This window comes from Centropristis striata, chromosome 20 (genome assembly GCF_030273125.1).
Source record: "Centropristis striata isolate RG_2023a ecotype Rhode Island chromosome 20, C.striata_1.0, whole genome shotgun sequence".
NCBI classification, from domain to species: domain Eukaryota; kingdom Metazoa; phylum Chordata; class Actinopteri; order Perciformes; family Serranidae; genus Centropristis; species Centropristis striata.
Window position 1 is genome coordinate 2,255,698 of NC_081536.1, and position 72,089 is coordinate 2,327,786.

At 37.3% G+C, this 72,089-nt stretch overlaps 1 protein-coding gene across 1 annotated transcript; it reads right to left on the bottom strand.

Moving 5' to 3' along the window:
* Window positions 1-7,028: 7,028 nt before the first annotated feature.
* On the bottom strand, window positions 7,029-49,226 carry valopa (vertebrate ancient long opsin a). The gene is made up of 5 exons (XM_059358840.1): window positions 48,856-49,226; window positions 37,105-37,315; window positions 26,097-26,214; window positions 20,196-20,429; window positions 7,029-9,032 (listed from the first exon to the last, which is right to left on the bottom strand). The coding sequence occupies exons 1-5, from the start codon at window positions 49,217-49,219 to the stop codon at window positions 8,796-8,798; spliced, it is 1,164 nt and encodes a 387-aa protein (XP_059214823.1). The 5' UTR covers window positions 49,220-49,226; the 3' UTR covers window positions 7,029-8,795.
* Window positions 49,227-72,089: the final 22,863 nt, after the last annotated feature.

Below are 72,089 nucleotides of genomic sequence, written 5' to 3' on the forward strand. Positions count from 1 at the left end.
AGTCAGATTTTTCATTTTAGTTTAATTAACAAAGTTTTTTTACTATTAATACACACAAAAACAGCAGAAAAAATAATAAATAATAAAACTACAAAACAGTCTATATTCTATATAAATTAAAAATAGTAATTTTCATTGTAGAAAGAAAATTCACATTTAAAAATGGTCTAGAAACATAAATGTCACACTGTGTGAAAGCTCCTATGATTGAACTTTCAACTGACTTTCTCAGCTTGTCTACATATCATTTATAAATAAAGTTATTACTGTAAATAAAACGTGTATTTTCAATAAATAGATGGACTCCAGAGGATTAAGGGTTAGCTGAAAGTCAGTCACTGAAAATTATAATTCTCAACTTGTCTTTACATAATGCATAAATAAGGGTGACATTATCCTGTTTACAATCAATTTTAGAGTGATTATCACATGTTTTACTTGCCATCTCATGATTTTTGACCTAACATAAGCGTTTTTTTCTTATCATCAGCAACTTTCATGGCCTTCCATACAAGGAACTCTTGTCTGGAGCAATATTTACATCTGCTCAACATGAATCAGAATAAACTCATTTGTTTCTGTGCATTATCCTTAAAAAAGATTTTTCTCTAGAATTGAGAGGAGGTCAACTTTAACCCTCCCGTCGTCCTTCCGGGTTAAATTGACCCAATCTGTTTTGACTATTCCTTCTTTCCTCCCTCCTCCTGCCTTCCTCTCTTCTTTCCTCCCTCCTCTATCCTCCTTCCTTATTTCCTTCCCTTGCCCCTCCTTTCTTTCTTTCCTTCCTTTCCTCCCTCCTTCCCTTATTTTCTTTCCTCCTTCCGCTATCTCCTTTCCTTTCTCTCTTCTTTCCTTCCTCCTGATTTCCTCTCCTTTCCTCCTTCCTTCCTTCTTTCATCCCTCCCGCCTCCATCCCTTCCTCTATCCCTCCTCTCCTTCCTTCTTCCCTTCCCTCGTCCCCCTTTCCTTCCCTCCTTTCTTTCCTTCCTCCTTCCTTTCTGCCCTCTTTCCTTCCTTCCTCCCTCCTTTCTGCCCTCTTTCCTTCCTGCCTCCCTCCTTTTCTCCCTCCTTCCTTCTTTATTTTTTCCTTCCTTTCTTCTCCTCCTCCCCTTACTTTCCTCCATCCTCCTTCCTTTCTCTCTCCTTTCCATTCTTTCTCCCTTTCCTCCTCTCTTCTTTCCTTACTCCATCCTTCTTTCTTTCCTTCCTTCTTTCCTCCATCCTTTTTTACTTCCCTTTGCGTCCTTCCCTCTTCTTCCTTCCTCGACCCGAGGACAACAGGAGGGTTAAAAGAGGACTAATTGAGGATATACAATATTTACAATTAGGTTTCTCTGCTTTCTATTTCTTAGATCTCCAGGTTTTTGTATTTTTCTCCTTTCAAGTAATTGTGAATTGAGCCTCTTTTTGGTTTCAGGACTGATGCACAGATGAAAGTGTTACTCTGTGGGAGCTACTCAGCGCTAGTTAAGATTCAGTGCCTTGCTCAAGGGTCTTTGTTGATCAGCCCCTCTGCTGCTCTTCCTCTCACTGCTACCCACTGAAAGATTTCAATCCATCCTTTGAAACAATAGTGACACCAGTGACTCCATATGCATCATGCAGAAGAAATATTTACAAAGATTGTCAAACCACAAGCCATGGATGACAGCTGAGATGAAAGTGTTGGTGCAGGCAAAGATATAGCAGAGGAAAAGAAGAGGGTGACTTACAACATACACTGAAAAAAAGAGATTTTTTGGCCCTGTAATTATTATTTCAATCATCTATATAAATTCTACAAAGAAATTCAGTGCTTCTACTTTAAAATAGCAGTTTTTCATGTACACTGCAAATGATGAACAGAGACTTCCTGTCTATCATAAAACTAACTGAAGTGAGGTGATGCTGTGAAGATAATGTCAAGGAATTCAATGTTTTATGTTTTTTTTAACCCCCGAAGCGGCATGAAGTTTGTTTTCACAGTAATCTTGCATATTTAAGTGTGTTTTTGTGGTTAAATAACTTTAGGATAAAATTAAATTAAACCTAGAAATTCATGCTAGCAAAGTTTGATACAGTAAGCTAGTTTTGCTCAAATTAATACTAGTAGTATTTCTGTGTGTTTTATAATTCGTCACACTGTTAAAATAATCACCCAAGTCATTTTTTGTCAATTTTTTTTGTGTGTAAATCATCTCCTCATAGCCACCTATGGTAAAATCTCCTACATCCTCAGTTGATCATGTGATTTTACCCCTTTAAGATAATGGCCTATGTCAAGTGTGTGACATCAGCAGATTTATTATGCCTAAGTCAAAATAAAATGTGACTTAGGCAATTTTTTGAACACTTTATTTTGAAGGTGTCTACATAAGAGTGACATGAGCGTGTCATAAACATGACAACCTAAACATTAATGCTCATGATACTTGTCATGTCATGTTTCTGACAGGCTTGTGTGACTCTTATGTAGACACCTTCAAAATAAAGTGTAACCATATCTTGCTTAAGTCACAAAGGCATGTTCAAAAAATTGCCTAAGTCATTTATTATTTAAGTTTCTCTTAAGAAATGATCAATAAATGTCATATGTTACACTTTTGGTGAAGTTTTCTGCAAAACTTGAAAAAATTTGTTAGGCGATTATTTTAACAGGGTGACAAATTGTTATTGCAACTTTCAGTTTGCAAACTTTAGCTTTATCCAATTTAATTCTCAGCTCATTGGCTTATTGACGTACGGCTGCAGAACTGAACGCTTGATAAAAGTAAAATTAAAAGATACGCAGATCGATTAAAAATTCCACGTGATCGACCGAATTCTTAACGATCATTAATCAATCATCTATTAATTATTCCCGTCCCTAATGCTCCCATTTTTATTTTCTTTCTTTCTCCACCCCTTATCCTTGATTTCCAACCTTCTGATGTTTATAGTGTACAATTAAGCTCAGTGGAGCTTAAACAGAATAATCCATTTTGTAAATAAATTAAATAATTCATATCACCAATACAATCAAAAATATGTTTCTCACTCTCTCCCACAAATATTTGAATTTCACCTCAAACTGTATTGTGCTTAATGGAGCACAGCAAGAGGTGGAGCGAGATCTATTCAGAACCTCATCACACCATCGATCAAAGCAGTTCCCATTTTTCATTATTATTTCTATACCGACAGAACAACACAGTGCATAATTGCTTTTCCAAAAATATACTTTAATACAGACATTTTTATACCTAGCGTGCATCTATGACTTGTAAACCCATGTAAATCAAGACAAAAGTACTCATGACACAAAAAACATACAACAGAACAAGTCTTGACATGCCTTTTTGTAAGTACAACACAACAAACAAGTGGAGTGGCTTGATATTCAGGGGCTGCGAGGTGAGAAACAGGAGCTTTAACCTATCTTTATATGTTGGATGTTTCCCTCCCCTTATCAGCATGCACTGCAGTCTGTAATCCTTGCACCAAAATGAAACACTGGCAGGTTTGTTTGATTTATATCCTGTCCTGATGTTCAAGGTGAAGTCACACACCTACTGTATCTACTCCTGTAAATTGGTCCCTGTGTGTACTTGTACTTTCTGTAAAGTGTGGACCGTAACTAGTTTTTAACCAACAAAGTAAGGACATTTTAGGGAAGTGAGGACCTCACTTCTTCAAAGGCCTGTTTGAGGGTTAGGACTTGGTTTTTTTTAATGTTGGGGTTACAATTATTTTTATTTAAGGGGCATTTAGTTATGATGGCAGTGTTAGGGGAAAGGGGAAAGGGCATGCATTGTTTAATGAAGGGTCCTCACAAAGATAGAAGTACAAGGATGCATGTGTACACTGCAAAAAAGCCAACTTGTATTTTTTGGCCTAAAACAGTGATTTAAGTTGGTAAAACTTGGAAATATAAATTATTGACATTTAGAGCAATAATGTAAGTTAGCACAACAAAGGAAGCCAGTTGTCTGCTCAAAAACAAGTTGGTGACTTGTTGTTACTTATATCTTTAAGTTGGGGTTCACAACAAGGGACAATAGTTCTGATAACTCTTATTTCTCTGTTGTGAATTGCGGAAATCGGTGAAATTCGGACATTAGCGAAAGCTAGCGGCTAACTGATGCTAGCGGCTAACTGATGCTAGCGGCGCTCCTTGTTACAGCTACAAGAGTAGCCAATCGTGCCAGTTCAGCACATTGCAGAAGTTAGCAGAAGTAAGGATTAAAAGTTATTACAATGTAAAATTATAAGTTAGTACAACTTACAGTTGAGTTGACAAAAATCTGATTTCAGAGTTGAGCAAATTCAAAAACAAAACTTAAAATATTTAGTTTAATTGTCCAACTTAAAATTTTATCTAAGTTTGTTGCATTGAAATTTTGAGTTCACCCAACTTTTCTTTTTTTTTGCAGTGTATGTGTGTGTGTAATGGGGAGGCTAGGATATAATAGCTTAAATGCATTGGTACTGACTGGCTGTGTGTGTAGTTGTAATAGTCACTTTCCAGCTGTAATAATGATGCATGGATGTTCATATAGATAGGCAGTGCTGCAGTTGGAGACCTTTCCATTGAGATATGGGCAAACAAAAATTTCACGCCACCACAACAACACAAGAAAAAAAATGAAACTGCAGTTTCTGCTGCTGGATTCTTCTCTTAAGTAGACCTCAGGGTATCGTGAGACTGTATTATCTCACAGTAAAATGTGTGCAATGATGTGATGGACGGGAAGTCTGCAGCATTCACATCTTCTTGTTATCCGGCCGTGTGACGCTGTTGTATTTATGGATGAAGCTGCTGGCTCACAGGATATCATGTCTATGCATATTGTACCTTAAAACCTCTGAACTACTCCTGTTGAAAGTAATATCGGTCATTTATGACATAACACTTGTTATTTGACCTGACTGCAGAGCTTAGAGCACAACAATTCAAGCCATAGTTCATTGTCACCTCTACGTTTGGCCTTTTCTTGTCTGTTGAATAAAGTTCCCACACTGTGGTGTTGTACATGGCATCTATATAATCTTAGACATGTTTGGGGAAAAAAAGATCAATGTCACAATTTCATAAACTGTATATAAAGATGGACCCCAGAAAGTGAACCAGGACCAAACTCTGTCCTATCCACAACCAAATGACGTCATCAGCACAAGACTTGCAAGAAAAGTTGGAAGTGGTTGAATGTAACACTGATGTGATTGCAAAAAAAAATCAATTGTAATTGCAATTTCATGAGTCTTCTTTTCCAATCTTTTGCAAACAGTAACAGACTGACAGTGACGGACTGATATGAATATGATAACACAATTAATCAGGTAGTTATTGTAAAGATATTGGTATAGTTACCATAAAAAGCAGCCATCTGGTTAAAAAAAAAGTGAAATATCCACCGTTAAGTTGATTACATTTTACATTATTTTCCTTGAGTCTTCATGAAATGTGTATATCTATGCTTAACATATCCTATGAAATAGGATGTTTCTGGTTATGGGCAGTCAAGGGTGAAATTGGTATTTAAAACAAGCAAAAAACAGTTAATGCTGCATGAATCAATTTCTGTTCCCTTGGGGGCGAAAAATAGCCAAAACAAGCTAGCATATATACAGCAACCACAACTTCATAATGCATTCATTTTGAATTCACCTCATTAATGTAACTCTTAAATTCGCTCTACTTTAATGGCAGTTTTGCTCTATCGAATGGTGAGAAAAAATATCTGGGTCTTCTGGGGAAGCTTTTCAACATTCTAGCTAGCTGGTCGCTAGCTTTGTCTACCGTTTGTTGCTGGGCAGTTAGCATACAGTGGATTTATTGAAGCCTTTTCTTTCTTTCTTTCTTTCTTTCACAGTCACTGGCTTCTGAAATATAATTAAAGTAGCGCTGAGACTAATACAGTAAGTGTCCCACTGTAAAACCAAAGCCATAGCTAAAGAAGCTAAATGCTATAGCTGCTGTGCTGGGTGGTGATTCCCCATTGCTGTGTCTCAATTTGTATACTTCTGTTATAGTTCACTCACATGTAGTGTAACCAGGGTTTTAAATTAACTTTTTTCACAAGCCAACATGGCTAGTAGATTTTTAAATTAACCAGCCAATCACATTTTCCTTGTTTTGTTCTTTTACCCTCCTCTTCCATCTCCATTGTCGCCTGTGTCTCCAGGTAAATATCTCCACACATTTGTTTGTTAACTCTACTACTACTACTACTTTTTGCTCCTTTGTTTTTTCCTTTGTAATCGATACCACGCATGCTAGGCACGTAGCCAATGGTCGTATGATGGTCGTATGATGCGTCACGACTATGGGAAATTAATGGGAAATGTAGGATTAGCTCTACAAGCAGTGTTGCCAGATAAAGAATTTCTTTCCCAGAAACACACACACAAAACTGCCAAAAATGGCAACGTTTCTGCAGCCTGCTGACTCAAACAGACGCAGTGTTATTTTCTTCATTCATCACCGGCGAAATTGGCTAGCAACTTTAAAAATGTTACCCGCATTTGGCGGGTTGGCGGGTGTTAATTTAAAGCCTTGAGTGTGACACGAAACACAAATTTTAACAGGGTAATGTCTCAAATCGCACACGGCCATTTTTAACTGACTGTATAATTATAATCAGCCACAGACATTATCGACAGTAATTCAAGTGGGACTGATAACTAATAATGGCTTTTATCCTACTACAATATAATAGTATAATAGCACTTTCCTTGCCTGCCACTCACACATTTAAAATAGGTTGATGGTCCTGTGGCTGCAAAGATTGAAAGTAAAGCCCTTTACATACTCAGCAAGAACAGAGAAATTTGTTCTTGTTCTAGAGGTGGCAAGAACAAGAAAAAAGGGCCCTCCTACTGCTACACATGTCTCATTCAAATTCAAATTTCTGACCAATTAAACAATAGTTTTTGGACACCACACAAGAACAAAGTCCTGCCCAGATGAGGTGTAAAGAACTATAGAAATGTGTCCTCTCTCCCAGGGCTGCAGGAACAAAATGACATCATTCTGTACTTGCAGCCCTGGGAGAGAAAACACATTTCTCTGTTCTTGCAGAGTATGTCTTAGCCTTAAGAAATTTCCAATGTTCCATGCTCAACTTTTTGACTGTGATGCGTGCAGCACCCGGGTACTCAAAGTCAACTGCATTTTGTCATACATGTTAAGCGCACTTATGCATTCAAAAAAGCAAGCGTGAGTACAGAAGTATACAAATTGAGAGACACGTGAACTCAGAAGTAAGAGCAACTCTTCACAACACAGAGAGACACGAACATGAAAAATATTGAATAATGCAGGTTGAAGAAGCTGACTCGCTGGTCACCATTGTCTCACGTTCTTGTGCTAATTATATCAAGGCATCACAATTCATTTGGCACAGATGCATCGATTCTTAAAATGCTGAATTTGGCCGAACATGATTGGAACACACACTCAGTACATTGCAAACAGACACCATACTGTTACTTTTTTTTAAAAACACGGTGAATCACTGTGCAGCATAGAGAATACAACAGTGTTTTGACAAATATCCAGTAATAGTGAACAAACATGCACCACAAAGTAGAAGACATTTTAACACTCACTGCTACGTCTACTGTAGCTGACGCTGAAGTGTCACAGCAACTCTGTGACAGTATTTAGCTTTAATATTGCTGTTGACCTGTGCTCATGATGGCATTGCTTTTGTACATGGCTGCTCATCTAAGCCACTCTTGTGCTGTGTTATTTATTGGTGCATTGTATTGTCACATTGCCTATAGAGAGGGTATCATAGTACAGGCAGTGAGCTGCAGTCTGTGTGTGTTTCCATGCATGTGTGTGTGCGGGCATGTGCGGTGTATGTGGACCATATACGGGCTGCTTGTAGTACGTGCATGTGCGGTGTATGTGTACCGTATACGGGCTGCTTGTAGTAGTGTGTTGTTGATCCACTGCTGGCACTTCATAAATATTCTGTCCTCCTGCTTCTGCAACAGAGGCAACAGGAGACAGGCATCTCCAAGTCCCATTGACCATCTTCACTAAAGATGAAAGCTTTGACCCAAACTATAAACTAAAAGTAAAAAGTATCCAAATTCAGCAGACTGCTCCGTCATCGTGACGAGCCGAGATGAATGAAGATGTGCTGCCAAGGCGAAGTACTGAAACAGCATAGAAAAACAACGCTTTCTCTACAGGCGCCATCACACGGCTTCAAAGGAGAAGGCGAGATGAAAGGCTGGATGTATTGTGGTATTTGAAAAACACTGGCCAGCCCTCAACTAACTGATGTTAACGTTTCTAGGGTCTCTTTTTTCATTGGGATGTAAAGGCAGACGCTATCACGTTAAATCAAATGCTCCTAATTTGACTCACTAGCAGGTTTGGAAGAGAACATCCAACAAAGTCTCCAATAATTGGACACAGTGTCCGGCAAGCAAATATTTACAAGATATCTAGCGGGTAAAGCTCTGAGCGTTTCAGTCCGCACAATTCTTTCATGCCCCCTCCGCCGTGCCTTTGTTAATCAAATATTCAACAAACTAACAAAACATGCCAGAGCACAAAACTTTTTCTTGCGTTTGATGTTTTGTGTCTGTCCTTAATTGCAAGTGAGATATAAAAAAACATAGTGCTAGAATCGTCTAAAAACCTTCAAAGGTCGACTCTCTGTTCTTCACCTTAAATCTCCACCATCAAATTAAGAAACACTTAAAGTGCTGTCGTCCAAACACGTTCTGAAACACAGCGTATCTAGATTACAGAGGGGTATTATGGACTCTGGGGGTCAGAGGATAGTAATAGAACACATATCGGGATGAGTTTACGGTTACATTGGACACACTTTGTTCTCCGGGATGGGCAGCTGAGCAAATGAGCCACAGTCGGTCGGGGAATCGTCAGACCGGGGCGACACAGTGCCGCCCACGGGGATTCGGGCGGCAATGGCTGACATTTCTCCCGTTTGACTCTCGGCAGTAATCCCAGGTCTCTCTGAGGTCTGGTTCAAGTTGCTCTCTGGGATGGTCCCTCTGCCGCTGAAGAGCTGGATTAGGCACTTCCTGAACTGGACAGAAAATAAGACATGAAAGAGCAGTTATTCATTCAATCATTCATTATCCTTAACCCTTTGGGGGTATATTATATGTATAATATTTTTCTCTTTTAAAAATAATGAGGTTTGGTAGTTTTTTTTGTTGTTTTTTTGTCTAGCCACACAATGTCAAAGTTGTTCATTGGATCCTCTCTCACCCTGTGTGGATTGATTTTTTACTTCATATCTATAGAATTTTCCAGAAGTGAGTTTGTCATTATTTGGCTTTACACTGTAAGACTTTGCTGTAAATTTGCAGTCAAATTCTAACAGTAACTTGCTGTATTATGATTGTACAGTATATTGCTGTGAAAACGATGCATTGTGGGAGTTAGGCTATCATGATTGCTCAGGCATTCCAACAGTCAAAATTATATTTTTACAGGAATTTACTGTTTTCAGCTGAGCATGTCGGGAAAATAAAGCCTTTTTTTTCTAAAAGAAAAAAAGTTTTATTTTATTTCTTTTTTGTCTGGGCTGAAATAATCACAATGTGTTGTTTTTTTCCAGTAAGCCTAATATAGAGTTTAAATGGATTGGTTGTAACATAATTTAGAGTTCAACATTTAAACGTTGCGCTATTTTTTTCCCTCTTTACGAGACAGTTTGTCAGTAAACAGACCTGTATTTCTATAATACAGTAGAGGTACTGTAAATTTTACAGCAACTTACTGGCGAAACTGCTGCCAATAATTTACTGTAATTTTACAGTAAAATTTTTTACAGTGTACATTATTTGCGGAAGAGCTGCAAATAAAAACCAATATGCAAATAAATGTGCAATGATGTCACAAATACGTCTGACATCATCTTGCAACTTTTAGTGACGTTCAGAGGTAGTCCTAGCTTTCATTGAAAATAGTTGGCAACACTGGTAACACACTTAACCCTTTATCAGGCGAAGAACCGTATTTAGTAACTTCAGCGGATATCCAAAATAAAAAATAAAAATATTTTGAAAAAAAAGTTGCAAATTCACTAGATTAAAGTGGCAGATCTACAAGAAAAAAAGTCGCAGATTTAAGAGATTTAAAGTAGCAAATCTGCGTGGAAAAAAGTCACAGATTTATGAGAAAGAAGTGGGAAAAAAGCAACTTTTCTCACAGATTCACCACTTTAATCTAGTAAATTTGCAACTTTTTTCTTGACCCCATTTTGATATCCACTGAAGTTACCAAATATAGTTCTTCGCCCGATAAAGGGTTAATAGTTTATAATACCTGTCTTTGCATTAAGTAATAAAATCAATAACGCCAGAATATAACTACAAATGATCTGACGGCATCAGCAACTATATTGCACAATATGCAATTGCATCTCACATACACAACCGGCCCTCAGGAATAGCCCCACAATCATTGTTTTCCACATTACTTTGAATTTAAAAACACTAATTGACCTTTTTTCAGCACCAAAGCTCCCACTCTGTGAAGCCCCGGGGAGAAATCATGATTCCTGACCCTTAATGACCTGTGTAATTTAACACGCAAGCCTCCTAACTGCTCCCCTCAAACCAGTAATGCTTTCAAAGAGAGGCAGTAACAGCTCTGTTACCCTCTAATGTCATGAAAAAGACTGAAATGTCTATGGCTTTGTTCACTCTGGGACCCTAAGAGGGATGTTAAATCTCTTCCAGAATGTATGTCGTTTTTCCCTCCAACCCAGCAAAAACACTCTAAGGTCATAAAATGTCATCTTAATGGCAACATGAATTGCCGGAAACACATTTACAGCAGGTATTCTATGTGTTTCTGTAAATCAGTTTAAAGCTGAAATCTAAAGTCACAACAATTTCAGTCATAGTGTTATTATATCACCAGAATACCATGGTAGTTGTAAGCATCCTGGACTGTAGGAACAACAAATATTTTTTTTTATAATAATATTTATTCTTCAAATTACCTGGACCAAAAATGATCACAGCAGTTTAATAACACAGAAGTAATACTGGTGCTAAAATATATGCAGATGCTATTTGGTTTCAGGTATGTTATATGAATGCCTGTTGAGATTAATTTTTTTTACCTTATGTCTGCATTAATTGATTTCTTTGGATGTTTGTAGGCAGCACAAAAATCTTTAAAACACAACTGTCCATAATGTTTTGGGGCCTGTTTGTGACAATGAGTTCCCTTTTTCTGAGGAAAAACTCTTTGGGTTTGTTTACCCACCGTCTCATGATGTTTTAGTTGTCTGGTGTCGCTTCAGCTTGCAGGATTTCACACTTTTATTTTCCAGTTTCTCACTGCAAAAGATGCATTTGGCTCTAATTTTGTCCATTGCTTCTATGAAGCCGAACTCAATGTAACTTTCATGCTACCCTCTCTTTTTCTTTTTGACATATTCAGTATTCTCGTCTCCCTGATGCTTCGCCATTTTTCCATTAGCTCTGTGTTTCTGTTGCTAGGTGAGGTTACCGCTAGGTGAGGTTACCGCAAGGTGAGGTTACCGCTAGGTGAGGTTACCGCTAGGTGAGGTTACCGCTAGGTGAGGTTACCGCTAGGTGAGGTTACCGCTAGGTGAGGCTACCGCTAGGTGAGGTTACCTCTAGGTGAGGTTACCGCTAGGTGATGTTACCACAAGGTGAGGTTACCGCTAGGTGAGGTTACCGCTAGGTGAGGTTACCGCTAGGTGAGGTTACCTCTAGGTGAGGTTACCGCTAGGTGAGGTTACCACAAGGTGAGGTTACCTCTAGGTGAGGCTACCGCTAGGTGAGGTTACCTCTAGGTGAGGTTACCGCTAGGTGAGGTTACCACAAGGTGAGGTTACCTCTAGGTGAGGTTACTGCTAGGTGATGTTACCGCTAGGTGAGGTTACCGCTAGGTGAGGTTACCACTAGGTGATGTTACCGCTAGGTGATGTTACCGCTAGGTGAAGTTACCGCTAGGTGAGGTTACCGCTAGGTGAGGTTACCGCTAGGTGAGGTTACCTGTGTATACTGCAGGAGGGGTGTTACAAACACCATAATTCTTGCGATATAGCCTATATTTTTAAACTTTTCTCTAGTGATTTTTTTATTTAAATTAATGAATAAACGTTTAATGTAGCCCTTATTTCGTTTTTTTTGTCACACTAATGAATTAAATGCTGACTCATCTATATTCAACACATTAGATTTATTACACCCCTTAAAATCAAGAGGGCTTCACGACCCCCTGTGGATCTTTGGCGCCCCCCTGGGTTGGGAATCACTGCTCTAACCTACAGTTAGTAATTTATGAAATGTGTTAGCAAAAAATGCCTAATTAGCATAAATTTGGAGCCACGTCCCTGTCCACCTGGAGAATATAATATATATGATATATTTTCAGTCCTGTTTTGGTCTCCATGGCCTCCTTATGATAATAATGCGATAATATTTCTGTTGTTTGGACATCCCAATAGTCTGACAAGTTGAAAATAAATATGACATCACCCAGTCCTATCTGCACGTGTTTGTTTGTGTTTTGCTACAAAGTTAATTAGTACATTTTATTTGAATCCATTCAGAAGTTATGTTTTGTTGAAGGCCACATCCCCTTTTTTGCTAATTGGCAATAAATTGTTAATCAGCTGTCCATTGGCTCATGCCCAACATTTTCACAACACCTTGTGTAAGTTTGTCAATCCATTAAGAAGCAATGTGCCTTTTTATTTTAACATCCCCATTAGCCAATTGGATTAAACACAAACACACCTTTATATATATACACGTACACACATTGCCACCATGCTGAAGTCTGTCCTCCTTGGCGAAAACCATTTTTTGTGGACCTACTAACTGAGCAGCTGACCAAGCAACTGCCTGCTGTGACTGAATATGAAGCTGACTGTCATGATATCCTATCAGAAAGGGAAAGCTATATAACGGTTTCGTAGGCATGCCCAGTTCTACAGGGGTCCGTTGACCTTTAACCTCAAGATATCTGAATGAAAATGAGCTCTTCCCTTTACAGACATGCCCACTTTAGGGTTATTCACTGCAGCTTCGGGCAAAAGGCACCATGCAGTACAAATGTAATGCAAAGCTGAGAGTTTTGTGGATTTAATGAGCCAACTTTTTGTTATGTGTGATGATGTTAGTCCCCATGGAAGCTAGCCAGGCGGTTTAGCCAGATAAAGGGGACACGTCGGACAAAAGCACCAAAGTTTTTCCACATTCTCTCTATCACCATAGGTTTCAATTTTTGGTAGGAGCCACTTCATCCAGATTGTGGATCGGAGATGGCAGCCATATAAAGTCTATGAGAAACTCTATATCTTCCAAGCCATTTAGAAGGTCAATCTTGGTGTCAAAATATACATTTTCTGTGTCAAGGAATCATTTAAAGCTGTTGAGAATATCACTAGATAATTATTTGATCAAATAGATATGTTCATTTTCACCCAGACTGGTAGGTCTTCAAGTGCTGCAGCAGGGAATCCTGAGCTGAAAATGAATCTGTGTGTGGATTAGCTGCAATGTACACTGCTCAAAAAAAAAATCAAGGGAACGCTTTAATCTCATGTCAGATCTCTAGTGATATTCTCAATAGCTTAAAATGATTCCTTTACCCAGAAAATGCATATTTTGACACCAAGATTGACCCTTTAAGTGGATTGGAAGATATATTGGTTCTCATAGACTTTATATGGCTGCCATCTCCGATCCACAATCTTGATGAAGTGGCTCCTACCAAAAATTTAAACCTATTTACCTACCTACCTTACCTACTTTTTAAAACTTGACCTCACTGGTTGATGCTTGGAATTTTACAAAACCCAATATTTGGCTGCAGGAGTATGAGGAGAAAATGTTTGTTTGTTTTTCAAGATCAATCAATTTTCCCCTTCGTATCAAGGCGCCTGTGGGCAAATCATTGTACAGTATATCTGCTCAAAACAGACTTTTCTTCTGCAAGCTTTATTTATTTTTAGATCTTATCCTATTGATCAAACAGTGTACACGTCGTATGAAACAGAATTTCAAAAGTGAAAGTGATAAATGGGTATATCTAGAATGTTCTTTCACCTTTGTCCGTTGTATTAGCTGATCCCAGGAGGCTGTCTTCCTCTATTGTTACTCTAAGGCAGGGGTGTCAAACTCTGGCCCACGGGCCAAATTTGGCCCGCAGTGTAATTTTATTTGGCCCGCGAGCCAATATCAAATTATTATATAATTATTGTACTATAAAAGCTGACCCGCCGGTATTATACGGCGCAGTTACCGCTAATACTAGATTTATTATTGTTATTTTGTTTTTAAATGTATTAACCTGTTGAAAAACTTTATTTTGATATTTAAATCAGAAGGATGCAAATAGAAAAGAGGCATATGATTTTTATTTAATTTTTATTTAATAAATTAATGACATTGATGTGTTTTTTATTTGAAATTTGATTTTGCATGTCTGCACTATTTTGTTATATATTGTATGTTTATAAGTGTTGCTGGTTCCATATTTAATGTTAAAGCAAAACATGTTTGGTATATATCAGGGATTCCCAAAGTGTGGTGCGTGGACCCCTGGGGGTGCGTGAGCTGCTGCTAGGGGGTGCGCGAGATGAAAAATGTAATGGCGGTCTGATAATGACACAATTACATTTTTGTCCCCCCACACAATAAAGACGTGTTATTGATTAATTAATAAATACAGGCTATTCAATTTTGTGTAATTTTTTGTTAATTTTTGCATCTATTTTGTTAATTTTTTCATCTATTTTTTGGTTGTTTGGTAAGTTTTGGTCAATTTGTGTCTATTTTGATAATTTTGTGTCATCTTTGGTTATATTTGCATCTATTTTTGGTTGTTTTTGATCTCATAATGAAGCGTAGAAGAAGTTATCTTCTTGTTCTTGTATAATTTTTCCAGCCTGTGTTATGATGACGGGGTTGTGTTCACTCCACGCTCATTTAAATTTGCTGCAATTTTTGTTCAACGCAGCTCAAAATATTATAACATTTTCCCAACTGATCTGCTTTCTGCCTCTGATCCTGAGCCTGTCATCATCCTCCACCTTTAATATGGCTATAAAAAATATGGGGGTGCGTCAACCCAGTTGGGACATAGAAGGGGGTGCACGGCTAAAAAAGTTTGGGAACCGCTGGTATATATTAAAAGGTTTATTTGTTCAATGTTGGCCCGCGATTTTATTCAAGTTTTAAATTTTGGCCCATTGTGTATTTGAGTTTGACACCCCTGAAGCCATTCATGGTGGGAATCCCCTGAGACTTCCAGAAGTCAGCTGACTTCTATACGCACTAGCAGTTTAGATTAATCCCCTTATTAACATCCACTTGATGTCTTGGTGGAGACACTGGCTGACCCATGTAAACAGTGAGAGCTGCTTAAAAGTGGGCCAATCCGATGGACATGCAGACTGCAAGCAGCTCCCTGCCAGGGGAGCTCTGGTCTAGGCATGGTGCCAAGCACATATATGTATAGTAGGACTTCTATATCCCTATCTGAAAATAGAACACTTTACTGTAGGCATATTTGGTCATGTTTGTCATAACTGGCCTTGACAGTTTCAGTGTTCTCTAAGGAGAGCTGTAAAAACGGGGTAGAATACATGTTAACATGAAAAGGTCATTAGAGAACTTTAGTAGACAGTTTCATATAAAGTGTAAAACAGAGCTTCAGACTGCGATCGTTGGGTTGAGACAGTGAGAATAAATGTTATAACTATAGGAGCACCAGTGGGACTTTTATAGGCCCATAAAGAGAAAGGACCTGTGCAAACCAAGGTTATTAAAAATAACGAAAACTAGAATTGAAAAGACATTAAGTTTGTGACTTTTCCTGCATTGAAGAAATATAAAGGAGTCGTCCCCCTGCTGGCCATTAGATGGAATGCAGGTTCAAGGAACTTGCCACATTGGCTTCACTTTTTAGACCAGGAGCTTGAATATCCCTTAATAAGATAAGTTACATTATTTTTTATTTGATTTAAATGGCCTTGATCTTATTAGACATGGCCTAGATTAAATCATTCTTGTCAGACTCCAGGATCAGATTTCTCTTACAGTCAGTGTTGCCGCTGCCTGACCTTTTTAGCACAGCTTCCTTGGATAAAGCACTAATTAAGTGTCCCATTAAACTGTCACATTATTAGGGTAATTTAGATCTTTTGTTGAAACACTATAATTCATTCAGTAGGAGCTAAATGTCAGCATACACTGTAAAAAATATTCTGTCTAATTTACGGTGAAATACCGGCAGCTGTGGTTGCCAGAACTTTACCGTAAAAAATACAGTGAGTGGGTTTTCTACTGTAAATTTAAATGTAAATATCAGCTAAATCTGTCATTTAGACTGAAAAATCACTTGCCATTTTATCCCTATTGTGTCTCTTTTTGGTAATTTTGTGTCTCATTTGATAATTTTACATATTTTTTTGGTCATTTTGTGTCTTTTTTTGATAATTTCATGTCTCTTTTGGTCTTTTTCTGTCTTTTTTTTGGTAATTTTGTGTCTTTTATGATAGTTTTGTGTCTCTTTTGGTCATTTTGTGTCTTTTTTGATGGTTTTGTGTCTCTTTTGGTCGTTTTCTGTCTCTTTTTTTGGTCGTTTTGTGACTCTTTTGGTCATTTTAGGTCCTTTGTTAGGTCCTTTGGTCTGCTATTATTTTTAGGGTAGTTATGTCCTTGTGACGTTATGGTATTTCTCCATTCATTTTAAATGAAAAATCTAATATTTTTTTACAGCAAAACTGTGTTTTCTAAAGTTTATGACAGAAAAAAGTAAAAGTTTTGTGCTATTCTTTGATTTACGGTAATTAAAAGTGTCTATTACGGTGATATTACATTTTAAATTTCACGCCCTATTTCTGATATAATTTGACAGTGTTTTACTGTAATTTCTACAAACAGTTTTTACAGTGCACAACAAAAATGCAAACTGTTAGAATAGAAAACAGTTTGATTCAGAGAAACTGCAAAAAAAAATGTGCTACGTGGCTTTTAACCATGAATCCTTTGTCATTTTAACGAACTGAACATTATCCACCACTCCTTTGTCTTCTTGGCTCTGGTCAATATTTGTCCAGTCAATAATGATTACCCAAAGAGTGTGTCTCACACACGAAAACCCAGTTTTTATCACGGAAAACAATTAGTTCTAAACCCTCCGGGCAAAGTGGAGAATTTGGAAAACTCTGGTTATGTGTTCTGCCCTACAAAGCAAAAAGGCAGTAACTGCATTTTTGGTCAAAAATTAGTTATTCTCATTTTCATGACTTTCAAGGCATCCTTTGTTATGTGACAAAATATCTTGTCCGCGACACAAAATGGCCAGAAAAGACACAAAATGACCAAAAAAGACACAAATTGACAAAAAAAGACACAAATTGACCAAAAAAGACACAAAATGATCCAAAAAAGAAACAAAATGACCAAAAAAAGACACAAATTTACCAAAAAAAACACAAAATGATCCAAAAAAGAAACAAAATGACCAAAAAAAGACACAAAATGACCAAAAAAGACACAAAATTACCAAAAAAGACGCAAAATGTCTAAAAAAAGACACAAAATGACCAAAAAAAGACACAAAATGTCTAAAAAAGACAAAAATTGACCTCAAAATGATAAAAAAAAAAGGACACAAAATGACCAGAAACGACACAAAATGACCACAAAATAACATGAAAAACGACCAAAAAAACACACAAAATGTCTTAAAGAATAGAAAACAGTTTGATTCAGAGAAACTGCAAAAAAAAAAAAAAAATGCTATGTGGCTTTTAACCATGAATCCTTTGTCATGTTAAAGAACTGAACACTATCCACCAGTCCTTTGTCTTCTTGGCTCTGGTCAATATTTGTCCAGTCAATAATGATTATTGTCTCACTTACACTGAGGAAAAGAGCTAGACAGCACAATGTAAATGGCATGAAGAACTGGAAGCCTCACCAGCATAACATAGGTGGCTAATGTATATTTTAACAGAGCCATGCACGGACAATTGTACTCTCTGAAATTCATGTTTCATTTATTCACACACCATGCATTATTGAGCGACAGGCTAACACCCAACAACAACAGAAAAAAAAAAAATATCTCAGTATTCTGCAGCTGCTTTCATCTGCTGCACACAGGAAGACGTTTAGCTGTGTCAAAGTGAAGAAGTACACTGTAAAAAAATATTCTGTTTAATTTACGGTAAAATACCGGCAGCTGTGGTTGCCAGAACTTTACCGTAAAAAAATACAGTGAGTGGGTTTTCTACTGTAAATTTAAATGTAAATATCAGCTAAATCTGTCATTTAGACTGAAAAATCACTTGCCATTTTATCCCTATTGTGTCTCTTTTTGGTAATTTTGTGTCTCATTTGATAATTTTACATTTTTTTTTTGGTCATTTTGTGTCTTTTTTTGATAATTTCATGTCTCTTTTGGTCGTTTTCTGTCTTTTTTTTGGTAATTTTGTGTCTTTTTAGATAGTTTTGTGTCTCTTTTGGTCATTTTGTGTCTTTTTTTGGTAATTTTGTGTCTTTTTAGATAGTTTTGTGTCTCTTTTGGTCATTTTGTGTCTTTTTAGATAGTTTTGTGTCTCTTTTGGTCATTTTGTGTCTTTTTAGATGGTTTTGTGTCTCTTTTGGTCGTTTTCTGTCTCTTTTTTTGGTCGTTTTGTGACTCTTTTGGTCATTTTAGGTCCTTTGTTAGGTCCTTTGGTCTGCTATTATTTTTAGGGTAGTTATGTCCTTGTGACGTTATGGTATTTCTCCATTCATTTTAAATGAAAAATCTAATATTTTTTACAGCAAAACTGTGTTTTCTAAAGTTTATGACAGAAAAAAGTAAAAGTTTTGTGCTATTCTTTGATTTACGGTAATTAAAAGTGTCTACTACGGTGATATTACATTTTTAATTTCACGCCCTATTTCTGATATAATTTGACAGTGTTTTACTGTAATTTCTACAAACATTTTTTACAGTGTAAAGCTATCTCCCTTTCAACATTGTTAGCCAGAAAATTAATTCTACAATCTTGTAAATCTGAAAGGGCTCCTACATTTGAAATGTGGTTGAGAGAGCTGGGAAATGTATTCCACTTGGAGAAAATCAGGTACATAATATCTACTAAAGAGGATATCTTTTTTAAAATATGGCAACCTTTTCTTGATTTAATGTCTAAAAACTGAATTAGTGTTATTCTGTTGCTGTGCCATTTATGTTATACCCTTGTTTTGTTTGTCTAATGTCAAAAACATTAGAAAAAAAACAAAAAAACATGTATTGTTCTGTGTAGCTCCACCAACTATCTCTAATTTGTATATATAATTTGATGACCAAATGACCAAAAAAGGAAACAAAATGACCAAAAAAGACACAAAATGACCACAAAATGATTAAAAAAAGACACAAAATGACCAGAAAAGACACAAAATTACCACAAAATAACATAAAACGACCAAAAAAAGACACAAAATGTCTTAAAAAGAGACACAAAATTACCAAAAAAAGGAAACAAAATGACCAGAAAAGACACAAAATGACCACAAAATGATAAAAAAAAGACACAAAATGACCAGAAAAGACACAAAATTACCAACAAAAATAACATAAAACGACCAAAAAAAGACACAAAATGTCTTAAAAAAAGACACAAAATTACCAAAAAAAGGAAACAAAATGACCAAAAAAGACATTAAATGACCAGAGGAATAAAACACATGAACACTTTAACACAGTGGAGACAGAGCTGACTTCCAAAATGATTTGGCGACCCCCAGAAATCATCTTGTGACCCCAATTGGGGTCGGGACCCCAAGGTTGAGAATAGCTGTTTTAGTCTACTGTTAAAAAGCAATAAAATGCAGGATTTTACTGTTATTCAGTATGTGGTTTTATCACACTAAAAACTGAATTAGTGCTATTCTGTTGCTGTGCCATTTATGTTATACCCTTGTTTTGTTTGTCTAATGTCAAAAACTGTCAAAAAAAAAAAAAAAAACATGTATTGTTCTGTGTAGCTCCACCAACTATCTCTAATTTGTATATATAATTTGTTTATATTTCTCTGTTATGAAAACAATAAAAATAAATACACACAGGAAGACGTTTAGCTTTAGTCTGCCCTCTACGAGGCTATAACCGCAAATAATACTGGATTTAACCAGGCAAACAGGACCAAAATGGCTGAATCAATACATACATAAGAACGGTCAGTTACCTGTTTGTTCATGAAGACGTAGATGATTGGGTTATAGACAGCAGCTGTCTTAGAAAAGAAGGCGGGGATGGAGGCCAGCCTGGGGTCCAGTGTGATGGTTGGATGAGCTGTGACCAGGATGGAGAAGGCTGCGTACGGCGTCCAGCCCACCATGAACGCCACGATCATCACCACCACCATGCGGGTCACCTGCCTCTCTGGCTTCTTGGCACTGGCCAGACGACCATGAGATACCTGGGGGGAAACGGAGAACCATGATTAGCTTAGAGCAAGTTTACACCAAGGGAAAACGCAGATATTTCCATGCGGTTTGTCCTCTCGTTTACACGGAAACCCCGTTTTTATCACAGATTATTTCTAAAAACTCCGGGCAAAGTGTAGCCTGGCTAACACCAGACTATTCTCAAATGAGATGTGGTCCGTAGAGGAGGTGTGGTTTACGATCCTCCAGAGCCGTTCATTGGGCGCTTAGAATGTCTATCAAAGCGTCTGTAGGTAGCTCTTAGCCAATCAGATCAGTTATACCAGATGACGTAGTAGAGCAACAGAGATGGATGTTTGTTGTGTGTGTGTCTGTGAGAGAGTGTTGCTTGCTGCTTTGCTTCTCCAGTTCTCGCTTTCTGCAAGATTATTTATTTTCACGCTTTATTCCCCCTCATGTCATTCAGCCACACACATCCACTGATTTTATGGGCAATAAACAAGCTGCTGCGGGTCTCTGGGGGCTCCGCTGTCCCCCGGCTCGTAGCCAGATCACTGGCGTTACAATAGCGGGGCTAGTAGCTACCGCTAACGCCGTAACAGTAGCGTAGCGCTACCGCTATTAGCCCCGGTACCGTAACGCCGGTGATCTGGCTACGAGCCGGGGGACAGCGGAGCCGCCGAGAGACCTTTCGCCTTTCAACTTTGGCTCTAAACTATTTAAAACACCATCTACAGCTAAAGAGAGTTTCGCGTCTACAGCAGCCATGTTGGATCCGTAAGAAAACTACAAGCTTCCGTCTGCCGAGTAGTACGCGTCATCGTCTTGCCGTCCCTCCCCGCTCTGTGATTGGATCCCTAAAACAGGGCTAAGAAATCCCTCTGGTTTCCAGACCCTTTCGCAGTTCGAAATTAAATCGAGCGCGCAAGGCAGTCTGGGTATACCCAGACTAGGCAAAGTGGAGAATTTGGAAAACTCTGGTTATGTGTTCTGCCCTACAAAGCAAAAAGACAGTAACTGCATTTTTGGTCAAAAATGAGTTATTATCATTTTCATGACTTTCAAGGCATCCTTTTTTATGTGACAAAACATCTTAGCTCAAATGTGTGTCGTTTTGGAGAAAAATGGTCGTTTGTACAGTAACTTAACGGCTGGATTACAGAATAACTTTAAAGTAATTTTTCTCAGTTCTGCACTCTGCGTAGTTTCTGCCTTTTTGCTTTGTAGGGCAGTGTTGTGGTGTCAACTGGGAGAAACAAACAGGGTTTTAGGTTCTCACGCTCATTCTATCTAGTTCTTTTGAAAGGAACAGGAAGTCACTTGTGTTATTCGTTGTTGTTGAATCTGAGGATTCTGATTGGCTTGCATGGCTTTATCCTTCTCCCTACACTGCCGCCCATATAATAGGTTTAACATACTTATAATAGCGATTGCACGTATTTATGCGGGTTAATGTAAATGACAACTTTTTTGAAAACGGAGGGCGGGAAATATTCGTTTCTCTAAATACCCTGCTATGTATAAACTTGGCCTTATTCTCACAAACTGGACCTATAGGGCTGGGCGATGTATATACACTGTAAAAAATGTTTGTAGAAATTACAGTAAAACACTGTCAAATTGCATTAGAAATAGGGCGTAAAATAAAAAAATTAATATCACCATCATAGACTGTAAAATTTAAGGATAAATATCATAATTGAAGGATAAATACCATAATGTCACAAGGACACAATTACCCTAAAAATAAAGGGACTAAATTACAGTTTTTGCTGATATTTTCATTTGAATTTACAGTCGAAAGCCCACTTTTTTTACAGTGAAGTTCTGGCAAACCACAGCTGCCGGTATTTTATCATAAATTAAACAGATTTTTTTTTTTTTTGTTTACAGTGTATGTTTGCTAATGATCATAACAAGGGTATAAGCTATTGGTCAGGGGAAAAAAATCTGAATTAGCATCCTCACATGAGACACTCGCAGCTTCAGTCTCCCGGATCCATTACTGTCTTAAGTGAAGTATTAATTTACTATGTAAAATTAAAACTCCAAAGGGAACCTTTAATTTGGCTTCCCCTGCACAGCTGGATGTTACTGATAAAAGCCCTTATTGCACCTCTACTTTTCTAACCAATGCAATTACAGAAAGTCACCAGAAATGTTCAGCTGGACTTAAAATAACATGTTATTCCAATTAAAAAGCACAATATTTGAGCTTCTACGGAGGTGCAGCCGAATAAAAACATGGACAAATCTTTTAATATGGCTAATCAAAGCAACAAAACATAACCCACAATCCATCGGAGCAAGTTGGAGCAATGTTTGGTTCGTTTTCAAGTATTTAAAGCATGAGGCTCACAAACTTTTTTATACTACAGCTAAACAATACACTAAAATATGTAAAATAAAGTACATTTAAGTTTTGTTTTACAGTCCCGTATCATCGACATGAATATGTTAATGAACACAATGTGTTTCTTAATAGGTTGGCCCAGAGGAAATAAGTACAAGCTAAACAGTAATGGGCCTAAAATTGACCCCTGGGGAACACCAAATTAAATAACATACTTTTGAAGCTAAAACAGTAAAATCACGTCCTTAGAGATAAGATAAAAACCAGTCCAGTGCTGACCCAGATAAGCAAACAAACCTCTCAAACCTCTTCATTAAAATATCATGATCAATAGTGTTAATAGCTGCACTTCCACTACCACTAAAATAGAGATTCTAATGTTGTCAGTATTTGATCTTAAGTCATTAATTGCACATTTCCAGGTAGGATATTCCCACAGAAAACAGCAAATCAAGCTGATTTGTGGAACAGTTAAGGCTCTGAAACACTGTTCTGAGACCATCGGCATTGAATGGTGCAAAAATTCAAAGGATTATGGGGGAATAGTCTTAGAAAATCCACATGGTCTCACAGAAATCCGTGAAATAGCCACGGATTCGCTTAACTCAAAATCCGTGGAATAGCCACGGAATCACTCAAATTTCTGTGAAACTGACACGGATTTGGCTACAATGCAAGTTAATGACAGTCATATCCCGTGGCTATTCCAACATACAAAGTGATTATGTACATTCACTGAGTGAATATTTAGAAAATAAAACATATATTTCTTGCTAGAAATGTGATCAAAATCCATTTTTATGCAGAAAATAAGTCAAAATATTGATTTTTTCACAAAAAATGAGAGAACTGTCCGCCATGTTTTTTGTTCTGACCGCTGGGACCTTGAAAGTCACGTGACTTGGAACAAACCAATAGGAACAAATATCCATGGAATAGCCATGGGATATGACTGTCATTAACTTGCATTGTAGCGAAATCCGTGTCAGTTTCACGGAAATTTGAGGGATTCCGTGGCTATTCCACGGATTTAGAGTGAAGCAAATCCGTGGCTATTTCACGGATTCCTGTGAGACCAGGTTCTAGAAAATAGTCATTTTGTCACACTAAATTCCAATCTGTGGACTTCAGAAAGCCCTCTTGTCTGCATGCATGAACATTCAAATTGGAGTAAACCTTCAGTTTAAGTACAAGCTTATTTCTTTATTCAATACAGCTGCAGCTACACTCTAACATTACAGCATGTTTACTAGATTGGTCAAAGAAGTATGCCAGGAAAATATTACTAAACATTTTAAGGAACTGACTGAAGTGTCAGCAGTTACAGCGTGACTGGCCAATACCTGATATTTCCTGTAATAAAATCCCCAAATTTTAGAAAAATAGTGTCAGCATATTACTAAAGTCTGATTCTTCCACTTTTCCTTCTGGTCTCTCTTTTTTTTTAAAAACATTTCTGTGTCTCAAAGCATGTTATTTGAAAATGTAACTATGTAACCAACCATTATGCCAAAAAAGTTGGGATGCTGTGAACATCAAACATAAGAGAAACAGAATGAAAGGATTTGTTTGTGACCTAGATTTGATGGAATACAGTACAGAGACAAGATATCTAAAGCCAAATCTGTGATTTAAAAATAAATAAATTATAAAATAAGTATGCACTCATTCTGAATTCAATTCTGTTCTTGTCCACATTTTTAATGGCTATATTTTACTTAACACACTCATTCAGTATATGGTTTATTAAAATTACTGAGGTTACAGTGAAGACAGCGCTTAATTCGTAGTAATTGGCTTTCAGACAGTAATATTCTCTATTTACAGAAATATTAGTACTGTTACAGTATACTGCGACAGTATTGCAACTAGCTTCAGCACTATACTGTGTTTTAGTCCAGTAGTTCTCAACCTTTTTGAGTCACGACCTAGCCTGGGTATACCCAGACTGCCTTGCGCGCTCAAATTTAATTTCGAACCTCCATCCAGTCTGGAAACCAGGGAGGTTTCTTAGCCCTGTTTTAGGGATCCAATCACAGAGCGGGGAGGGACGGCAAGACGATGACGCGTACTACTCGGCACTTGGAAGCTTGTAGTTTTCCGGATCCAACATGGCTGCTGCAGACGCAAAACTCTCTTTAGCTGTAGATGGTGTTTTAAATAGTTTAGAGCGAAAGTTAAAAGGCGAAAGGTCTCTCGGCGGCTCCGCTGAGATCACCGGCGTTATGGTAGCGGGGCTATTAGCGTCGCTAGCGGCTATTAGCGTCGCTAGCGGCTTTTAGCGCCGCTAGCGACGCTAATAGCCGCTAGCGACGCTAATAGCCGCTAGCGACGCTAATAGCCCCGCTACCGCGGACAGCGGAGCTGCCGAGATGCCCGCAGCAGCTTGTTTATTGCCCATAAAATCAGTGGATGTGTGTGGCTGAATGACATGAGGGGGAATAAAGCGTGAAAATAAATAATCTTGCAGAAAGCGAGAACTGGAGGAGCAAAGCAGCAAACAACACTCTCTCACAGACACACACACAACAAACATCCATTTCTGTTGCTCTACTACGTCATCTGGTATAACTGATCTGATTGGCTAAGAGCTACCTACAGACGCTTTGATAGACATTCTAAGCGCCCAATAAACGGCTCTGGAGGATCGTAAACCACACCTCCTCTACGGAGAAATACATTGGTCGTTGCCAGACTAGACCTCATTTGAGAATAGTCTGGTGTTAGCCAGGCTAGTCACGACCCCCAATTTAACATGAATGTTGTCCGTGACACAAAATGGCCAGAAAAGACACAAAATGACCAAAAAAGACACAAAATGACAAAAAAAAGACACAAAATGTCTAAAAAAAGACACAAAATGATCAAAAAAAGACACAAAATGTCTAAAAAAAGACATAAAATGACCAAAAAAGACACAAATTGACCACAAAATGATTTAAAAAAAGACACAAAATGACCAGAAATGACACAAAATAACATAAAATGACCAAAAAAAGACACAAAATGTCTTATAAAAAAAAAGACACAAAATGTCTTAAAAAAAAGACACAAAATGACCAAAAAAGACACAAAATGACAAAAAAACACACAAAGTTACCAAATAAAGACCAAAAAGACTAAAACACATGAACACTTTAACACAGTGGAGACAGAGCTGACTTCCAAAATGATTTGGCGACCCCCAGAAATCATCTCGCGACCCCAATTGGGGTCCCGACCCCAGAATAGCTGGTTTACAGTGTACCATATCACCAGTATGAGTGCTAATTATACATAGTGGACACTTATACAGCCATCTATCATTGAGAGCATCCAGACACAAAGAGTAAGAACTCATACCAACCTTCCTGAGCTTCCGCAGAAGCTTTCCATAGCAGAAAAATATCAGTCCGAGGGGCAGAATGAAACAGGTGGCGAAGAAAGTGATGATGTAGCTGTGATCAGTCATATTGCTTGAATACCTGTCAAAGAGGTGGAGAACAAAGACATTTACATTTACATTATATGCTCTTTAAATTGGGTCAAAACCTACATTTAAACCTGTTTTAACAGATAATGTAAAAGTGACAATGGATATAGATGCATCGATAGATGAAGCCAAAACCATTTGTTTCATTTAAACACTGTCCCTTTAAGAAAAAAAATGGTTAACCATTCCATAATTTTACATCTATGAGCTGTCTGTGAAATGTCATTTTGACATTCAGAGGCTTTTATCTGGTTGTAGAGAAAGATGACAGTTTTTGCACCTCATTTGAGCTTCAGTTAAAAGGTAAATTTCACAGCAGAGACAAATCTCTGTGACACAATTAGGGTTGCAGAGGCCAATAATTTAGTCTAATTATGTCATTTCCATGAGAATACCTGCTGGCACCTGGATCAATGTGTAAAGAAGTGGTGTGTGTACTGTATTCATCTCAACAGCCCTTTCCATAGTGGTTGTTTTTTTTTACTCCAGTCCAGTGGCGGTTCTAGACCAATTTTACTGTGGGGGCCAAGGAGGGGCCAGTGTTTAATCAGAGGGGCACATTAGCACATGAAAAAAATGGCAAAGATGATATTTAAGCATTCAAAGTCTTTGAATGTCTTGAAAAAGACACAAAATGACCAAAAAAGACACAAAATGACCAAAAAAAATACACAAAAAAGACACATAAATGACACAAATGACAAAAAAAGACACAAAATGACCCAAAAAATACACAAAAAAGACACAAAATGACCAAAAAAGACACTAATTGACCACAAAATGATAAAAAAAAGACACAAAATAACCAGAAAAGACACAAAATGACCAAAAAAGACACAAAATAACCAAAAAAAGACACAAAATGACCAAAAAAGACATAAAATGACCAAAAACGACATTAAATGACCAGAGGAATAAAACACATGAAGACTTTAACACAGAGGAGACAGAGCTGACTTCCAAAATGACAAAAAAAGACACAAAATGACCAAAAAAAGACACAAAATAACTAAAAATGACACAACAACAAACACAAAATTACCAAAAAAAAAGACACAAAAAAGACACAAATGTATAAGACTCCATAGAGTTAAACTATTCTACAATGTTCACATTCTGGGTTTCTTTTGTGTACAATGAGATATTGTTTGAACAAAAAAAAAGGTTAGAATTGTTCCATTGTTCATTGTTATAAATTGATCATTTTATTATTAATTTGACACAGGGGCCACAGCAGGGGCCACAGGCTTCTTTACAGGGGCAGTGGCCCCTGGAGGCCCCTGTGTAGAACCGCCACTGCTCCAGTCCAACACTGAACAAGGCATGAAGTGAAAACACACTGCACTGTAAAAATTAATCCGTTTAATTTACGGTAAAATACCGGCAGCTGTGGTTGCCAGAACTTTACTGTAAAAATTACAGTGAGTGGGTTTTCTACTGTAAATTTAAATGTAAATATCTGTAATTTAGACCGAATATTCCTGTTATTTTTAGGGTTATTGTGTCATTGTGACATCATGGTATTTCTCCATTAATTTTGCATGAAAACGTTATATTTTTTACAGCAAAACTGTGTGTTTCTTCCAGTTCATGACAGAAAAAAGTTTAAGTTTTGTGCTATTCTTTGATTTACGGTAATTAAAAGTGTCTACAACAGTGATATACCATTTTTAATTTTACGCCCTATTTCTGATGTAATTTTACAGTGTTTTACCGTTATTTCTACCAATTTTTACAGTGTATAATTGACAAGATAAATTATATTATATTTTATAAATTAGATTTACCATTTAAAAAGATTTACAATTAAATATGACAGTATATTTTTGTTACAGATATGGTGTTAAGTACATTTAACAGTGAGAAAAAGTATTTTTTACAAAAAGATAAATGCAAAAGTCACAGTGATGGCTTGTATATATTACATTAAATACATATTTTAATGTATTTAAAAAAAAATAAAACTGTAAAAAACACAGTTTTGGCTGATATATACATTTACAGTGTTTCATTGTTACTGAAACTGAATTAATAATTTATCATTTTACCTCTTTTACTGTCATGGTTTAACAGTTTTTCACCCTAAAATCTACAGACATTTTTTACAGTGTGTGAAAGGCTCAAAAGTTCAAACAGCGCACTGTTGCACATTATGTCACAGTGAAGAATACTTAAAGCTAGCAATTGAGATGATAAACTCATGATAAGAATCTTTTTTGAGGTAATAAATCAAGTGAGAAGTAGGGTAATGCCCGGTCGGCGCGGCCGAGAGCTCCAGGCGCCGAAAAATCAGGTAGGAGATTCTCTCTCTTTACATAAAAAAAGAGCTCTCTGTCGTGTTATTACTGTGTGGGAAGCCCACATCATTATTTACCGTTCGTTTTTAATTTTTACCGTTCTACCTGTTATTTCCTGTCACTACCTTTCAAAATAAAAGCACCCGTTTCACACTGGATGGCGCCTTTTCAAAATAAAAGCATCACAATATTGTAAAACACCTAGAAAATTTACAAACATGAAAAAACAAGCTATATAATACAAATATACCAAAAAAGAACCTTGCTAAAGGTCATTTACAGTTATAAATGTTAAAGTGATATAGTGATTGGAGTATTTAATACTTTTTACTGCTATATTTGATTTACTCCACATTAACAGTCTCATTATAACATGTATTCCTATCAGTAGCAGCTCAAAACCAGATAATTTATTGTATTTTATAAAGCGATTAAATTAATATTAGCATTATTTCCGAGATGGGTCGACTGAATCTCCTCATTTAAATTTTGGAGCTCTGTTTTGCTTCACATGTGAAAGTTAAGATAGCACTGAGTTTTTTGGAGGTGTTTTTTGACACGAACACTGGGACACACCAAAATATGAAAATTGATTTCCTACATATAGTGACTTTAAAACAAGTTTAGTTCTTGGTGAGCAATATTGTACGCAATCTCACGTCAACTACCGCTTTTAATGATAAGAAATGTTAGTTGGCGCAGTTTTAACATGATGCTAAAATGTACTAAAAGTGACCAATGACAACCGAAATTATAATATCTATAAAAGCAAGAAAGCAAGAAGCGTCTGACGAAAGATTTCATATGTGGCTTGCACATGGCATGAAGGTGTGCATCCTTGATTTTGAAGATCTTTGAATTCATTTTTCAAAATATCATTATTTAAGTAGGACGTGTTGCGCATTGCACTGTTTCCGATCGGACGCCTTTTAGTGTAGCTCCGCCCCTTTGTGTGATAGGCCTACACCTGGTCAGTAACACAATTCACTCTGGATTGAGCACTCTGAGTTTTAAAGTGCGCTACAAGGTTTGATTTTCCAATAATATTCTAATAGTTTCCAGCGAATATCAATGTTCAATGTGTTTGTGCTGCATGTAAACTTATTCCCTCCTATATCTGTGTCTGTATATATGTCTAACCATGTAAAATGAATACGTTTCTTTTTCTTAACCCTCTATGGTACGGTGTTGCTCTCAGGCAACATACCCATTTTTAGCCTGTCAAATTTCTACAATGCATGTTTTTTGGTGATGCGATACTTTAAAAAAGAGGGAAGAGTATAGGGAACCAATAGCAATGCTTTAATTTGCCACATGACCTCCAGGCGGCCATATTGAAACCCTATTTTTCAGACTTTTCCAAAGGAAACAGCTTTGCCATTTTGTGCCACAAAAAAATCACTCAAAATGTCATTTCCTGGCCCTTTTCCATCTTGAAAAAAATATATTCCTGCTCATAGGTGAGAAAACCTTCATTTTAGATAATTTCATAAACTTAGACTGTTCAAGTCGTTGGTTCAGGCAACATTCAGTTAAAAAATGTCCTTTTATAATGTTTCTAAATTTAAAATGTTATGTATTGTAGCCTGTTGAAGCAACTGAATCTTTTACACATGTTTATGAAATAAATAATGTTAAAATACATTTTACAAACTTTCTTTTCACCTGTGCACCGTAATGGTGCAATGTTGCCTACGGGCAACAAACCCCAAAATCTTCAGATTATGTTTATTTGGTCTATTTCAAGACAAAAAAAGACTCTCCAAACATTTTTTTCATCATAGAGGGTTAAAATAACTATTTCTGTGTATCTTTATATCTCAATACATCCATGTATTACCCAATATACACTTTGTATATTAACACTATTAGAGAGTATTACACCTCATTGTACATCCCACTTTCACACACAACCTCATTTGGCCATAATTGAAAAATCTACTTAATCTCCCACTATATGAATACAACCTTCTCACGGGCACTGCACTCGTAAAGTGAACTACAGTTTTACATTACATTACATTACATGACATGTCATTTAGCTCAGCTATTCTCAACTTTGGGGTCGGGAACCCAATTGGGGTCGCGAGATTTTAGTCTTTTTGGTCACTCAATGTCTTTTTTGGTCATTTTGTGTCCTTTTTTTGGTCATTTTGTGTCTTTTTAGGTCATTTTGTGTCTTTTTTTTATCATTTTGTGTCTTTTTGGTAATTTTGTTTCCTTTTTTTCATCATTTTGTGTCTTTTTTGTCATTTTGTGTCATTTTTGGTCATTTTGTTTCTTTTTTGCGTCATTTTGTGTATTTTATGGTAATTTTATGTCTTTTTTTGGTCATTTTGTGTCTTTTTTTGGTCATTTTGTGTCTTTTCTGGTAATTTTGTGTCTTTTTTGATCATTTTGTGGTCAATTTGTGTCTTTTTTGTTCATTTTGTTTCCTTTTTTTGGTCATTTTGTTTCTTTTTTGGGTGATCTGAACTGTGCGTGTGAGATTGTGTTCAGTAAGCGGGGGTCATGGACAACATGCATGTTAAATTGGGGGTCGCGACTCAAAAAGGTTGAGAATTACTGATTTAGCTGACGTTTTACTACACAAATATGTATAACAACGTAAAAGACAGACAATCAGACAAATCTATTTTATTGTTGTCATATTAGACAACCTGTCAGGTCCAGCCTTTTTGAGCTGGCAACCTTCAACTGTGTGCGTCTGTATAATAATATGTCTGATGTAATACCTGAGCACTGGAAGGGATATGGGCGAGCAAAGTAGATGCGGTAAATTTTATTCAAAAATCCCTCTCAGCCACCTACTGACATTCTCCTGCACAATCCTTCAAAACCTTGCAGCTATGCTTTTTAACATTCTGAAGCGGTCTAGCGCAGAATATCTGCATGCATCCAGAGATAAAAAGATGCACATAAATGAGGCTTTTAAAATGCATCAGGCTGTGCATGTGTCTACGTCCTGGACCTGGGACACCTCTGCTGTCCACGCTGCTGCTGTTAACTAAATGTTTTCTGACAGAACTCATACTGCGTGTAGCCGGAGGTGGAATGGGTCATCTATACTCCGGGTATCTCCATAAGGTTATCTCTTAATTGTATTGTCCGAACCATTCATTCCCACTGTGCTTCATGTGAGCAGCAGTTCCCTTACATGGCTTGAGGCGAACACTCAGCCCCTTATCTGCACCTCTTTGATCAAAGCAGCTAAGTAGCATTAGCTAGATGGCACCCTGAGGGTCAAGGTCAGAGCAAACCTGTTTCTTGACTTTTTCCACAAGAGAAATTCACACGGTGAATGTGAGCTAGTACGGCTGAAGCTGCAGTGCAGAGTGTGGAATGTCTATAATCTTTTATTTGTGTTTAAGGTGTGTGGGAATAAAGATAATTAATGTTATTTATGGTCTAAAAGTAAGGTTGAACCACTAGTGGTAGCATAAGGTTAAAGCCTGATATTAAGGCTACACTGCAAAAAAGCCAACTTGTATTTTTTGGCCTAAAACAGTGATTTAATTTGGTAAAACTTGGAAATATAAATTATTGACATTTAGGGCAATAATGTAAGTTAGCACAACAAAGGAAGCCAGTTGTCTGCTCAAAAACAAGTTGGTGAGTTGTTGTTACTTATATCTTTAAGTTGGGGTTCACAACAAGGGACAATAGTTCTGATAACTCTTATTTCTTTGTTGTGAAATGTGGGAAAGCGGTGAAATTCATTAGCGAAAGCTAGCGGCTAACTGATGCTAGCGGCGCTGCTTGTTACAGCTACAAGAGTAGCCATTAGCGTATCAATGCTAACTCTAAATTGTGGTCACAACATTAGCTGACATTTCATAGCTGCGTTACAATCGTGCCAATTCAGCACATTGCAGAAGTTAGCAGAAGTAAGGATTAAAAGTTATTACAATGTAAAATTATAAGTTAGTACAACTTACAGTTGAGTTGACAGAAATCTGAATTCAGAGTTGAGCAAACTCAAAAACAAATAAGACTAGGACTGCGCGCAGTACTGAACGGGCCCTCGCAGAGTGGAGCTGTCGGGGGAGGAGCCGTCGAGGGAGGACACAGGCCCAGTCCCTATGCGTACCAAATCGCGTGTCTCCTACTACTCAGCTCAAAGTGGGTGTAAAACATGTTACTTGCTGTAGCCAGCAGGGGGCGCTATGACTGTGTGTCAATATAGACACGTGGGTGTGTTCCGGGCTGGACCCTAATCATGTGTGTGAAATTTGGGACGGATTGGACAATGTATGGTCAAGTTATACAGTCTGGTGTTAGATGGCGAGATGCCATATTTTGCCGCCATGCCACGCCCACATAGTGTGACGGTCGGTAAAGATTTATACAACTTTTGATCCCAAAGGCCTTGTGATGGTGCTGACCAAGTTTGAAGAGAATTGGATGAAATCTGTAGGAGGAGTTCGTTAAAGTATGTTACCTGGAAATGGCCAAAATCGATGACAAGTGCAATATTCAAACCAAGATGGCGGACTTCCTGTTGGGTTTGAGGTATGGGTCCAAGAGGCTTTTTGGTGCGTCTCCACATGAAACACGTGTGTACCAAATTTCGTGTCTCTACGTGAAACCTACTGCTGGGGCTAGGCGTAAAAGATGTTACTTGCTGTTGCCAGCAGGGGGCGCTATGACTGTGTGTCAATATTGACACGTGGGTGTGTTCCGGGCTGGACCCTAATCACGTGTGTGAAATTTGGGACAGATTGGACAATGTATGGTCAAGTTACCCAGTCTCGTGTGTTATGGCGAGATGCCATATTTTGCCGCCATGCCACGCCCACATAGTGTGACAAGTGATAAAGATTTATACAACTTTTGATCCCAAAGGCCTTGTGATGGTACTGAGCAAGTTTGAAGTAGATCGGGTAAAATCTGTAGGAGGAGTTCGTTAAAGTATGCGGCATGGAAATGGGCAGAAACAGCAGGAGACGCCATTTTCGATCCAAGATGGCCGACTTCCTGTACATTTTAGGGTATGGGTTCTTGAGACTTTTTGGTGCGTCTTGCCATGATACATGTATGTACCAAATTTCATGCCGATACGACATTCCTGTGCGAGGGGCTGAATTTTCTTGACTTTCAAGGGGGCGCTGTTGAGTCATTTTGCCACGCCCATTCCCGCGAATACCAGAATACGTAAATTTCTCGTGAGATTTATGTATATTCCAAATTTGGCGAGTTTTTGAATATGATAAAGCCCCCAAAAAGGCAATTCATTTGGGAGAAGGAGAAAAATAACTAGGACTGCGCGCAGTACTGAACGGGCCCTCGCAGAGTGGAGCCGTCGGGGGAGGCGCCGTCAGGGGAGGGCACATCAGACGCGGCGCTTTTGGCTCAGTCCCTATGCGTACCAAATGGCGTGTCTCCTACCACTGTGCTTGTGGCAGGTGTAAAACATGTTACTTCCTGTAGCCAGCAGGGGGCGCTATGACTGTGTGTCAATATTGACATGTGGGTGTGTCCCGGGCTGGAACCTAATCATGTGTGTGAAATTTGGGACAAATTGGACAATGCATGGTCAAGTTATACAGTCTCGTGTTAGATGGCGAGACACCATAATTTGCCGCCATGCCACGCCCACATAGAGTGACTATCGGTAAAGATTTATACAAGTTTTGATCCCAAAGGCCTTGTGATGGTACTGACCAAGTTTGAAGTCCATGGGATGAAATCTGTAGGAGGAGTTCATTAAAGTATGCGACCTGGAAATGGCGAAAAACGATGACAAGTGCAATATTCAATCCAAGATGGCCGACTTCCTGTACGTTTTCGGGTATGGGTTCTTGAGGCTTTTTGGTACGTCTTCCCATGATACACATATGTACCAACTTTCGTGTGTCTACGTGAAAAAAACCTATATTGTGAGGATGTTTTGAAAATTTTGAGGGGGCGCTAGTGAGTCATTTTGCAAGGTCCATTCTCGCGAATACCAGAATACGTAAATTTCAAATCTGATTTATGTATATTCCAAATTTGGTGAGTTTTTGAATATGATAAAGGCCTCAAATAAGCGATTTACTCCCCCTAAAAATAATAATAATAATAATAAACGGACCAATTTCAATAGGGTCCTCGCACCGTTAGTGCTCGGTCCCTAATAATAGACGGACCAATTACAATAGGGTCCTCGCACCGTTAGTGCTCGGTCCCTAAATATTTAGTTCAATTGTCCAACTTAAAATTTTATCGAAGTTTGTTGCCTTGAAATTTTGAGTTCACCCAACTTTTCTTTTTTTGCAGTGTAGGATTAGGAGTTTGATTAGAAAAAGACATTTCTTGAAAGTTGGTGGAGACCAAAACAGAGCTAAAAGGAGAGTACACATACGCAAGGTGCAGTGGTGGAATGTAAATAAGTACTCAAGTACTGTACTGAAGTGCAATTTTAAGGTACTTGTACTTTATTTGAGTATTTCCTTTTTATGTAACTTTATACTTCTACTTCACTACATTTTGAGGCAAATATTGTACTTTTTACTCCACTACATTAAGCTGAGAGGTTTAGTTTTTTACATGAAAAACATGATGAATTTAAAGTGTTTAAAAACGTTATTATAATTAAATGTCATAACAGTATATTAAGTAGGAAAAAAACATCTCTTCCTGAGAAAACTAAAATGCTGGTTGCATAAATGCATCAATAATAACAATAATCCAATAATACATTTGGAATATAACAGGACTCCTGATGAATGCTAATGTTGCTCTGTATCAGTTGGATGTGTTATTATACAAATGTTTGCTATCACATGAGTCATCAAACTATAATATCTAATTAGGACAAGATGGAGCCACATGGCAGCCAGTTGCGTCCTTAAACTTTGCTACAAGTTCCTTACATTTGTTGTAGGGATGTCTACGACTTCTAGCTAAAAAAAGAATTGAAAAAAGCTCAAATTGTTTAGTGTATTATCAGCTTAAAAGAGAAACTTTTCAAGCCTGGAGCCCCCCTCAGTTCCTCCAGAACAGCAGTGAAGTCAAATGGAAACTAAGTGATGCTCCTACTATGCTGTACCACATTAGGAACAAGCCATTGCTGTTAAACAGTGTGGCAGAGAGCTAACACTAGTTTAGTACTTTGACTTTAAGTACATTATGCCACTGAGAGCTTCTGTGACTACACTGCAAAAAAGCCAATTTACTAATTTGGTAAAACTTGGAAATATAAATTATTGACATTTAGGGCGATAATGTAAGTTAGCACAACAAAGTTGTCAGAAAGTCAGTTGTCTGCTCAAAAACAAGTTGGTGAGTTGTTGTTACTTATATCTTTAAGTTGGGGTTCACAACAAGGGACAATAGTTCTGATAACTCTTATTTCTTTGTTGGGAAATTCGGTCATTAGCGAAAGCTAGCGGCCTACTGATGCTAGCGGCTAACTGATGCTAGCGGCTAACTGATGCTAGCGGCGCTGCTTGTTACAGCTACAAGAGTAGCCATTAGCGTATCAATGCTAACTCGAAATTGTGGTCACAACATTAGCTGACGTTTCATAGCGGCGTTACAATCGTGCCAGAGGAAATCAGAGTTGAGCAAACTCAAAAACAAAACTTAAAATATTGAGTTTAATTGTCCAACTTAAAATTTTATTGAAGTTTGTTGCCTTGAAATTTTGAGTTCACCCAACTTTTCTTTTTTTGCAGTGTATACACTTTGAGGGAATGAAGGAGGAGATAATAGTTAGCTAGCTAGCTCTGATCTGATGCGGCTAACATTTGCTCTGATGAACTTCCAAACTTCTGATTACTAAAACCTTTCATCCGGTTAGATTATATAGTTAAAACAACCAAGATCTAAAAAGTATCATAAAAAATATGGCCTAAAACTGGATAAAAAGTCAATTTATGATGACTACAACACCGTGACATGCACTGAGGGGATATAACGCGACAAATGAAGCAGACTGGTATATGATTACAATTAAGGATTTCTTTGGGTGTGAAAATTGTTGAAAACATTGGGATAATAAAATTACACAACCCAACATAATATGTAACAAAGGTCTAGTCGTTTTCAGATATTTGAATGCTGAAAAGTTGCATAATATACATTTACGTTTAAAGTTTGGTTTAGTGTTCAGGGCCTGATTGCAGAATACATTTGGACATCACAAACCACAACATAAATCTTAACTCTACCTTTCAAAAGACAGCTATTTTTTTCCACATCAATTTATAATGTGAGCTAAAATAAATAGCTCAAAAATAAATCAAAGGGTCGCTTCAGACAAATCACAAAAAGAGTGTTTCTCACATACTCCAGCACAAAACAATGGAGGGGGATAGAATTCTGTTTTTGCTTATTTAAGCAATAAATATGACGTTTTAAAAATCACACAGCAACGTGTCATTCCAGAAACAATGACCAATCCATAAACCCACAAATCCCACTGTCAGCAGTTTTCATTGGACTGATTTCTCGGGTAATAAGAATCTGCAACGAAAACAGCCACAGTGAGGATTAAGTGAGAAAATGTGACTTTTGTGATTTAGGTGCACCCTTTAAGACCCATTTCATACAGATTGAGTGTGTTTCAGATATAACAAAATGCTCATTTCTTCATTTCTCACCAGTCAGGCTCACAGGTAGTCCCGATCTTGCTTATAGTGTATCTGTTCCAGCCGAGCACCGGGGGGAAGGTCCAGATGAAGGAGAAGCTCCAGACGAACAGCAGACCCAGGATGGCGTGCTTCGACTGCAGGCGGATGTTCCCCAGAGGCCGGCAGATCACGAAGAAGCGTTCAAAGGACAGAACGGCGAGGGACCACAGGGCCACGATCCCTGAAGCAAACAGCAGGAGGTCAGTGTGTCGCTCACAGTGGGACGACAGCGGTCACAAACACACCTCTAAATCAGGAGTTCTCAACCTTTTTGAGTCGTGACCCCCAATTTAACATGCATGTTGTGTGCAACCCCCGTTCACTGATCACAATCTCACACGCACTGTTCAGATCACCCAAAAAAGAAACAAAATGACCAAAAACGGAAACAAAATGACCAAAAAAAGAAACAAATTGACCACAAAATGATAAAAAAAGACACAAGATGACAGAGAAAAGCCAGAAAATGACCAGAAAAAACACAAAATGACCAAAAAAAGACACAAAATGACCAAAAAAAGACACGAATTGACCAAAAAAGACACAAAATGCCCAAAAAAGACACAAAATGACAAAAAAAGACACAAAATGACGAAAAAAAGGAAACAAAATGACCAAAATATACACAAATTGACCACAAAATGCCCAAAAAAGACACAAAATGACTAAAAAAAGACACAAAATGACCAAAAAAGGAAACAAAATGACCAAAAAATACACAAATTGACCACAAAATGACCAAAAAAAACACAAAATGACCAAAAAAAAGACACAAATTGACCAAAAAAGACACAAAATGCCCAAAAAAGACACAAAATGACTAAAAAAGACACAAAATGACTAAAAAAAGACACAAAATGACCCAAAAAAGGAAACAAAATGACCAAAAAATACACAAATTGACCACAAAATGACCAAAAAATACACAAAATGACCAAAAAAAGACATGAAATGACCAAAAAAAACTAAAACACATTAACACATGAACACTTTAACACAGTGGAGACAGAGCTGACTTCCAAAATGATTTGGCGACCCCCAGAAATCATCTTGCGACCCCAATTGGGGTCCCGGCCCCAAGGTTGAGAACAGCTGCTCTAAATGACCTAAATAAACCTGAAGAAACTGTTGGAATGTGTGACACTTAATGCAACATTGCCTGTATTCCCCCTATAGTGTAACCACATGTCTTAATTTGTCATATAGAGCCTAACTGCTGCGCTGTGCAGAAGTAAAAGAGGCTGTTCTGTTGCTAGAAATAGTTTAATGATCCAGGGTGGGTGCATTAGGCTGCCTCCTAATGGGCTAAAAAAAGCCAACTTTAATTATGGTAATAAGTCACTCTCACAGACCGGTTAATTACCTATCTCTCCCCAGCCAGGTACTCTGAGTGTCTGCCTACTAGACTCAACTGGAGAGGACAAAGGAGAGAGGTGGAAACCTGTTCAATTATCAACACACATTTAAACACCAGCCTCTGCAGAGGTTCACTACAATTAACACCAGTTCTTCAATGCTGCTTCTGTAGCTTTTTAGAGTACAATAAAAGTGACCATCAAAGGGAGTGTTTAAAAAAAAAAAAAAAATTGTTGTACTTATCTGTAAAGCACAGGTGCACTTATATAGAAAACTAAAAATAGGCAGGAAAAAAAGACACAAAATCACCAAAAAAAGACACAAAATGACAAAAAAAGACACAAATTGACCACAAAATGATCAAATAAGACATAAAATGACCGAAAAAAGCCAGAAAATGACCAGAAAAGACACAAAATGATCAAAAAAAGACACAAAATGACCAAAAAAAGACACAAAATGCCCAAAAAAGACACAAAATGACAAAAAAAGACACAAAATGACCAAAAACATGATACAAAATGACCAAAAATACACAAATTGACCACAGAATGATCAAAAAAGACATAAAATGACCGAAAAAAGCCAGAAAATGACCAGAAAAGACACAAAATGATCAAAAAAAGACACAAAATGACCAGAAAAAGACACAAAATGCCCAAAAAAGACACAAAATGACAAAAAAAGACACAAAATGACCAAAAAAATGATACAAAATGACCAAAAAATACACAAATTGACCACAGAATGACCAAAAAAGACACAAAATGACAAAAAAAAAACACACAAAATGACAAAATGAACCATGCAGGCTGTTCAATTATCAACACACATTTAAACACCAGCCTCTGCAGAGGTTCACTACAATTAACACCAGTTCTTCAATGCTGCTTCTGTAGCTTTTTAAAGTACAATAAAAGTGACCATCAAAGGGAGTGTTTAAAAAAAAAAAAAAAAAAAATTGTTGTACTTATCTGTAAAGCACAGGTGCACTTATATAGAAAACTAAAAATAGGCAGGAAAAAAAGACACAAAATCACCAAAAAAAGACACAAAATGACCAAAAAAGACACAAAATGACCAAAAAATACACAAATTGACCACAAAATGATCAAAAAAGACATAAAATGACCGAAAAAAGCCAGAAAATGACCAGAAAAGACACAAAATGATCAAAGAAAGACACAAAATGACCAAAAAAAGACACAAAATGCCCAAAAAAGACACAAAATGACCAAAAAAGACACAAATTGACCACAAAATGATCAAAAAAGACATAAAAGGGCCGAAAAAAGCCAGAAAATGACCAGAAAAGACACAAAATGATCAAAAAAAGACACAAAATGACCAAAAAAAGACACAAAATGCCCAAAAAAGACACAAAATGACAATAACAGACACAAAATGACCAAAAAAAGATACAAAATGACCAAAAAAATACACAAATTGACCACAAAATGACCAAAAAAAGACACAAAATGACCAAAAAAAGACACAAAATGCCCAAAAAAGACACAAAATGACAAAAAAAGACACAAAATGACCAAAAAAAGATACAAAATGACCAAAAAATACACAAATTGACCACAAAATGACCAAAAAAGACACAAAATGACAAAATGAACCATGCAGGCTGTTCAATTATCAACACACGTTTAAACACCAGCCTCTGCAGAGGTTCACTACAATTAACACCAGTTCTTCAATGCTGCTTCTGTAGCTTTTTAAAGTACAATAAAAGTGACCATCAAAGGGAGTGTTTAAAAAAAAAAAAAAAATTGTTGTACTTATCTGTAAAGCACAGGTGCACTTATATAGAAAACTAAAAATAGGCAGGAAAAAAAAACACAACCCGAGCAGAATATATTCAATAGAGCATTCATCCTCAGCTTAATCACTTTCTAATTCCCCACATATACACATGCACCCCGTACGCACACACACACACACACACACACACACACACACATGCACACACACACACATTCTTGTTTTTCTATCTTTGTGAGGGCCCTCATTGGAATAGTAAATTCCCTGGCAAGGTTATAATAGTTTGGGATTTTTCATTAGTCTTGGTTTTAATTTTCGTTGTCAATTTTTGTTTTCAAATTCAGTTAGTTTTAATTAGTTTTTAGACTGAGTTTGCTAGTTTTAGTTTACTTTTTATCTGTTTTAGTGTTAGTTGTAGTTTTTTGTAATGGGGTAGTAAATTATGCCTTTATTTCCTTTGTCATATCCATCTTGATTATGTATGAAAAAAGTTGACAAAGATGAAAACGAAGGACATTTTCACTATAATTTTTAAGTTAGTTTTGTAACCACACAATACAGTTTCAGTTAATAATCATTATCATGTAACCTTTAACCCTTAAAACAAAGTCTGAAATCTCAAAAAAGCCTTTAACCTTATAAAGCCTGAACCGTGAAATAATTGCCAGAAAATTATATTTTTTTAAAACTTGAGTATTTATTGAACCTGCTGACAAAAATAAATAAATACATTTGCATATATGAATTCTAATTTGTATCATATTTGATACATCAGGTCCTTTTGTGCAATTTGTTGCTCACAGTTTGTTTTTCTTGAACTAACAAAAACATAAAACCTAACATTTTTATCCTATTAAGACTTTACTTTTAACATTTAATTCAAATATGCAAGAAAAAAATTATTTATCTGCTGATATGAAGTTTTCACCCAGCAATGAACCTGTATCATTTTTGCTACATCTGGTATTTTTGTGCAATTTGTTGCTCAGTTTGTTTGTTTTTAATCTCCAACACATGTATACATCAGGTTTTTCAGGAAAAAAATATATCAGACTGATGATGTAGAGGTCTCAACAACTTGTGTATCAAATATGATACACTTGGCTTTATAGGGTTAAAGAAGTGAGGACCGGCCAAATGTCCTCACTTTGCAAAAATGTCCTCACGCTGTTGGTTAAAAACGTGTTCTGGTCCTCACTATGTAGGAAGAACAAGAACACACACACACACACACACACACACACACACACACACACACACACAGGTGATACCGATGCAACTCAGCTGTCAATCACTGAAACTGCTGTCAAGACTTAAATTGAAATGGCTTTCCACCACAAGCCCCTTGAAGATGTAAGCCTCACTTCAGTGGGCTATTGATTGGCTTACTCAATGATAATTTATTATGTCAGATGGTTTCTTTTAGCGCCGCGGCGGCTCCTCATCCTGCTAACAAAATGTGGTTTTGTGTTGCCATGTGCTGGAGCGCTCTCTGCCCTGCGACATTTGTTTTTGTTTCGCTCCTTAATCATGAATAATGGTATTGTTTTGCATGGTAATAAAATGCATCACAACACCCAATGCACCATGTAATACACCCATTAACATTCAGCTCCATAAAGAAGGTTATAATTCCTAGTGTGCTTGGGTTATTTAGTACAGAAATTAAACTGAATGTAATGCAGGTCTAGCAGAGATCCATACAGGATATTTTAACTCTAATAAAATCCCAAGCTGTCTTGTTAAACTATTTCAAATAAGAGCAATTTGATCATTTGAGACTTGTTATATTCTCCTTAGCATTCATTAAAAGGTCATGTGTTCTGTTGGTACACAAATTGAACACAAAATGATCAAAAAAGACATAAAATGACCAAAAAAAGCCAGAAAATGACCAAAAAAGACACAAAATGACCAAAAAAACAAACAATATGACCAAAAAAAGACATAAATTGACCAAAAAAGACACAAAATTACCAAAAAAGACACAAAATGACTAAAAAAAAGACACAAAATGACCAAAAAAAGACACAAAATGACCAAAAAAACACGATATGACCAAAAAAAGACACAAATTGACCAAACAAGACACAAAATGACCAAAAAAGACACAAAATGACCAAAAAAGACACAAAATGACTAAAAAAAGACATAAAATGACCAAAAAAAAACACGATATGACTAAAAAAAGACACAAATTGACCAAAAAAGACACAAAATGACCAAAAAAAGACACAAAATGACTAAAAAAAGACACAAAATGACCAAAAAAGGAAACAAAATGACCAAATGAATAAAATCCCAAGCTGTCTTGTTAAACTATTTCAAATAAGAGTAATTTGATCATTGGAGACTCATTATATTCTCCTTAGCATTCATTAAAAGTTCATGTGTTCTGTTGGTACACAAATTGAACACAAAATGATCAAAAAAGACATAAAATGACCAAAAAAAGCCAGAAAATGATCAAAAAAGACACAAAATGACCAAAAGAGCCAGAAAATGACCAAAAAAACACGATATGACCAAAAAAAGACACAAATTGACCAAAAAAGACACAAAATGACCAAAAAAGCCAGAAAATGACCAAAAAAAACACGATATGACCAAAAAAAAGACACAAAATGACTAAAAAAAAGACACAAAATAACCAAAAAAAGGAAACAAAATGACCAAATGATTAAAATCCCAAGCTGTCTTGTTAAACTATTTCAAATAAGAGTAATTTGATCATTTGAGACTCATTATATTCTCCTTAGCATTCATTAAAAGGTCATGTGTTCTGTTGGTACACAAATTGAACACAAAATGATCAAAAAAGACATAAAATGACCAAAAAAAGCCAGAAAATGACCAAAAAAGACACAAAATGACCAAAAAAGACACAAAATGACCAAAAAAAGACACAAAATAACCAAAAAAGACACAAAATGACCAAAAAAAGCCAGAAAATGACCAAAAAAGCCAGAAAATGACCAAAAAAAGCCAGAAAATGACCAAAAAAGATACAAAATGACCAAAAAAAGACAGAAAATGACCAAAAAAGACACAAAATGACCAAAAAAAACACGATATGACCAAAAAAAGACACAAAATGACCCAAAAAAGACACAAATTGACCAAAAAAAGACACAAAATGACCAAAAAAGACACAAAATGAATAAAAAAAGACACAAAATGACCAAAAAAAGGAAACAAAATGACCAAATGAATAAAATCCCAAGCTGTCTTGTTAAACTATTTCAAATAAGAGTGATTTGATCATTTGAGACTCATTATATTCTCCTTAGCATTCATTAAAGGTTCATGTGTTCTGTTGGTAATAGATCTGGCAGTTTGACTGTCTGTAATAAAGGCATCCTGTGACTTCTCGCTTTCTTATGTTGCCAAAATGGGATCTCACAAACCTTGTTACCAAATCCAATAAGGTTCTCTTGATTTAATATATACTGCAGGCCGCTGATCAGACAGCCTGGATCTCACTTTGGGAACCTCCTGCATGCTTTTTTAAAGGAACACTCCACCGTTTTTTCATATTAAAACATGTTATTCGGTCAAGTAAGACGAGTTGATACAGACCTCTTGCGTCTCAATGCGTGCACTCAATCGCCCTGGCGCGGGGCGCCACTTGGCTAGCACTTAGCTTAGCCCAGTTCATTCATTAGGATCCAAACAGATGGACAGTTAGAAGCGACCAAACTCCTCCACGTTTTCCCTATTTAAATACAGCTACACGAGTAGTTAAACGACCAAGTATGGCGACACAAAATAAAACGTGGCGCTTTTTTAAGGGGATAAAAAGGAGAACTATAATGTATGGCGGAATAGCACTTGGGAGCACTTCGACTCGGCGCAGTAATATCATCACTCCTGAGGGGAGAAGATCTTTCAGGAGTGATGATATTACTGCGCCACGTTTTATTTTGTGTCGCCATACTGTCGCCATGTGTCGTTTAACTACTTGTGTAGCTGTATTTAAATAGGGAAAACGTGGAGGAGTTTGGTCACAGGATGCCTTTATTACAGACAGTCAAACTGCCAGATCTATTACCAACAGAACACATGAACTTTTAATGAATGCTAAGGAGAATATAATGAGTCTCAAATGATCAAATTACTCTTATTTGAAATAGTTTAACAAGACAGCTTGGGATTTTATTCATTTGGTCATTTTGTTTCCTTTTTTTGGTCATTTTGTGTCTTTTTTTAGTCATTTTGTGTCTTTTTTGGTCATTTTGTGTCTTTTTTGGTCAATTTGTGTCTTTTTTTGGTCATATCGTGTTTTTTTGGGTCATTTTGTGTCTTTTTTTAGTCATTTTGTGTCTTTTTTGGTCATTTTGTGTCTTTTTTGTTCAATTTGTGTCTTTTTTTGGTCATATCATAAGCGACCAAACTCCTCCACGTTTTCCCTATTTAAATACAGCTACACGAGTAGTTAAACGACACATGGCGACAGTATGGCGACACAAAATAAAACGTGGCGCAGTAATATCATCACTCCTGAAAAATCTTCTCCCCTCAGGAGTGATGATATTACTGCGCCGAGTCGAAGTGCTCCCAAGTGCTATTCCGCCATACATTATAGTTCTCCTTTTTATCCGCTTAGAAAAGCGCCACGTTTTATTTTGTGTCGCCATACTTGGTCGTTTAACTACTCGTGTAGCTGTATTTAAATAGGGAAAACGTGGAGGAGTTTGGTCGCTTCTAACTGTCCATCTGTTTGGATCCTAATGAATGAACTGGGCTAAGCTAAGTGCTAGCCAAGTGGCGCCGCGCGCCAGGGCGATTGAGTGCACGCATTGAGACGCAAGAGGTCTGTATCAACTCGTCTTACTTACCCGAATAACATGTTTTAATATGAAAAAACGGTGGAGTGTTCCTTTAAACGGACAGTTCACCCCAAAAATCAAAAAGTACATATTTCCTTTTAGCTATTGTCCTATTTATTTATCTAGATTGATTTAATGTGGCGTGCCGTTACTTGGAGACAACATTCAACAATCTACTCTGATAAAAAGCACGACAGGTTTGTAGAAAGCCATATTTGGGGTGAACTGTCCCTTTAAACCATGGGTCTCAAACTCGCGGCCCGCGGGCCAATTGCGGCCCTCAAGACGATATTTTGTGGCCCCCACCTTGATATGAAAGTTTAATGTGGAAGGTCCCTTTAATTACTTATTTTGGTAATTTTGTGTCTCTTTTTTTGGTATTTGTGTCTTTTTTAATAATTTTGTATCTTTTTTAATAATTTTGTCTTTTTTTGGTAATTCTGTGTCTTTCTTTGGTCATTTTGTGTCTTTTTCAAATCATTCTGTGTCTTTTTTTTCTAATTTTGTGGGGTTTTTTGGTCATTTTGTGTCTTTTTTGGGGTCATTTTGTGTCTTTTTAAAATTATTTTGTGTCTTTTTTGGTAATTCTATGTATTTTTTCGTCATTTGGTGTCTTTGCGGCCCCCAGGTAATTTGAGTTTGAGACCCCTGCTTTAAATAGCTTGAGTAGAGACCAGTGAACCAATCAACTGACTTAGTTTAATGTTATTGGTGGTCATGATGCTGGTAACCTACTTATGACAAGTCATGCACTGCAGTATGTAAAGAGGCTCCAGACTCACACTGGGCTTTGTCTCTGATCCTACAGTCACACAAAGAATATCATGCAGGTGCTGTTTTTAAAATTTACACCACGAGCTCATAGAAACACCACTAAATCAGACTCTAGAGCAGCTATTCTCAACCTTGGGGTCGGGACCCCAATTGGGGTCGCGAGATGATTTCTGGGGGTCGCCAAATCATTTTGGAAGTCAGCTCTGTCTCCACTGTGTTAAAGTGTTCATATGTTAATGTGTTTTAGTCTTTTTGGTCACTTAATGTCTTTTTTTGGTCATTTTGTGTCTTTTTTTGATCATTTTGTGGTCAATTTGTGTCTTTTTTTGGTCATTTTGTGTCTTTTTTTGATCATTTTGTGGTCAATTTGTGTCTTTTTTGGTCATTTTGTGTCTTTTTTTGATCATTTTGTGGTCAATTTGTGTCTTTTTTGGTCATTTTGTGTCTTTTTTTGATCATTTTGTGGTCAATTTGTGTCTTTTTTGGTCATTTTGTGTCTTTTTTGATCATTTTGTGGTCAATTTGTGTCTTTTTTGGTCATTTTGTGTCTTTTTTGATCATTTTGTGGTCAATTTGTGTCTTTTTTTCAACTGTTGCTTGAACCCGATGAAGTTTCTTGTCTTTTAGGAATAACATTTTACTTTGCTTACACTAATGTGCAACTTCAGTTTACAATGATACCTGAATTTTCCCATAGGGGATGAATAAAGTATCTATCTATCTATCTATCTATCTATCTATCTATCTATCTATCTATCTATCTATCTATCTATCTATCTACACTGTAAAAAATGTTTGCAGAAATTACAGTAAAACACTGTCAAATTGCATCAGAAATAGGTCGTCAAATTGAACATTGTACATCACCGTAGTAGATACTTTTAATTACTGTAAATCAAAGAATAGCATAAAACTTTAAATTCTACTGTCATAAACTGTAGAAAACACACAGTTGTGCTGTAAAAATAAACAATTTTCATGTAAAATGAATGGAGAAATACCACGATGACACAATTATCCTGAAAGTAATGGGATTTTTCAGTATAAATTACAGTTTTTTTTGCTGATATTTACATTTACATACGCTCACTGTATTTCTTACGGTGAAGTTCTGGCATTCTGGCATATTTTACTGTAAATTAAACAGATTTTTTTTTTTTTTACAGTCTATCTATCTATCTATCTATCGATCTATCTATCTATCTATCTATCTATCTATCTGCAGTGTGCACAAGCTGGAATAGATTTATGAGGTTAATTTCTTAAGCTGATTGAACATTTGAATTTTAAATTAATGTTGTTAAAGTATTACGTTTGTACCCACATGTCAATATATATATATGTATAAAGTTTTCTGTGACATTAATAGTAAAGATTGCTTATTTTACTTCCAGTTCCCTGATCCTCAGTCAACTTTTTGATTGTGTATAACAGTTGTAGTGAAATGAATCTGTCACTTTAACCGTCCCTCCCTCCCAGATGCTTTAATTGACGAACAGATGTTGAAGCCAGTCTGGTGTGCCATGTGGAGCTGTTTAACACTTATCACACATATTTTGCAAAATATGTATTTAAAAAAAAAAAAAGCTCCAACACTGACACCTACAGTTACTCATTATATCGTAACAAACACTTTAAATCTTCTAGAATCTAAGTTTAAACCCATTTAACAGTTCTAACCCATTAATAGGGTTTCCTGTATTGCATTTAACTTTTTCCGACCATATTTCCTGTCCTGTCACAATTTTGATATATGTTTTGGAGATGCAAACAAAAAGGCAATTTATTTAATATCATTTTGTTACTTAAAAACAAATCTGAAAAACAATTTGTTGTTAAACAGCACTATTAATGTTACAATTTATATGTTGTGGGGGATGCAAAGAAAAAGGCAAATTTGTGTTTCTGGAAGTAGAAAATGTGTCTGGTTTATTTAATTTAAAATAAGAAACATTATGAACACAAATACCATAAACGCCCAATGTAACATTTATGTCACATCACAGATCTTTGACATTTAGGAGTAGTATTTTTTTTTTAAAAAACATCATAAATGTGTTCTATGTGGTCCACTTGGTCTGTGGTATATCCCCCATAATGTTCCTTTAAGGATATTTGGGTCTGGGTTCTTATGGGTTATGATAATTTTGTGGTCAATTTGTGTCTTTTTTGGTCATTTTGTGTCTTTTTTGATCATTTTGTGGTCAATTTGTGTCTTTTTTGGTCATTTTGTGTCTTTTTTTGATAATTTTGTGGTCAATTTGTGTCTTTTTTGGTCATTTTGTGTCTTTTTTTGATAATTTTGTGGTCAATTTGTGTCTTTTTTGGTCATTTTGTGTCTTTTTTTGATAATTTTGTGGTCAATTTGTGTCTTTTTTGGTCATTTTGTGTCTTTTTTGATAATTTTGTGGTCAATTTGTGTCTTTTTTGGTCATTTTGTGTGTTTTTTTGATCATTTTGTGGTCAATTTGTGTCTTTTTTGGTCATTTTGTGTGTTTTTTTTGATCATTTTGTGGTCAATTTGTGTCTTTTTTGGTCATTTTGTGTCTTTTTTGATCATTTTGTGGTCAATTTGTGTCTTTTTTGGTCATTTTGTTTCCTTTTTTTGGTCATTTTGTGTCTTTTTTGGTCATTTTGTGTCTTTTTTGATCATTTTGTGGTCAATTTGTGTCTTTTTTGGTCATTTTGTTTCCTTTTTTTTGTAATTTTGTTTCTTTTTTGGGTCATTTTGTTTCTTTTTTTTTGGTCATTTTGTGTCTTTTTTGGTCATTTTGTGTCTTTTTTGATCATTTTGTGGTCAATTTGTGTCTTTTTTTTTCCAAATTGTCTTAAGCAGCCATGCAGGTTCATTATCACACATATTATCACACATATTTTGCAAAATATGTATTTAAAAAAAAAAAAAAAGCTCCAACACTGACACCTACAGTTATGGAAGTTGTCTTAAGCAGCCATGCAGGTTCATTATCAGGGTTAAAAGAGGGAAACTTACCGAAAAAAGTCACAGCAAAGCCTTCCAATATGCAAGCCCACTTCCCCAGGAAGAAATAACCTCTGGCGTTAGTCAGGAAACTTATTACTCCACCGGTGAGGGAGACCAAGAAGTCAGCGATGGCTAAATTAACTATGATATAATTCAGGGGCTGTCTGAGCTGTTTGTACTTAAAAGTGACGAACATGACCAGGAAGTTCTCGCTCAGAGACAGCGAGGTGACCACAAACATGAGCACGGCGAGGATGGTGAAGTTCCACGGCGCCACGCCATGGATGGGTCCACTGAACGGGTCATCTACTGGGGGGAGTTCAGCCGCCACAGTGTAGGACACCGCGTTCACTGACAGACTTAAAGTATCCATTGTCCATGCCCAGAGTGGACGCTAAAATCCTTTTTTTGTTTTTGGTGCTCTTTTCTTTCTCCTCACAACTTAATCTGCTGCCGCTGCGCGCACTAGTCTGCGTTAAACACGCCGCGGAGCATCCTGCGCGCCCTGGGACTCTTCTTTGACAAAGTTTTTGTGTTGAAATCGGTGGTGGCTGACGCGCACATTGAAGCACAGTGGAGAAAAAGATCCGGTGGGACTGTCGGGTCGAGCTGCCGGGGCTCCGTATGAGAGCGGATGAGGCGCGCACGCTGCAGAAGGAGACGCGATGTCTTGAAAAGCGGAAAAGCGCTTGCAGCAAGTGCATGAATGACCGATCAGTGGCATGTAGGAAGCTCTTATATAGGCGGCTGTGGCATCACTGCTGCCCTCCAGGAAGGAGAGGCGGCAGGCGTCTTCTTCATGTGCGCTTTTTTTAGGACACTGATGACAAAGTCTTCCGCGCTTTGACGCACGCTCCAACCGGACACTGCGGCTTACAGCACTTACAGATCAATAATTCCACTCCTGTGTCCTTTAAACCAGTAGTTCTCAAGCTTTTTTTGAGTCGGGACCCCCAATTTAACATGCATGTTGTCCGCGACCCCCGCTCACTGAACAGAATTTCACGCGCACAGTTCAGATCATACAAACTCAGTTGATATGACGAATTTTGGACAAATAATGAAGCACAAAATGACCCAAAAAAGACACAAAATGACAAAAAAAAGAAACAAAATGACCCAAAAAAAGACACAAAATGACCAAAAAAAGACACAAAATGACCAAAAAAAGGAAACAAAATGACAAAAAACAACAACAAATTGACCACAAAATGATTTTAAAAAAATACATAAAATGACAAAAAAAAGACACCAAATGACCAAAAAAAGACAACAAATGACCAAAAAAAGACACCAAATGACCAATAAAAGACACCAAATGACCAAAAAAAAGACTCAAAATGACCATAAAAAAGACACAAAATGACAAAAAACAAAACAACAAAATGACCAAAAAAAGACATTAAATGACCAAAAAGACTAAAACACATGAACACACTCGACCCCCGTTCACTGAACAGAATCACGCACAGTTCAGATCACCCAAAAAAGAAATAAAAATGACCAAAAAACGGAACCAAAATGACCAAAAAATACACAAATTGACCACAAAATGATCAATAAAGACATAAAATGACCAAAATAGACACAAAATGACTGAAAAAAGACACAAAATGACCAAAAAAAGACACAAAATGACCAAAAAGGGAAACAAAATGACCATAACAGACACAAAATGACTTAAAAAGACACAAAATGACTAAAAAAAGACACAAAATGACCTAAAAAAAGACACAAAATGACCAAAAAAAACCCCAAAATCACCAAAAAAGACACAAAATCACCAAAAAAGACACAAAATGACTAAAAAAAACCACAAAGTTACCAAATAAAGACATTAAAAGACCAAAAAGACTAAAAACACATGAACACTTTAACACAGTGGAGACAGAGCTGACTTCCAAAATGATTTGGCGACCCCCAAAAATCATCTCGCGACCCCAATTGGGGTCGGGACCCCAAGGTTGAGAATAGCTGCCTTTAAACCTACAAACCAATAATCACACACTTGGTGGTTCATTCACCAAGTTACTCTTTTATTTCCTTTTACCCTTCATTAATCATGCATAATGAACCCAGCAGCCTGATTGATCACAGTGGGCAACTGCTCTTATAATCAAACTTCACTTTCAATAAGAAACGTACAGCAGCTCTGACGTCACAGGGCCGCGTGGTCGACTAACCTGGATTATGTGCTCTTATCTGCTCTTTGTGCAGGTCTTTTCACTGCAAATATGACATCCAAGTGTAAATGCAGTGTCTCCCCCCGCTACATGATAATTACAATCAATAGCACTCTTGCTGCAGCTAAAAGTGTCATCAAGGGGTCAACTCACACAACAGGCTGGGCTCTGATTGTGTTAGACAACCCCCCCCTCACCCCCTCACCCCGTCCCCACTGCCACGGCCACCTGCTCACTCATCATCTAATGAGTTTAAATTTAAAGTAAACTTCAGGGTCATATGGGCACACATAGAGAGCGAAGAGGAAGGCTGATATGCATGCGCTAAAAAAGATGATCTGGTGTTTTTAAGGTTATAGGATGGCTGAGTGAGCGTATATAATATACTGCAACGCGCTGCACCTTGCAGCTGTACAGTACAACCACACAAGTTGTAGGAAAGTTCATGCAGTGAGCACACTTTCTAAAACAAAGACAGAAATCGCTTGGGCGTCTTTCAAATCGGCATTATTAATAATAAATGCACAAATTGGACACACCACACCAGGTCATTAATTAAATGATTAAAGGAACAGTTCATTCCAAAATTAAAAAAGCATTTTTTCTGTTACCTGTAGTGGTGTTAAGCGAATCCGTGGCTATTTCACGGATTCCTGTGAGACCAGGTTGCATTTTTGAGAGGAGACTTGATATTTTCAAAACTGGCCATCTCCCAACTAAAACATTTTAGGCTGTTAAAGGAACACTCCACCGTTTTTTCATATTAAAACATGTTATTCGGGTAAGTAAGACGAGTTGATACAGACCTCTTGCGTCTCAATGCGTGCACTCAATCGCCCTGGCGCGCGGCGCCACTTGGCTAGCACTTAGCTTAGCCCAGTTCATTCATTAGGATCCAAACAGATGGACAGTTAGAAGCGACCAAACTCCTCCACGTTTTCCCTATTTAAATACAGCTACACGAGTAGTTAAACGACCAAGTATGGCGACACAAAATAAAACGTGGCGCTTTTCTAAGCGGATAAAAAGGAGAACTATAATGTATGGCGGAATAGCACTTGGGAGCACTTTGACTCGGCGCAGTAATATCATCACTCCTGAAAAATCTTCTCCCCTCAGGAGTGATGATATTACTGCGCCGAGTCGAAGTGCTCCCAAGTGCTATTCCGCCATACATTATAGTTCTCCTTTTTATCCTAATGAATGAACTGGGCTAAGCTAAGTGCTAGCCAAGTGGCGCCGCGCGCCAGGGCGATTGAGTGCACGCATTGAGACGCAAGAGGTCTGTATCAACTCGTCTTACTTGACCGAATAACATGTTTTAATATGAAAAAACGGTGGAGTGTTCCTTTAACAGCCTAAAATGTTTTAGTTGGGAGATGGCCAGTTTTGAAAATATCAAGTCTCCTCTCAAAAATGCAACCTGGTCTCACAGGAATCCGTGAAATAGCCACGGACTTGCTTAACTCAAAATCCGTGGAATAGCCACGGAATCACTCAAATTTCCGTGAAACTGACACGGATTTGGCTACAATGCAAGTTAATGACAGTCATATCCCGTGGCTATTCCATGGATATTTATTCCTATTGGTTTGTTCCAAGTCACGTGACTTTTAAGGTCCCGGCGGTCAGAACAAAAAACATGGTGGACAGTTCTCTCATTTTTAGTGAAAAAAAAATCTATATTTTGACTTAGTTTCTGCATAAAATTGTAGCGAAATCCGTGTCAGTTTCGCGGAAATTTGAGTGATTCTGTGGCTATTCCACGGATTTTGAGTTAAGCGAATCCGTGGCTATTTCACGGATTCCTGTGAGACCAGGTTCCAAAAATGACACTATAGGGCAGCAGTACTCAATAGGTGGCCCCCAGGCCTATTTGTGGCCCCTGAACTGTTATTTCTTCACTTTGGGTTTTGGTTGGGTCATTACGTATACATCAGGACTTGTCTCCATGCCAACGGTACACAGACAGCCTGTTACTGGGTCGCTTTGCCAGCTGTATATGGCGTCTTACTATAGCTGTGATGAAGATTTCCAATATGAAACGGCATTATGAAACAAAGCATAGGAATTTTGAAGACATTTCCTCAAAATTCAGCGTTAAGAACAACAACAAAAATGCACTGAAACTGTCGTATCAAGCTGCAAGCAGGATTCTTGTCACATCTATGACACAACAACAAAAAGCAACAGTGGGTAGGGATAAACACATAAATAATCAGAGAATGCATGACTGAAGTGATGGACACAATGTTTGAAGGCAAACAAAAAGAGGAAATTAAAGCTAAAATTAAGCAAATCCCCCTCTCAGATTCCCCAGCAAGCAGACACACTGAAGTACTGACAGGTGATCTAGTGCAGTGGTTACCAACCTTTTTGTTGAGGGACCCACATTTTTACCTTTATAAACTTTGGCGACCCCTCCATTGTCCATTGCTTCTATGAAGCGGAACTCAATGTGACATTCATGGTACCCTCTCTTTTTCTTTTTGAGATATTCAGCATCTTCGTCTCCCTGACGCTTCGCCATTTTTCCATTAGCTCTGTGTTTCTGTTGCTAGGTGAGGTTACCGCTAGGTGAGGTTACCGCTAGGTGAGGTTACCACTAGGTGAGGTTACCGCTAGGGGAGGTTACCGCTTGGTGAGGTTACCTCTAGGTGAGGTTACCGCTAGGCGAGGTTACCGCTAGGCGAGGTTACCGCTAGGTGAGGTTACCGCTAGGTGAGGTTACCGCTTGGTGAGGTTACCGCTAGGTGAGGTTACCGCTTGGTGAGGTTACCGCTTGGTGAGGTTACCGCTAGGTGAGGTTACCGCTAGGGGAGGTTACCGCTTGGTGAGGTTACCACTAGGTGAGGTTACCGCTAGGGGAGGTTACCGCTTGGTGAGGTTACCTCTAGGTGAGGTTACCGCTAGGCGAGGTTACCGCTAGGTGAGGTTACCGCTAGGTGAGGTTACCGCTTGGTGAGGTTACCGCTAGGTGAGGTTACCGCTTGGTGAGGTTACCGCTAGGTGAGGTTACCGCTAGGGGAGGTTACCGCTTGGTGAGGTTACCGCTAGGTGAGGTTACCGCTAGGTGAGGTTACTGCTTGGTGAGGTTACCGTTAGGCGAGGTTACCGCTAGGTGAGGTTACCGCTTGGTGAGGTTACCGCTAGGTGACGTTACCGCTTGGTGAGGTTACCGCTAGGTGAGGTTACCGCTAGGTGAGGTTACCTCTAGGTGAGGTTACCGCTAGGGGAGGTTACCTCTAGGTGAGGTTACCGCTAGGTGAGGTTACCGCAAGGTGAGGTTACCATGAGGTGAGGTTACCTCTAGGTGAGGTTACCGCTAGGTGAGGTTACGGCTTGGTGAGGTTCCCTGTGTATACTGCAGGAGGGATGTTACACATGTCCTTATTCTTGTGATAAAGCCTTTATTTATAAACTTTTCTATCGTGATTTTTTAAATTTAAATTAATGATTTACGAGAAAAAAGTGGGGAAAAAGAAACTTTTTTCTCCCAGATTCACCACTTTAAATCTCATAAATCTGCACATTTTTTCTTGTAGATTTGCCACTATAATATCGTAAACTTTTTTCTCAAAATATTATTTTCGTAGGTTTTTTTTACACATTCGGGCAGTATGTAATATCCTCCAATATTCTCTAGGGTTGAAATGTTGAATTTGCAAGTATTTCAATGAGTGCCCTATTAAGGGTTAACATGTTTTTTCACATACAAGCAGATGTATTCTTCTTCCCTCTCTTAGAAATTCTGATTCACCCATCAGCGGAGGTTCTTTGAAGTAATAACGTACCTATATCCTGCCAGGTGACATTTGAAAACTTAGATTTTAGGAATGTGCACAGACGTCTCCCCCTTCAGAAGAGGAATGACGTGCTTTGCACAGATACAAATTGGACATTTAAGGGGACAAAAACATAAAATGGGGGAGCTTTACCTTCAGAGGTTTCTACAGCTATAATTGGACAGGAAAACACTATGGGAAACACTTTGAATTCCTTTTGAAGTGCCAAGCCTCTTCCCACCTTTCACCATGCTAATTCACTGTTTGACTGCTGTCTGTTCATTGTCCTTAATCCACGTAATCACTTTACAAAGAGGGAAAAAATGTGCTTTTCTTGTGTACAAAGCCTGAAAATTCAAAGGGAGAATTTCACTTAGTTGAAACCACAGCACACTACTGTCTCACTCACAAGCATCTACAGTATATTTTATTTATTTAGGAGGAAGGAGGAGAATTTCTCAGGCCTGCCTATCTAACTTTTCAGGTACAGTTGTCCAAACAGCTTTTTTTTTTTTTAGATCGAGAGGAGAATACTAAAGAAAAGAAAGTGCTACTGGAATAATAACCCAAAAAAATCGATCAAATCTAAGTCAAAGTCAGCCTATGAATATGAATACACAAGAAACTCTGTTTTATGTGAGAAAACACTGGAGAAATTTGTCCAGATTGATGCTGAAAGGCAAAGTTATTTTCCAATTAATACCAGCAATCTGCTTGTTAGATCCCATACCCACATATACTTTAAAACAGTTTATAGTTTTTTTTACATGAAGATTTACTGAGCATTGGAAATTATTCTCTTCAGGTCGGTGTCTTTCCTACTGCTTTGAAGACTGCCATGGTTAAACCCCTTCTGAAGCGAAATAATTTAGATGCATCACTTTTTTCCCCCATCTACGGACCAGTATCCAATCTTAATTTATAAAATTTTAGTGAAACTTGTTTTTAATCAACTTAATGGTTTTATAAACATTTTTGAAAAATACCAATCTGGTTTTAGAGCCAATCACAGCACTGAGACAGCACTGGTCAAGGTTGTCAAGGACCTCCAGTCCAATATGGATTAAAAAAAACTATTTTTTCTTCCTTTTTTTTGACACTGGAGACCTTTTAGTCAGTCTGATTGGTCTCACTGGAACTGTTTTGAATTGGGTTTTTTTTGTCTTATCTTAACTATAAATGAAAGTCCATCAAAAAGCTATAAAATAAATTATGGTGTTCCTCAAGGTTCAATTCTAGGTCCTATGCTTTTTAACTTTTTAACTTAAGCTGCTACTTGGAAATGTCAACAGGAGGCATGGCATACGTTTTCATAGCTATGCTGATGACAAACAACTTTACATTGCCATGTCTCCTGATGACTCAGGGTCATTGGATGCCTTTTTAAACTTAGTTATTGGTTCTGAACCTCAGAGAGACAAACTTAATGCTAAATTGTGAGCACTGGCAATAAACCCATGTAATCAGGTAAAAAATAAATAATCTTGGAGTAATTTTTTGCTTCAGACCTTAGTTTTGAGTCCCATATTAGAAATATAACTATGACTGCATTTTATCATCTGAAGAACATTGCCAGAGTTCGATCGTTTCTCTCTCAAGTCAATACAGGGACATTAATGCTTTTATTACCTGCAGGATCGACCACTGAAATACTCCCCTTTCTGGTCTCCCAAAAAAGAATAGAAGAAGAACTAATTTACAATTACATCAAAACTCAGCAGCACATTTGCTGACCAGGATCAGAAAGAGAGCACAAATTACACCTATTTTAAAGTCTCTGCATTGGCTGTCTGTTTGCTTCAGAATTGATTTTAAGATCCTTTTATTGGTTTCTGAAAAGCTGTTAATGGTTTCTGCCCTATTTATTTATCAGAGATGCTTTTAGCGTATGAACCCTCTAGATCCTTCAAGTCTTTAATTTATTGTCTTTTATTGTGTGTGAATGTTATTTGTATGAAAAATGATTCACAAATAAAGTCTCCCAGTTAACCTTACTGGTGTTGCTGTGGTCATATCACATGAGTGGTTCATGGCCCAGTTTCACTGAAGAGCTGCTGCTGACATTAAGCTGGTTTGGAGCGGCCCAATAATCATACTTTAAGGAAGCACAATGAAGATTCGAAAGGATCAGGAGTTTAAAAAAGATTAGGAATTAAAAATCCACATTTACTTTAGCTCTTACAAATATGCCATTTATATTTTAGATTCCACTTTCATGTTAACTTGGAGGCAGAGCTTGAAGGTCAAGTCCAAGTCTGGACAGAACTTTTCTTCAGAGGTGAATCACCTTCCCGCTGTCTCTGTCTCTGCCCGGTCTTTGATCTAGTTCCCTCTGGTGGAAGCCAGCTTGTCACACCTCAGTGACCATCACGTAAATGAGGATTTATTGCCAGCGCTGTCCGTCCAGACCCCTTTATGACTGCCTTTTTGTTTGGCAGGTGTTTTAAAGTGTCATTGCCAAGTTCAACCTTGTGCTTCACCCAAGAAGGGTCAAAATCCAATGAAGTCCAAACTTACACCTTTGCCAAAAAAAAAAAGGCCTAGAGCACAACATGAAAAGGCCCCATCTTCCCCATCTCCCAAGTAGCCACAAACAAAGATGAGTTTGAAGAATGGGTAAATATTTATTTACAAAGAGAACTTAGGTAAATACAAATATTCTTCAACTTAGGGGTGGACTAAAGCCAAAACAACAAACAAAACCATCCTATCTTAAAAATAAGAAATTTACCTGAAAAACCAAAAGATACAACATCTTACCTCCCTACCTACTTAAACAAGAGAAAACGAGAAACAAAACCTGGCAACCCACCCTTACTGCTCAAAACAAGGGAATGAAGTCCAAAACCACAAGTTAACTCAAAAGGTGTGAACCTGGAAGGTCCTATGTGGAACCATAAGTTGAAGTTGAATACCTTGTTACCTAACACATCTATTTATTTAAACCCAAACCATGATCTTTACCTCAACCTAACCACATAGTTTTGTTTCCTAAACCTAACCAAACTGCAACTATTTCACAACCTTAACCACATGTACTGCAACTGTAATCAGGAGAAAAATGTTCCCTTTGGATGTAATTAACCCTCTGGAGTCCATCTATTTATTGAAAATACACGTTTTATTTATAGCAATAACTTTATTTATATATCATATGTAGACAAGCTGAGAAAGCCAGTTGAAAGTTCAATCATAGGAGCTTTCAGTGTGCCATTTATGTTTCTAGACCATTTTTAAAAGGTGAGTGAACCGGTGTGAACCGGTTGGGAGAAGAGGAGGATGAGGAATAAGCCTGCTGCCACAGGGGGCCGCCATCTTGGCTCCATTTAAAACCTGGTGGTTCCAGCTACAGCCAATCACGGCCCAGGTGTGGAACCTCTCCACCAATAACACCACGGCTATGGCACACTCCAATCTGCATAAAAAAAAATAAACCAAAACACAGGGCACACATACAAATGCCGTTTGCTAGAAAATAACTAAAATATGACCAAAGTCATAACACCCCTCACAATTTTCTTTAAATATGGCATCATTCCCTGTGCAGCAGCATTGATTTCTACAAGCTGAAAGAGTAATTATGACACCGTTCAATGGTTTAAATCCCAAACAAACCTGACTGCTGACAATATTGAGGGAATGTCCATAGGTTGACTCACTGTGGTGCATGTCGTTCTGCAGTACTGATGTTTTTAACCCTGTTGTGTTGACAGACAACACAATCCCATCTCATCCAGCCCTCTATTACATGTTTACCAGGCTTCCACCAGGGCAGTGACCTGTGGAATTGGTTGGTCTAGCTGTGTCACTGAAGGCTTAGGATGGAATGGGAATACAAGCCCATGGGGGAAATCTTGGGAAGGACGCTCCTGAAAAGGACAGGTTGGCGGTTATTTCTTCAGCTTTCTATTACAGTGTGGTAAAAACAGGAGTTCTTTTTGTATAGATTAGCTGGTGCTGCATTGATCCAATGAGAAGTTGAAGAAATGTGCAGTTTTGTTGCAGATAAATCAAAATTTTAAGTCCACTGATATCAATTCATGCCGATTGTCTCTCTCACAGGAATCCGTGAAATAGCCACAGATTCACTTAACTCAAAATCCGTGGAATAGCCACGGAATCACTCAAATTTCCGTGAAACTGACACGGATTTGGCTACAATGCAAGTTAATGACAGTCATATCCCGTGGCTATTCCATGGATATTTGTTCCTATTGGTTTGTTCCAAGTCACGTGACTTTCAAGGTTCCGGCGGTCAGAACAAAAAACATGGCGGACAGTTCTCTCATTTTTGGTGAAAAAAATCAATATTTTGACTTAGTTTCTGCATAAAAATGGATTTTGATCACATTTCTAGCGAGAAATATATGTTTTATTTTCTAAATATTCACTCAGTGAATGTACATAATCACTTTGTATGTTGGAATAGCCACGGGATATGACTGGCATTAACTTGCATTGTAGCCAAATCCGTGTCAGTTTCACGGAAATTTGAGTGATTCCGTGGCTATTCCACGGATTTTGAGTTAAGCGAAATCCGTGGCTATTTCACGGATTCCTGTGAGACCATGTTGCTTTTGCCCAATACGGCATATTTCAAAAGGTGCAATTTGTAAGATTTGTCCAAATTTTTAATTATAAACGTTGTAAAAATGTGCATTATCAACTGACTGTAAAGAAGTGACAGGTGTGTAGTGTCTCCTCCCCGTGTCCTGGATGCTGAGTGGGATTTACACTCTAGTAACCCCGGACAAACTCGTTATCTTAGAGTGCAGCTAGTCCTCATCCTAAAAGCCTTTTCTCATTTAGTGTTTAAAGTGAAACATAGTGTTTGAAAAAAGAGTAAAGCATAATCCCAAATCTCTATTCTCGCTGCTTGTCTAAGTATACAAGCTAAACAGCCAAATGCAGTTATGTTACAAGAAGATGTGCCTTTGATTTTACATTTGACCACACTAAATTAAATGTTTGGAGGGTAACTTTTGAAATATAATAGGTTGCAGATTACTGCTTATCCTGTTTAATATGTGATACGTAATGTGATCACTGCATTGTTCAATATAACTATTGCTCCCTTCAAATGAACTGCAAAAAACCATGTCCATCTTTGTTTTAGCAACTTTTAAAAAGAAAAAGACATTTTGTTTTAGCCTGTATATCCAACAACATACTTCACTCGTCCATTTAAAGAGACAGTACCCTTTTTCTAAAGGATAAGTACAAACATTTCCAATCTTCCAAATATGCAGACATTCAGGTAAACAATATTTTAACCTTGAAATAATAATAATAATAATAATAATAATATGAACTAACTGTAATGCATAAAGTAAATTACTTCACTGGACACTTATATTCTAGACTTATGCAATTACTGTTCCAGTGTGCTACATAACTTATTTAACTTATTAAAAGTCAGTAAATTCAGATATATCTGTATGCAGCCATCAATTGCATAATACAGTATATATAATGTATATAAGACAGGCTTCTCATTTTAAAACCACTCAACTTGAAAAATGAAAAGGTCACAAGGGCCAAACAGTCAGTTTCAAGCTGACATAATATAATATAATACAATATAATATAATATAATATAATATAATATAATATAAAATGATATAATATAATGTAATATAATATGATATAATATAATATAATATAAAATAATATAATATAATTTAATATAATATAATATAAAATAATATGATATAATATATAATAATATAATATAATATAATATAATATAAAATAATATAATATAAAATAATGTAATATAATATAATATAATATAATATAATATAATATAATATAATGCTCTTCTGGTCTCTTGTCTTCAGGTTTTCACACCTCATACATTTTCACTCTTTAAGCTGCAGATTACACATTATTCAAAAGCACAGACTTCTAGTTTCTTCCTAAAATTGTGGATTCAAGATGAGTAGACAGTTTATGTAAAGTTCTCTCACAGACCAGTCTGGTTATCAGAAGTTGAATAAAAAATAGAAAGAAAGTAGTTTTGTGTACTGTGATTTCAAAGCGCAGGGTTATATGCTCTATCTACAGAACAAACAAACCTTTCAGCCTTCACTCTGGAAAAAAAAATTCCAATACCATCCACATCAGACATTTGAGATCTCATACCCACTTTGAACATCTACCTCAACAGACTGGAGCAAAGGTGTTCTACAAAGAGTAACATTGTCAGGGTTTGTGCCAGTAATTAACACCATCTCACTGTATCTAGATGTGAATCCTCACATTTCACCCCCAATTTCACAAATTGAGCTAAAGGCTGATAAGTAAAAAGTCTAATTTGCGAACCTGGTCTCACAGGAATCCATGAAATAGCCACGGATTCGCTTAACTCAAAATCCGTGGAATAGCCACGGAATCACTCAAATTTCCGTGAAACTGACACGGATTTCGCTACAATGCAAGTTAATGACAGTCATATCCCGCAATATTTGTTCCTATTGGTTTGTTCCAAGTCACGTGACTTTCAAGGTCCCAGCGGTCAGAACCAAAAACATGGCGGACAGTTCTCTCATTTTTAGTGAAAAAAATCAATATTTTGACTTAGTTTCTGCATAAAAATGGATTTTGATCACATTTCTAGCGAGAAATATATGTTTTATTTTCTAAATATTCACTCAGTGAATGTACATAATCACTTTGTATGTTGGAATAGCCACGGGATATGACTGTCATTAACTTGCATTGTAGCGAAATCCGTGTCAGTTTCACGGAAATTTGAGTGATTCCGTGGCTATTCCACGGATTTTGAGTTAAGCAAATCCGTGGCTATTTCACGGATTCCTGTGAGACCAGGTTGAATTTGCACATCATTCCCAAATTGTCGCTTATATTCTGTTTGTGGAAGCCCATTCCACAGCGTCCCTAATATAATGACAGATTGTGCTTATGCATTTAATGAGAGGCTTTAATAGTGGGAAAGCCTTGTGTCAAAAAAAAAGGCTCTGCCTTGACATGCTGTTGCCAGGTGACAAGTATCTGCAGATGACACCTTTGTTATGAAGGAGAGTAGATGATGTGTAGTGAGGTGAAGCATCATCTGCTCACAAAGGGACATTATCATATGAATGCAAGACATGTGAAGGAGATCCATGTAGAGAGACTGAATAGGAATATGTGCTTAAAGGAGCAACACATTAGTGTGTTGCCACCATGTGAGGGCAACACCTCTACTGTTGGCTGTAACCTGCTGGACAAACAGGGAAGCAAGTTGAAAGATGTCACTGATATTTTGATTTAGCTTCACTGCAAAAAAAGCCAACTTGTATTTTTTGGCCTAAAACAGTGATTTAAGTTGGTAAAACTTGGAAATATAAATTATTGACATTTAGGGCAATAATGTAAGTTAGCACAACAAAGGAAGCCAGTTGTCTGCTCAAAAACAAGTTGGTGAGTTGTTGTTACTTATATCTTTAAGTTGGGGTTCACAACAAGGGACAATAGTTCTGCTAACTCTTATTTCTTTGTTGGGAAATTCGGTCATTAGCGAAAGTTAGCGGCTAACTGATGCTAGCAGCTAACTGATGCTACCGGCTAACTGATGCTGGCGGCTAACTGATGCTGGTGGCTAACTGATGCTGGCGGCTAACTGATGCTAGCAGCTAACTGATGCTAGCGGCGCTGCTTGTTACAGCTACAAGAGTAGCCATTAGCGTATCAATGCTAACTCAAAATTGTGGTCACAACATTAGCTGTCATTTCATAGCGGCGTTACAATCGTGCCAGAGAAATTCAGAGTTGAGCAAACTCAAAAACAAAACTTAAAATATTTAGTTTAATTGTCCAACTTAAAATTGTATTGAAGTTTGTTGCCTTGAAATTTTGAGTTCACCCAACTTTTCTTTTTTTGCAGTGTTGGTGTCCTCAAAATTACATCCCCATGCCATGAAACTCTGCTGCTGTCAATTACATTTCAATGGAGACATATTTTCTTCCAGTTACGTTGCACATGGAGGGCGTTGGGGTGAATGGGATCAAACCAACACAAGACTTTAAACCTGGAGAATACTGTTCATGTCCTATGTGGAACCATAAGTTGAAGTTGAATACCTTGTTACCAAACAAATCTATTTATTTAAACCCAAACCATGATCTTTACCTCAACCTAACCACATGGTTTTGTTTCTTAAACCTAACCAAACTGCAACTATTTCACAACCTTAACCACATGTACAGCAACTCTAATCAGGAGAAAAATGTTCCCTTTGAATGTAATTAACCCTCTGGAGTCCATCTATTTATTGAAAATACACGTTTTATTTATAGTAATAACTTTATTTATATATGATATGTAGACAAGCTGAGAAAGCCAGTTGAAAGTTCAATCATAGGAGCTTTCAGGGTGCCATTTATGTTTCTAGACCATTTTTAAAATGTGAATTTTCTTTCTACAATGAAAACTATTACTATTTTTAATTTACATGCAAATAGACTGTTTTGTAGTTGTATTATTTATTATTATTTTTGCTGTTTTTGTGTGTATAAATGGTTAAAAAAAAAGGAACATTTCCATAGAAACCTGTGTCTTTTGCTTGTATTTTCGGTTCCTGGCAGCTTTATACTTTGTTAATTAAAATAAAATGAAAAATCTGACTGATAGCCAAGAAAAAGGAGCCATGCATGTGATGTAAGGACAGACTGAAAGATGCTAAACTGAGACAGAAATAAATGCATAGGAAGTTGACAAATTTCTACCAAAATCTCCTGGACTTCAGAGGTTTAAACATGCAGTGTTATTGTTATAAAAAACTCAATTCATAGGATACAGATTTTACAAGATCTGGGAGACTCATTTGCCCATTTAGCAGTGAAATCCCATTGTTATACAGCTTGTCATTAATTCCCAAGTTCCAAAACAAAAATATTTATTTTCACCTTAAAAATGTTAGACTGGCCATAGTCTCCATTTTTCTTACAGGCACAAATCCAATGGCAAAACCAAAAAGAACAATCTATTGTATTGATATGACTTCTTCCCTTGAGCCATAGCCATTGTTGTCCGTACACAATTGAAACACATCAATGAGCCACACTTATGAACTGGGTGAACACACACACACACACACACACAAACACACACACACACACACACACACTGTAGTTTACCTCCGTTCATTTCCACATTGCCACATTTTTCTATCCTGCTGTAAACAAAAAATGTGTATTAATCCGTGGCAGAAATTTAGTCTCAAATATTTAAATTAATTTTTGCGATCAGTATTTATAGATTTACATCCTCAGTATCAACCAATGTTCTTAATGCTGATAGCCACGAGCAGACATCGAAGTTTGAAAAATCCATGTTTTAATTTAACTGCCAGCAAAATAAACCATTTCTTAATGCCCCTGCGACCTGGAATGATCTTCAACTCACACTGAGGATCAATACGCCCATAACATTTTTAAATTTTGTAGCTTGATTGCAGACTTTCCTGCAACTGTCTGCAACTGTTTTCAGCTTTGGCCATTTTAAATCACATTTTTACTTATTCATTTATCTGGTCTGTTATCTGTATTTGTAATTTGTATTTCTGTACTGTTGTTAAATGTACTCGTTGTCACTGTAAATGATGCCCTTAATAAAGTGTTATATTACCAAAGACAGGAACAGCTGCTGCTGAAAATTAAATTTTTTTAAATGTACCTTCAGAATGAAGCAAAAAACTTATTTCACCACTAAATTTGCAATAGCTTGAGGTGCACCTGAATGCACCATGAAGTCCCTGTTGGCGCCCACATGATTTAAAGCTACTGGTACACTATGCTGTGTCGTCTCTTTTTTACATTCAGACAAACCGAACATCTGGTCGGTGTAACTATGAATCTGTAGGGGTAGAAAAATTTAACGTAATGTGGCTTTTAGTACTTTGATGCTTATAGTTTTCTACTTTTACTTTATAAAAATATAAAAGGCTTTTACTTGTAACAGCGCATTTTCTTCTACTTTTATTTGTGGAAATGTTCTTCCACAATAGAAAAACAGTGAATTTAGCATGCAATGGCACAAAGGAAATGAGTGAAAATATGGTAAACCTATTTTCAACATGTCAATTTTTCTATCTACTATCTACTATTGGTCTGTCAGAAAGTCCAGCAGGGGAAAATAACAACTTCCTATTGCCAAACAATGAACAATGAAACTGAAAATGCATCAGGCCTTACATGACATGTGGTTCAAGTTCTTAGAAACTGTAAGAGTACCTGAGGGTACCAATCACCTAATCACTGGTCTTATTTCGTTATAGTCTCAACAACAACATAATATAGTCCTGGGGCGTAACTTCAAGAAGGTTCACTTCTGATTATGATTTTAAAAAGGTGCAAATCCATTAGTCCACCTCTTTTCCCTCCAGTGGTAGATTAAGTCAATGTGACGGATACGATGTTCCTATCTAAGGCATACAGCTGTCAAATGGAGGTCACACCATTCAATCTTTGTGAAATAGAAATCAAGCAGATCAATAGTTCCCACCAGATGACCTCTGCCATTCACCTCACAGCTCTGCATTTTACCAAGAATGCAGCTCTAAACCAAGTTTTGAGTAATGACTTAGTGAAAAATCTCACGTTGATTACTCTCGAGGCTCCGCTGCATGCTACTCTCTGTAGACTGAAAGCAGCAGATCTGCAGGGCTCACTGGGGGAATTGCATTACCTCCAAGACACGAGAACACACATTGATTACACACAAATCCCCAAAGCAATCCTTCCTGGGTTTCCTGCTTTCTGTAGACACAAGCGCTACTGTTTGGAAGAGGCGCTACAGCAACATGATCTCACAGAAATCCGTATAAATAGCCACGGATTTCGCTTAACTCAAAATCCGTGGAATAGCCACGTAATCGCTCAAATTTCCGTGAAACTGACACGGATTTCGCTACAATGCAAGTTAATGACAGTCATATTTTCACCACAAAGTGATTATGAACATTCACTGAGTGAATATTTAGAAAATAAAACATATATTTCTCGCTAGAAATGTGATCAAAATCCATTTTTATGCAGAAACAAAGTCAAAATATTATTTTTTTCACTAAAAATGAGAGAACTGTCCGCCATGTTTTTTGTTCTGACCGCCGGAACCTTGAAAGTCACGTGACTTGGAACAAACCAATAGCCACGAGATATGACTGTCTTTAACTTGCATTGTAGCGAAATCCGTGTCAGTTTCACGGAAATTTGAGCGATTCCGTGCCTATTTCACGGATTTCTGTGAGACCAGGTTGGCCACAGACACCACATCCCCATGTTTGAGTGTGACTGTTGATGCATCTAACCTTGCTGGACTTGTGTTTACCATGCAATGTTAAATACAACAATAAAAATCTATTACAGACCCAAAAAATGAAAGGCAGAGTCAATGTGAGAAGGGATCTATAATTACAGGTCACCTGCAGGTATTGATTTTTAGATGAATAATCTGATAATCAGCAGCTATGAGTTAAACTTCTCCTTTGAGATATTGTTGTTGTGCACACAAACTGTGATCATCCACAGCAGGGATGGGCAACTGGAGGCCCGGGGGCCACATACGGCCCGCACCCTCACTTGAAGTGGCCCTCAGTACAACTACATGCATTTGAGCATGAAATCTTAAAAGTGCAGTGTAAAAATGCACAAAATTACTTCTTGCAATTAATGTTGGTCTGCTGTTCTTGCACTGAAAACAAAAAAATCGCAGTATAATAATATAATCGCAGGTTATTTTTTATGTGCTTCAAACCTTTTGTATTCCTATTTATACTGTTAAACATGCATTTGAGCATGAAATATGTTAAGTTAATGCACTGTTAACATATTTAAAATTGCAGTTTCATCATATCTGGTTAAGTGCACGGTCCCATATGTGGCCCTGTGGTAGCATTTAAGCATTTAAGTTGCCCATCCCTGCTCTAGGCTATTAATCGATGACAGAAAAACCCCATTTTATGAGATGTCCAAAAATGACCCCCTCAATAATGTGGGAGAACATGTCAACATGTCGAATTTTGTCAAAAATGGTCATACTTGGTTATACTCTGTAGTAATATAGTTTGTTCAAAAATAGCGAAAAAACATCATATTATGAGGTGTCCAAAAATGACCCCCTCAAAAAAAAGTCTTGCTGCCTTAAAATTCTTCAAATGGGTCAACAGTAGTCTGTTGATACACATTAGAGCATAATATTGCCAGAAATTACAGCAAAACACAATATTTTGGGATGTTCAAAAAACAACTCCATCAAAAAAAAGTAATTCTATAGCATGTTGTTTTTTGTCATGCTCAAATGCAGTTATACATGCATTTGAGCATGAAATATATTAAGTTACTGCACTGTAAACATATTTAAAATTGCAGTTTCATCATATCTGGTGAAGTGCACGTTCCTATATGTGGTCCTGTGGTAGTGTTGATAAATTGTGGGCCCCTGCAGCATTTAAGTTGCCCATCCCTGATCCACAGCATGTGTTGTAAAAGTTGTTGAGAAGGAAAAATCTGCAGTGGGGTTCAGGTTGGAAACAGAGAGGCGAGTCTGAGTATTTACATTTCATATACTGGGATATACAGGGAATATCCAGGTATCAGATATAATCTTGTCTGGATTCTTCAATCCAAATCACAACTTTTCTATTAAATCTCACACAACTCCAAAAAACTTCAATAACAGTGTATTTCAAACCAGGACGTTTTTGGCGAGCTTGAAAAAGCATCAGAAAGAGTCGAAGCCTCCCTGCTGAGGATTTATGCATCACCTTTCTGCCCTTCTGCTTTAAAAAGTGAACATTTTTTTCCAAAAGCAAAGCATATCTGACAGGCTCCAGCAATATATAAAAAGATTAATGAAGTGTGTTTAAAAAGCACAAAGGATTCTAAAATAAATAGTAACATGAGTAATATTTGGTTTATCTTGACTCAATACATCATGTAACCTGAGAGACTCTGCAGGAAGGTACCTGACCTGTGTGTGTGTGTGTGTGTGTGTGTGTGTGTGTGTGTGTGTGTGTGTGTGTGTGTGTGTGTGTGTGTTAACCATTGACTGTATAAAAATGGACATAGTCACCGTGATGTCATCGACTGGTTTGATGATCTCTGCATGGTCGTTATTATCTTGGTTTGTGAACATATTGTACTTTAAACTAGCGATTTAGACCATAAATTAATTATGAGAATGTTTAATGAGGTGATTAATCAAGTGAGAAGTACTGTTTTTCCACTGACCTTCATACAAATGGACTTCTTTTTGCAACCAGTGGAGTCGCCCCCTGCTGGCAATTAGGAAGAATGCAGGTTTAAGGCTTCACTTTTCAGGCACTCACTTATCATCAGGGCCGTAGCTACATTATGTAAGGTTTGGTTCATGCATACTAAAATAAATGTTAATTAATAAAAAGTTCACAACCCCAAATCTCAACTAGTTCATTTCTTCCACAGGAAATTTTCTTTTGGGTTCAGATGGCATTTGTTGTTGACATATCACATATAAGTTGTAATAAAAGCAAATCTGTGTAGGTAAAAGGGTTGGGATCTTTTCCTAAACCTCACCAAACTGTGTGAAAACCTTTTGATTTTATTCCTAGCAGTGTTTAGACGACGCTTAAGGACCATTTAGGCCTTCATGTTGTGAAAAATACTGTGTGAACGTATAAATATAAGATTTTATTTCTGGGAATTATGTTTGAAAAGCGGAGCACTGCATTATTTTTGAGCATCATTTACATATTCATAACATCAGATAATCTGTTTGAATGAAGAGAATATACGTGTAATGCTGGCTTTATATTGTATTGCATTATGGGTTGTTAAATGGTTTTTAAAACGTATGGGGTGGTGCATTCAGGAAACTGCTTATTATTTCACATTTGATACAGAGTGGAGAAAGATGGCACATGATCTAAATTTTGTGTGGACCCCGAGATAAATAGTTGCAACTGTGGAAATAAGAAACTGGATCCTAAATAAAATTGAAAACTTAATTTCAAGTCCAAGTGAGCTTGTTCGATACAGATGCATGCTCATAAATCAGCTGACACTGACAATGAAAAACCCTGAAAACAACAAAACAATGTCTTTTTTTTTCAACATTTGCCCTGTGTCTGAAAGTTTCTGCAGACTTAGAGGGAACTTCAACTTCAGCTTCTGCAGATCAACCAAAGAGAGTCGTTCAAATCAAATTTGCTTTGTACTCCTCCCTCTGATTTCTCTCCCTTTAAATGAACGCCTATTGACTTTGCCGGCCTCCGATATGTGAAGCAGAGATGACCTATGACAGTGTCAATATCATTTCTGCACCTTCAGCCTCAGCTAATTTCTTCCTATTCTGTGAACCTTTTAGAGATCAAACAGCTGCGGCCCTGGCTGTGTGTGTGTCTAGTCTGGAAACGGGGTGAGGTGACGGAATAAGATTTTGGCGACTTGTTTTGATGACACTCTTCCTGGGACCTTTCTTCATATGCCAGTCCGCCGAATGGCATTACACGTTTCTCTCTCCCAGTTTATTTGCCTACGCTCTTATCTGCCACATGAGAGGCCCAGACAACCCCCCATCAGGAGGCAAGTGATAATTGTCAGCGCCTTTCCTGGAAAACGCAGGTAAGGGAAATGGACTGGCATTTATCCCCACATTAGTGTGTTGGTCAAGCTGGAGAAGAAGATGGATTTGCGGCAATGGGGCGCTGGCAACAATCTGATTGTGTCTCTCTAGCAGAAGCAGAGTGTAAATCACAACCTCAGCAACTGCATTTCTTTCATGAATAAGAAATGAAAAGCTGTGAAGTTCAAATTCTTTCCTTCATCTCATTTTTTATTCTAAACTATTAGATGTCATGTTCACCAACATATGTTAATTGGTCCGTAGGGGTAAGTGGCATAATAGCAAAGTGGGACATAATTGAACGCTCTCATTAAGTCACACACGTCAGTGGTAATCAGACCTCAGCCTTTCTCCGTCCTGTAGTTATCCTAATCATGTTCCCATGCCACACTTGGAACCTATATAAATGCTAATTGCTCTTTTGTAATTGTACACAAAAGCCTGACGTTTTCTGCACATGTTAATAATATGCAGGAGTCCCATGAAGCTGCAGCAACCTTTGCGATGGTGCAGATAAAAGACTTTGGTGTTAAACTGTTCATTTGTTGTAACCTTTTAGCACTATGCTGAATCAGAGAGCACGGCATTATGCTGTTCATTTGTTGTAATGTGACACTCACGCAGGCGGGCCTCCACTGGTGTTTCGGTGGCTTGACCTTTCCAAACTACTCTCTGGGGGCATGCCTGTAAATGTCGGATCACTTCCTATTATGAGGAAAAAGTTACTCATGTCTTATTTCTTGTTATCCTGCTTTTGGTAAGAGCAGGTACATGATACTAGTGTGGCGGAATAATGTTCACAAAAAAATTAAATATCCCTTCATATGATTAATCTTTGCTGAATATGTAGAGGTGTTTCATTCACAAAGTTGTTATCCCTGTATTATTATAATACTAAAGATTTTCATGAAATTGAAACCCATTTTTTTATATATTTATATATTTTATATATAGCTATTTTATATATAGCTATTAATGCTCAGCATGTGTTGTAAAAGTACTAATACCACACTGCGAAATTACTCCACTACAAATTAAAGTCCTGCATTCAAAATTAACTGAAGTAAAAGTACAAAAGTAGTATCAGCATCAAAATGTACTTAAAGTAACAAAAGTAAAAGTACTCGCTATGCAGATAGAGAGAGTACAGAGAGTAAAAAGTATAAAATTTACCTTAAAATGTAGTGAAGTACAAGTATAAAGTTCCATAAAATGGAAATACTCAAGTAAAGTACAAGTGCCAAAAATGTTTTACCAAAGTACGGTACTTTAGTAAATGTAATTTGTTACATTCCACCACTGGTTGTACATATTGTATGGATTAAACAAGTTTTGAGGTGTTAATTAGTGACCTGGTAGGTGGATGATGTTTACTTAGTACAGATGGCTAGCAGTTGGTACTGTTTCCATCCTTTATATCAAGCAAAGCTAACCTTTAGCTTAGTACGTTATGTACATATGAGAGAAGCGATGTATAAAATGATAGTGAAAAATGGCAAACAATACAGTATGTAACTATTTATAAAGTTTCCCGAAGGACAGAAATATTTGCTTGTTGTTAAAGTAATGCTAACTGCTGCAAAATATAGATGCAGTCAGCTAGCTTAGAAAAACTGCACTTTCAAGACTTGGAGCTCAGAGCACCGATGGTTTGGGACCGATAAGAAGGGGGAACAAACAAGCTAAATATGCTAACTAAACTCACCATTTGGATGCTAATTGCTAATTTTGTTGCTCACCGATTTGACTCGGTGGCTTTTTTGCAGGTCACACAAGCAGCAGGGTTAAAAATGTCTAACAATAGAGTATGCAACTATTTATGGACTTTCCCAAAGGACATACATATTTGCTTGTTGCTAAAGTAATGCTAACTGCTGCCTACTATAGATGCAGTCAGCTAGCTCAGTTAGCTGTACTTCCAAGACTTGGATCTCAGAGCACCTTGTTCAAGGGGGAACAAACAAGCTAAATATGCTAACTGAACTCACCATTTGGATGCTAATCGCTAATTTTGTTGCTCACCGATTTGACTCGGTGGCTGGCTTGCTCTGCTTTTTTACTGGTCACACAAGCAGCAGGGTTAAAAATGTCTAACAATAGAGTATGCAACTATTTATGGACTTTCCCAAAGGACATACATATTTGCCTGTTGCTAAAGTAATGCTAACTGCTGCCTACTATAGACTTGGATCTCAGAGCACCTTGTTCAAGGGGCAACAAACAAGCTAAATATGCTAACTAAGCTCACCATTTGGATGCTAATTGCCAATTTTGTTGCCCAATGATACGACTCAGTGTCTGGCTTGCTTTGCACAAGCAGCAGGTTTTGGCCTCTCGACTCCAACATGTTTGACTAAATGTCTTCAATCCAGAATTTTTCCATGAGGGAGGACGAGCAGATGACCTTTCAGCCCCTTTTGGGAGATTTTTCTGTACTTTTTAATGTGGAAAAACCATGTTGAATAAGTATTTATCATAGCACAGGGTTGTTTATATTCTTCAAAACAAGTCAGGATGGGGCTTTGAAATTGGAAAAATTATCTTATTCCATACTGTCATGGCAGTAACATGGATGGGTTTCTTACCTTGTGGGCAAAGGTGACCAAGTAGTCAGAATCCCCAAACCTGGACCTCTGTTTGAAGTGATTTGTTATTGGAAAATAAAAGAGC

Excerpts from the sequence above, each read along its gene's own strand:
- valopa (XM_059358840.1), bottom strand. The coding sequence starts at position 49,219 with ATGGATACTTTAAGTCTGTCAGTGAACGCGGTGTCCTACACTGTGGCG. Across the intron at positions 37,316-48,855 it reads CTTTGCTGTGACTTTTTTCG|GGATCGTGGCCCTGTGGTCC; the intron begins GTAAGTTTCCCT and ends TGTTTGCTTCAG. Across the intron at positions 9,033-20,195 it reads ACGTCTTCATGAACAAACAG|TTCAGGAAGTGCCTAATCCA; the intron begins GTAACTGACCGT and ends TTTTCTGTCCAG.